Raw genomic sequence first — 72,089 nt, forward strand, 5'->3', positions numbered from 1 at the left:
ACTAACAGAAATTTTACATTTAGATAAAGGTGGAAAATCACTAGATGCACATCATTCTGGTCCGTGTTCACCTACATTTATAAAACTAAACAGGAATGTAAATTGACATGTGCTATCAATGCCGGGACTCTTAAAAACATGATTTGAGAATTCTGTTTCAACCTCTGTTTTACATGTGAATGAAATAAAGAGGTCAGAAAACAAGCAGTGGCTTTTATATATAAATATATATTTTGGACTAATATAGCTTAAATCTAGTTATTAAGCAACAGAGCTCTGTACAAAACAGGGTGGTGAATATAGTGAGAGAACTTGGGAGACAGGAGAACAATTACAGGGTTGATGGGTTGATTTCCTTTGGCTATGTACCCAAACCGGGAGATCTACAGAGATCTGTGGAGAACATGTATGCATATGTTAAAAATAAGGCAGGGGATTTTCAGCTTTTCAATACTGGGTTGAAATGGTGCAATTTGTGAGCACTGTTTTGCTAACAATTGGGCAAAGCCACATACAATGTGCAAATCATTCTCTAACACATGGACAATTCCAGTAGATGCATGTTCAACAACAGTACAAGGCAGCGTGCCTGTGATCTGTTCTCTGAGATACTGCCTCCGTCATAAAGGGCAGACCAGAGGAACATCGCCAACCATTATGAATAGGTTGCCCTCACTACAACCGTACTCTCTTTGCTCAAAATGTTAATATAACGATTCATATATTGTCTGGTTGGGTTGTTATATGATTCATGCACGTTTCAAGTCATTGCCATAATTCTAAATGTTATTTTAGCTCTGTGAATTATACTTATTTTTCAAATAACTTGATCACATGGTTTCTACATGTACATTTTTTCAATCTTGACAATTATTTTGACATAAAAACATTTAAGGTTCGTTTTTTTTATTTTTTATTTCTGTGCACTGGTTATCAGAAAAACCTTTTCAACGAACACAATAAAATTACAATAATACCATTTTTCATTATATAAACATCAAAATCATCTCAATGCAATAATTCATCACATCACACATTGATCAAATATTGCATAGCAATTCTAAAATACCAATCATTCCAATTTATCCTGAGGTTGATTTATATTCTTAAAAAAGTATATGTACATTCTTTAAAATGACATGCAGCATTCATTTATCATAAATTCATCATAGGCAACATGAGGTAGGTCAGTTAATTAATAATATTTTTGATACAAACAATCTGGGTGTATTAATCACATTATAATAAAAAGGCCATTTGTGTCCAAATATGGAAGGTCCCCCCCTTTTATCACCAACGAACTGGCAGAGTATATCGCAGCCCAGAATTGACCTTGGGAGATAGATGCTGAATCTCTTACTGATGTTGAGATTGGTAAGAGATTTTATATGAACATTTTTCAACTTTGGTAGCCCGTCAATATTTGGCTTGTCTCCAGGCTGGTTTTACAAAGTCAAGATTTTCTGTCTTCTACTGGGATACCTTCCCAAAGCTCCAATGTACACATAACAAGGTAATATGTTAAATCGTAGCAATATTATGAAACGCTTTATGTCATAACTACTATATTTCTGAAGTTAATCACATGCACTTCCTATTCTAAACAAGTGACTAGCATACAGTCTATAATGCTTTTTAGTACTTAGCAAATCCACATTCAGCGATGCATCCAAATTTCTGGCTTTGAAGTGCCAAACAGAGAGACTCCAGCAGTTTTTTTGATGATATAATTTTGGTTTTCATTAGTGGCTTACTGTTCTTGATTTTATTAACTGTTTCTATCAAACTCATCATCGTATCCTCTATTGGATTCTACATCTTGAGCTCAATATATAGTTTACACTGCCAGAGAACCCTTAAATATGTGAGGCCTAGTTTGCAACTAATGGCCTCTAAAGGTACCGATCTAGGGAGTCTCAGAATCGGCCGCCAGAGCTTTCCCTCTAGTCAGTTAAACTGGTCTTCACTGAGCACCTGAAGCCCATATAAAATGCTTGGTATTATGCCCGTCCTGTGTATCTGTAGGTAACCCTCTATTGAGTGACCACGCCTACTACCAACATACTGTTCAGCAATATTCAATTTCCTTATTACCTTTTTTGTACGCACTTCTTCATTCTATTTTTTAGTAGTGTATGCAAAGATGGTCATGTCAAGATATACATTATGACGAAACAACCACAAGTACTGTCCCAGAATGGGAAGAGCGTAAGGAAAAAGAAGAAGAGAGAAGGCGCGAAAGACGACTCCCAAGGGAGAAAGGGATAAGGTGGTCAGACACTAGTGAGTCTGCACTGAGGGCATCAGAGTCAGCCACACAGTCAGACCAACATGAAGAAGTATCTCACGGTCAGAGGGGGGTGTCATCACTGCCCTATGTGGATAGGCTAAGGACATTGCCAGGCAGGCAGCGATGCAGGAATATTACCCCTGCAATAGACAGGAGAACAATGAGAGAAGAAAGTGAGAACTATTCATCCCAATTCCCGTTACTCGAGAAGGGGGGGGGGTGAGACCACAATATATTCCATGGCCGCACATGGATCGAGAAAACTTGAAAAACAAGCTTCCAATGCTGACATCGGGAGCAGGAAAGTGGATACACGAGTTAGAAAAAATGACAGGAGGGAACACGTTAGCTATACGGGATATCAAGGGTCTCCTAATCGCCATACTTGGTGAGAGAGCAGATGATGTATGGACATGAGCAGGCTACCAAGGTGTGACCACAATTAACACTGCACATGATGGAGCTACATTTAACAATTGTAGAGTCACAGTATGGAAGGCACTACGAGTGCTTTACCCAGGCACTTCCGATATGGGAGCTATAATGACGAGTAAAATGAAGGAGTCTGAGGATCCTTTGATTTACATACAGAATTTTCAAGACGCGTGGGTACTCTAGACTCATGAATCTTGGACAAAATTCATACATGTGTTCTACCATATATTGTGCCAAGGGCTGCCAGAGCCGGTAAAGAAACAGCTCAAGAAATTGGTAGGAATCGAGGCTAAACCTTGGGCAGAAATACAGCTGACCATCGCACACTATTGCAGGTTATTGTTAGAGAAGAATCGTAAAAAGGAAGCTGCACGAAAGGATGAGGAAGCTACATTGGTGCAGAAGAAATTGTCAAAATATGCTCTTGAAGGAGCAATGATAACTAGCACAGCTGAATCGAGCATGCAGCAGGTCAATAATCCATAGGAGATTAATCAGGGCAGTACTGCGTTTTACCCAAGTGGAAGAGGCTTTAGAGGAAGTGAATGGCAGAATAATCACAGAGGTTTTCAGGACAATCAAGGAAGTTTCCAAAATGTGCAGAATGGCAATCAAGATATGTCAAATGGACAAACGATCCGACCACCGCCAGTATGTTGGTTGTGTGGGATGACTGGACATTTAGCACGCACATGCAGAAACCAAGGCATGATGCAAAACGGCCAAGGTATGGGAGCAGGTACGCTGAATCCCCCTGCCGTTTTACAGCAGGGAGTTGCACAGAATCACACGGTCCAACAGCAAACACTAGTAGCTCAGCAAAACCCACAGCCCCAACATATAGTGAGTTTCCCACAAGGGCAGTCCCAACAGTCACCGCTGCAATTGTCACAAACAGCGACCTCAGGGCAGACCATGAACCTTGGAATGAGGAGTAACTCTGGGAATGGGAGAAATCCGCCAGTACACGGTGGGCCACAATTATATATGGATTAGGACAGCTCACTGGGAACCCTGATGTTTTCTATCCTATTAGTGACACCAGACACACACCGGGAACCTAGGGTGGATGTCATTATAGGGGATAAAGAATATTCCTTCTTAGTTGACACGGGTGCAACACGCTCGTGCCTACGTGAAGGCAAGTTTTCCTTGTCCGGCAAGGCCATAGATACTCATAGTTTCACAGCAGCTACAAGTCGTGTTCCCTTCACAAATGCACTTCCAGTCTCTATAGGAGAATGTGAGATGAATATGCCGTTATTATATTCACGTCAGACCCCAGTAAACATTTTGTGTCGAGATTTAATGACGAACTTAAGCATGACGATCTCGTTCATGGAGGAAGGCATAGTATGTTCAACTCTAGGAAAGCACTATTCAAATGTATGTGAAATGATCAGAGAATACGCAGAACACACAGCCATGAGGGCTGTACCATTAGACCCCGAAATATTCGCGTATGGTATGCAATGTTCCCTCTAATTATTTTTCTCCATGTGTGGAACCGGTTGGCTGTTGTGCACGCAATGGATTAATGAGGTAAGCCACTTTGTGAGCTACCGTTGCAGAAGAGAGTATGGAAAGGTATTTTCACTTCCCAGACACTGCGTTTCTTTAAAAATCGTACAACACTTTTTCCAAACACATAGGCTAAAATAAAATGTCATATGTGATTATACAGAAAACTCATCAACCAGTCCAAGACTTCAATATCTGCCACAGTACCTTGCAAACGTACTTCTGCTCAGAGAAAAATGTCGGCCTCATTACAAGTTTGGCGGTAAGTGTTAAAGTTGGTGGTAACTCCATTACTGCCAAGTTTACCACTTCGCCAAATTACGATTTCGGACCTGGAGTGGAGGATTTGCCTCAAGGAAAATCCTGGAAGTAAATCCTACAACTCAATTGTCGGATTTCTGCTGCGGTAATTTCGCCAAAAAAGCCACATTGAGTCCAATGGACTCCATATGGACTCAATATGAATGGGGAATTACACCACCACCACCAGTTGCAATTCGGCAGAAATTCTTCCGGACCAAGTGGCGGTAACAGTAATTCATTCGGGCCGTATTCGGGCGGATTTACGCTGGGATACCGCCCCAAGGCGTAATGAGGCCCTGTATGTTTTATGACACTGGAAAATCACTCATTTGTATTACAAAACACAAATATCTCTTGTCATAACTGATGATGCTGTCAAGAAACTCAAATACATTTGCCGATGGATTAATGGAAATTAAAAGCAATGTGTCAAAAACATCCTGAAAGGAGTTCAAGTGCCACTTTAAGTAATTCAAGGGCCAGGAGACCAAGCTAATAGGTTGTGCAAGGATGATAATTGCATTGGAATAACTGCACCTTAGAATATGATTCCTGTGCTTCTGCTTACTTCCCACATTACGTTCTCCTGTGGGTAGTGATAACACCAGCCTTAGAGCTAAGAGACCTATGGAACATGTATTTTTACTCCCTTAAAAAAGAAAATGTGCCTAACAAAAACGAACATATCATTGCTTCAACCCACAAAGCTCCACTGATATGTTTTCGAATTAGTGACCAGTAGGAATTTTATGGGGCAATAACATCTTTTTAATAAGCAGAAAGTATCCCTATTGGCAAAGATAATGACTTTTTTACTACCTGAAAAATCATTTGACTCCAAGTAGGGAGCAAAATCTGATTAGAGCCCTGCTTGTACCGCTGACATAGGCAGTGAAATGACAGGGCACATAATAAAGAGTATCGATTTGCCCAATCCTCCGCACCACAGCCTAGATCAAATTAAGCAAGAGCCTTAATAAGGTTTATTATGAAGACATGTTGAAGAAAATCACACATACATACATGCCTTTTAAGTTAATTGCATCAATTCACCAGAGATACAACTGATTGAGTGCCTTATTCTGTAACTATGGATCCATCTTTTGTAATTCTTTGTGATCACTTAAATAAGATGCAGGGGGATGCTAGAGACTGCACACACAGAACACATGGCTATATTGAAAATCCCTCAGCAGTTGAGCATAGAAAGAACAAGAAGGTGCTGTTGTCTAGATGGGTACTAGAATGTCCTATCATCTAGCAAACAGGCAACACATGTCTGACTCGCAAGATCTGACGTCATTCACATTCGGACAGATGAGTCTGAAAAGCACAAGGCTACCCCAGGGGTACTGTGAGACTCCTTTTATTTTCAATAGAGTCCCGCAGATGGACCTGAGCAATATTGCCTTGGAAAGTGTTGTCCTGCAATAAGTGGATGACATCTTAATTTGTAGCTCAACAGAAGAGCACTGCAGGCATGATTCTGTTCAGCTGTTATATGCATGGGGTTGGTGCCAACCCAATCACAATGGACCAAATGGACCTTCTTATCTCAATCCTTCAGAGGCAGGATATTCTGGTCTTAGTTTCAATTAAACGTAGCTACTGTTCATAGCTTCTATTGGTATGACCTTGGCTTCCCTGGCACGAGCTGCCTCTGCCGAGTTTCGATTCAGCCGTCTCTTCTCGTTTTGATAAATAGGAATCTCTGCTCATTTGGCCTTTAGTAACCTGGGTTGGTTTTGCTTCGTTTGCAAAGTGGAAACATACTTATAATAATAAGGCACTTCGTTTGAGGTATATTATGGATAATAGCACTTGCCGCACTACTTTTCAAGCTGCACTGTTTCCGTAGCTTTCTTGCGGTTCCAGGTATATTTACAGGTGTAAACTGGTTGAATATCTTCATATCGATTGAATATCTTCATCTTGCTTACAGCTTGAACTTCTTTGTATTTCAACATCATTCTCCCCCTTTAGGTTCACGATATCTTTATTCATGTCATTTTGTCTCTGCGTCATTTTTTGGTTGTCATTTCTTCTATCTTCACGTTAGTCCAGGCCCTCGTGACATCACCATTCGTCTTCCATTAAGGCCTTTTTGGTTTCTTCCGGGACAGTATTTAGGCAATCTTCATTTAGTTTAATTTGCTGGTAGGTTTGCTGGTAGGGTTTCCTCAATGGATACCTTACTGTCCATGGTTTTCTGGGTATCAGTACTTCAATAGGTGTTGCTCTTCTAATAGGCACTGGGCAGAGCCCCATTGCGGCTCTCTGCTGGTTTATTTGCTCATCATACGTCACATATTTTGGTGTGAACGTTCTTGGAACTTCAAAAATGGGCGACTGGAATGCAGGCTTTATTTGGGACCTCCTCTTCAGACCCAACCCACTTAGTGGACCCTCAAAGAGTGCATGCATCCAGATTACCCACTACACCCCTCAGTCAGTCTCAACCACCCAGACTGATCCTACCACACCTCCCATCTCACTGGAGAACCATGTCCACTGTTCACTCCCAGTGCTAAGCATCATGAAAACCATGTCCCATCATGAAGTCACATGCCTCCTTTTCAATGCCCGCTCAATGGTGAGAAACAGACACAGCATCTTTGACCTCCTATTCTCTGACAATCTTGACCTCATTTGTATCACTGAAACGTGGTTCTCCCCTCTGGCTAATCGCTTATCGCCCACAACAGACCTTCCAGAGGTGGCGGAGTGGCAATCCTTTACAAACCTAATTTCTCCATCACACTGGTCGAAACCCAGACATGCAACGCTACCTGTGAATCCCTTCTAGTAAAACCCTGGATATGACAGACATTTTGTCAACACCATCTGTGACTCAATAGGTACCATTCAGGTAAATCACCCAACTCTCACACTATTGGGAGATTTCAACATCTGGTTCAACGTGCCCAACAATCCCATGACCCAACCTCTGGTCGACAGTCTTGAGGCACTCAACCTCTCCCGACATACCACTAGTCCAAATCACTCAGGTGGTCACACCCTTCATGCGATTTTCAGTTCCTATGACCTCGTCTCTATATCCAGTGCCAAATAACCTATCTGGACAGACCACTCTGCCATCCCTTTCTATATCAACACACCTCTCCTCCTCCCACAGCTCCACTTGCCCTCATATTTGATCAGAAATGCTGGAACAAAGCCAATGTACTCCCGATCCAGCCGAAGCCCTGCAGCGACGCTGACCTGTGGTAGACCCTTAACCATTGAATCCTTTGACTCCTGGCTTAAAGAAACATTCATTCCTCTCACCCCCTCAAGCCCTGCAGCCTCACGCAAAGGACCGTCCCCCAAATGGTTCACGCCCCACCAGAAGACTTTCAAAAGTCAAAATAACTCTCTTGAGCACAAATAGCGAGCATCTAAAACAGCTCTCAGCAGATCTATCTTCACCCACCACCACCGTAATTACAAATCCGAGATCCGAAAAGCCAAAAAGGCCTATTATAATAAACAAATCCTGAACTGTGACAGCAGCAGCAAAGAACTCCACAAGATCATCTCCGAATGTGTGAAACTTACTTGCACCTCTGCCCAAACCACCCCCTCGCAAACGTTCTGCAACTCCCTCTCACTACATTTCTACAACACTGCACTTGACAGGATGGCAACCATTAACACCAAACTCTCCACCCTCACCCCTCGCCCCACACCTATCCCGCCTGTCTGCGTTGTCCGTCAACCACAATGCCAGCCTTCGACTCTTTTCATCCCATTTAGAGAGACGAGTTCCTAGATCTACTATCCAGCAGCAGACCATCCGGATCCCCCCTTGACCCATGTCTTGCCTCTCTTCTGAAAAGATATTCACTACTTGTGCAGGAGAACATGCAAGGTCTGTACTAAATGACTCCCTCACCTCTGGCACCTTTCCAGAAGCCTTTAAAATAGCGCATGTCAAACCGCTTCTAAAAAAGGCATCCCTCAACCCCCTTGACCCTAAGAACTGCAGGTTGTTCTCCAACACTCGATTTCTTGCAAAACTCATTGACCGGGCTGCATACTCCCAGCTGAACCGCTTCGTAGAATCCAACATACTACTCGACCCTGCTTAATCAGTCTTCAGGCCATGCCATGGAACTGAAACCACTCTGATCTCGATCTGGGATGATCTCAGTGTCGCGGAAGACTCTGAGGATTGCACAGTGCTGATTCTCCTTGATCTGTCAGCAGCCTTTGACACAGTTAACCATTGCATCCACCTTGACCGCCTCCATTCCCTAAGAATCCGTGGCTCGGCACTCAAATGGATTGCCTCCTTCCTCATCAAAAGGAAACAAATCGCTTTCCTCTTTTGTTTTCTCAACTGCTCCCGCAGTGAACACTGGAGTACCCAAAGGCGCATGCCTCTCTGCTCTCATTTTCAACCTCGTTCTGGCCACTCTACCAGGAATAATCCACATGCAAAACCTCTCCTGTTAAAGCTTTGCCAACAATACCAAAATTATCATAAGATTCCCAAAACAAGCACCAACCCAAGTCCCGACCTTGAAGCTTGCCTCAGTGATATTGACCGATGGATGACAAGAAACCACCTCCTTCTAAACCCAGATAAAACTGAAATCATGGTGTCTGGAAATACTCTACTGCAACAACTCCCATGCCCCCCTCCCTTTGCACCCCCTCCCCAGTCCCTCCATAATAGTCAAAAACCTTGGCTGCACAATGGATTCAGGCCTAACCCTCTCCCGTCCCGTCAGATCAATAATGTATCAAAATCCTGTCACTACCACCTCAAATTCCTTAGGTGCATTTTCCCTTACCTCACCTATCCCAAAAGACTTGCCGCTATATGTCCATTGTTATGTTGAGACTGGACTATGCCCACTCCTAATACCTGGGAACACTGGCATACCAACTCAACAAACTCCAAACAACCCAAAACTCTGCCGCCAAACTCCTTCATGCCCTGTGACACAGAGACCACATCTCCCCCACTCTCCGCACAGTTAACTGGCTCCCTGTCGGACGAAGGGCCACCTTCAAATACCTATGGATTACCCACCGAGCAGCACAAGACCAGCCCAATGTACCTACAAGGAAAGATTAAACCCTACCTCCCATCATGCAACCCTAAGATCAAGCACTGCCCTCTTACTAGTGATTCCAACCTCCAATTCAGCCAGGATTGGAGGATCTGCTTTCTCAACCTTGGCTGAAACTCTTTGGAACTCACTCCCCCCTCACATTCGACACACCCAAGACTACATGTCCTTCCCCAAAGCTCTAAAACCTGGTTCTTCCGTTAACCTAAGACCATCTGGGGTAGCTGAAACCCTGCGACACCATGGACCACAACTTCAATGACATTACATTGGAAAGTAATTACAGCCTGCGGACAAATGTGCAAGGAGTTGCCGAGAGTATAGCTCAGTGGCAACGTGCTCGCCTTGGAAGAAAGATGACATGAAGCAACAAAGGTTCGATCCCCGGATCCACGCTTAGAAACCTCTGGGAATTTAAGCGTGCTATAAATATGCAACTAAGACAACAACAAACAAAAATAATTCTGTAACAGCGCCTCGATGCCCCCGGGCTGTGCGAGCACTTTAAAAATGTAAATAAATAAAATAATCAATAAATAAATGGCACCACTGAAAGCGTCTAATAAGTCACCAAGACAGAATCAGGAAACAGTTACCATAGATGACAACCTTAGCGTCCTGCAGGCGCTAGATATATGACTGCTGACTAAACGCTTCTGAGTCTGCGACACATGTCTAGCTGCCCCTGTGCCATCTCCCTCTGATGCAGCTACTGCAAAACGCGTGAATGCAATCCAGAACATTGGGCTCATAACAATAAAACATCCTCTCCAGACACTCACCTCTCCTATCACTATGCTCACTCTCTACTCTACACCAACACACAAAAGAACGTGCCACCCCTCGATCAATTTCGGCTTAGCTGCTCACATACGAACAATACTCCATGAACACCTCAACATCCTGCTAGAACGCAGCTATACCCCACGAAACAAAACCGGCCGAGCTGCACACATAAGCGTCCTACAAAGGCCTAATTCTGCCAGAATGCAGTCCCAGAGACCAAACCCCAGACTGCACACATTCAACTGATCCCTCAATACCACCACACCTAATGTTAGGATGCAGCTACCATCAGGAAATCGCATCAGCTGCTCGCTTATTGAGTGCTCCCAAGCACCCTATGATACCCTACTCTCTCAACTGACTGGACTAGGGTCCCCGAGGGCATTCAAACCGCAAGCGTTTTGAGGTCATACCAATGATATATAAGCGCTATATAAATGCCAAATAACATAACATAAAATAACATTCAACATACTTCACTATTCATAGAGTATTCAATCCACTGGGTGGATCAAAAACATTAATGACTAATAACCTTCCCATTGGCTCCAAACCATTGATACATGCAATTGTAGCAGTGACCAGATTCATCATATTCAAGAATCTTATACCTAGACCTCAACCCTATACTCAGCCCTCCAGAAGGTTCACCTATGACTTTGTTACACGTAAACCAATGAATAATAGATTTCCCATCTATGAAAAAGTTACTGCATAGATTTGTCTCTTGTAGTGCCAATAAATCACAGTTTGCTCTGATGGACCTTCCGTCAATACTTGTAAATGACAGTGCCATCTAGCATTCCTTGATAACAAGGTCATTCAACTATTTATGTCGTCATTTCATTCAACATAATGCTGCAAGCTCTCTGATGTCCACATTTACGTGTTCTTGTTTTTAGCACTAGGCTCCCAAATACTAGTGAAAGAATTTAACACACTAACAGGCCGATTCATGGAATTAATGTGCGCCAGAAATCTCAGCGCAAGCGTGCGAAAGCGTGCGAATCGCAGTGCAAGTGCGAAAATCACAGCGAAAGCCGTGCACATCGATTCATGGAAGTCCGTGCGCGTGTAAATCCATGGATGTACGCTAAAATCCTGCGTGGCGCACGCGGGCGCACACGGCATCAAACAGCGTGCGCTACGCGCACAGCGAAAGCGCACATAGCGCGGCACGCACAACAAAAGTAGGCGGAACACGGGGCGTAACACGCGGAATGGGGAACAACGCGTGAAAATGTGGGCGTTACGGGGGAAGTACAGGAGGCAAATGCACAGAACGCCCACACGCACGCCTACAACACGTATTCATGGAATCGAACAGGGCTAACGTGTGCGCCAAAAAAGACGCGATAATCCGGGAACACGTACGCCAGCAGGAAGCGGCGTACGCGGACCCGCGCAGCATAAAAGTGCACTCAAGCAACAAACAAGCTCAGACGCTACGATGAACATACCGTTCCTCGCAGCAGTGGTCATGGGATACCGCAGGAGGAGGAGGATAGTCAGGGCCAGAATTTTTACACCCAGGACCAGCCTTTTTGGGATGCCTGATGACCAGGTGTATGGTAGGTACAGGTTTCTACCTCACATAATACTCGACCTGGTGAGTGAGTGGGAGGATGACCTCACATCACCCAGCCTGTGCTCCCAAGCACTGAGCACCTTGGAAAAGGTGCTCAATGTACTGCACTTCTTGGCCACTGGTTCATTTCAGCAGACAAGTGCCATAGTGGGGGGGGTGTCACAGGCCATGCAGTCACGCTGCCTACACCAGGTGTTGGCCATCATGACTGCACACCCATCAGTCCGCAGGCACATATACCTGCCCAGAACACCTGCAGAAAGGCAGGCTGCCGTCCAGGATTTTTACGGGGTGGCACACTTCCCCAAAGTGCTAGGTGCCATTGATTGCATCCATGTGGCTCTACGTCCTACCAGGGCAACTGAGCACATCTATAAAAACCGCAAGCACTGGTATTCCATCAACGTGCAGGTAGTATGTGATGCTATGGAAATCATCACCTCAGTATATGCCAACTATCCAGGGTCCACCCATGACAGTTTCATTTACAGAATGTCAACCCTAAACCAGGACCTAGAAGCTGGGCGGCATGGAGATACATGGCTGCTTGGTGAGTATAAATGCCACTGCACATGCATGCATGCCAGATACCGAGTAATATCACAACCCCACTAATGATACCCATCATCACCTCCCCAGGGGACAGTGCCTACCCTCTGAGCAACCACATCATGACGCCAATTCGGAGCCCCACCACACCACCCGAGGTAAGATACAACACAGCCCATATTGTAACCCGGGGCATAGTGGAGCGCACATTCAGAGTGCTCAAGTCACGCTTTCGCTCCCTTGACCGCTCTAGTGGGCAGCTGCTATACGCTCCCCCAGTAGTGTGCAGGATCATAGTAGCAGCATGTGTCCTGCACAATGTTGCAATACGCCGGGGCCTGCCGGTGGACATGATGGTGCCCCCACATCCCCAACCACATGCACGACTGCTGCGCATGGGAGGGGAAAGGGCACGTGGTCCGGCAGCCCGTACGCAGCTGGTGGCTAATTACTTCACCTAAAATCACACCCCTGTGGAGTGCACACAGCCCTGGCACATACCAGCTGACAATCAATGATGATGACATAAGGGACAGTCAACTGTCACAACCATACCAGCCTGAGATTGGTCACCTGGAAGTGTCACATTGTGTGCATCCCTACCTACCGAAAGACAATCAATGCTGTGTCACAAAAAGAGACACATTTATGCAGCATGAATGACAACCCCCTTGCAAAATACAACATGAAAATAGTGCCATGTCACCCAACCCCTCCCCATCTCCGCCACCCAACACACCATGGCATGTCATGCAATGTGAAAGCAATCAAAGGTATGCACAACACCTGACACAAGTGTCACAAAGTGCACTGTCCCAAATGGAAACAGGCCACAGACAATATGCTCCCAGTAATCAATAACAAACAGCACACATGACCAAATACTTACCAGCAACACAATACAGCAACACAGCATAAAACATTGCCAAAATATGACAGTACAAACTCAAAGTAGTGCAAGTCTTACAACCTGAATAAGCCAGCACAACGACCCCTTCCAACTGCAGAGTGTTGCTGTCAGGCAAATGTGTCAGTGTACTGCATACAACATGAACTGCATCTGCAAAGGAGACGGCCTTGTGAAGACATGAAGAAGGTACCTGCGAATAAGGAGGAAGACATGGATGCACAAGCACATATCAATACACCATGCAGTGTTCAATACAACAACAATACCCACTAGGGATGTTCACACAGTATTGACTACAGACTGCCCACACAGCTCATGGGAGCCCAATGTCACTGTGTAAGTCATTGTCACTTGGTCACACCCTTTGCAAGGCCATGGAAACGGGAAGCAGCAGGGGTGTGTGTGTCAGGAACCCAAGCATCTAATCCAAACACAGGACAAGCCTGCATGTGCCCAGTCGGAATACACAGTGGATGCCCACGGGAGCCACACAAGGCAGGGTGCACACCAACACCCACCTGCGTGGATTTTGGGCTCATGGACTGCACGGCTATGCCATTTTGGGAGAACTGCTGTCGCTCTTATCACCCTCTGCTGCTGCATCAGGAGGTCGTGGTGCTATGGGAAGCAGCCCACGCAAAGCCCTGGTATGGTCCTCCATGGCAGCAAGCATGCGGGTGTGGAAGGTCTGATTCTGGAGGATGATAGTGCGAAGATCCCCATGCAGCACCTCACAGGTTGCCTGCATTTCTGCACGCATGGCCTCACGTGATGCCTGGATCTCCTCACGGGTAGCCTGCAGCTCAGCTGAGAGCGAACGTGTGAGCTGCTCCAGCTGCTGTTCTGCTCTAAAATTTCGGGAAGGCTCATGTTCAACCAGAGTCTCCCTGAGGTTATGGAGTTCTACCCTCAGGGCTTCCCTGTGGCCCTGTGACTCTATTCATATGGCTTCGCGCAGAGTCTCCAGTGCCGCCCGTCGGTCCCTGTTGCATGCCAACATGTCTTCCCTGTGTGATTGGCAAATGGAGTCTGTTGCCTGCTGTTGTTGCTACAACTGCCTTTCAGGGGGGAGAATGGAAGTGGCCACCCTCTCCATTGCCTGAGCCATCATTTCAACCAATGCTCCCTGTTGTGCTGCTATACTGTAAATGGAGTTTTCCCATACATTATTGCCTGGTGGCGTACGGCCACCGCGTCGGCAGGCACCACACCTGTTTGGGGCAAGGAGATCTGCACCTTGCTGTGCCGGCACTGCCTGAGGCTGCAGGACTGCATTCCCCCTCTGATCTGCTGGCCCAGGAACAGGATCAGATGTTGTGGAGTGTGACCCTGCATCCGTAACGGCCAAAGGTGAACCTACCAACACTGACATCCCCATAGAGGGTTCTACCCCTGGTGCAGGTGGGTTGGACAGAACAGAATCCCTGCCAGAAACACTCACCTGCGACAGCACATATAAGTCTCATCATCCGATTCAGCACCTGAATAGAGGTCTGGGGAGGTGCACCCAGAGACACCCCTGGGCAGTATGGTCTGCAGTAAGAAAGGGTTTTCACCCACCACCACACCACGTCCTCCACTGGTGCCCGGTTGTGGCTGAGATTCCTCCTGGGACTGCACCATCTCCTCAATCTCAACAGCATCAAGTGCGTCATCAACTGCAAAAACATGAAAGACAAAAAATGGAAACAGGCATGAGCACCATAGCACACACATAGGCCTGACAAGCCAGAGATCCAGTACATGATTTACACATGTCCCACATGACAATAACCCTGGCATGAATGCACTGTCAATGAGTTGGAAGGGGAGACAAAAAGCAGACACTGAGGACACCAAGAAGGAAAAGCAACACATTTGCTGCATGCTGGGTAGCACTGGCATCACACATTAGCCTGTGAGTGGCATGCCCAATACACATACATGACACATGCCAGCACACAGATGGCATGTAGCATACCCATGGTACATTTGACAAGTACAGCCATATGTCAGTGAATGAGTACTGTCACCCATCCATGTGAGATGGACATGATGAGATGAAAAATGCAAAATAGTGTGACAAAATATGCATGTGCCACACACTGCAACACATCCAGTGTACAATGATACAGTTATTGCAGGCAGATGTACACATCAATGGTTGGTCACTTCAACATGACATGAAACAACTATCATGTTCCACATTCCAACAGGCCCCAAAAATTAATGTGAGCAGGCCAATACTCAATCAGCCTGAATGGTCTAATCATTCACATAACAAGGTAACAAATGTGGGCCAATGTGGGGTGTAATCAATGACAGAAGCATGTCACATATGTGGCATTAGGGTTGAAAAATGTGTTGCAAAAATGGGAGAATTGAAACAATCAGCCTGAATGAACACTGAAAAATCAGAACAATGTTGTTGCAAGATGACAGTTCAAGAGCAACTGCAGTAATGTGGCGCTAATTGCCTACTGTGGTCAGAAGGGATACTGTCATTCCCAAATCCAGGGCCGGTTAATGTTTTGGAGGAAGCACATGGGTGACCCATACCACTCAGGAGTACACACCCTCACCTGGCACTCATTCAGAACCCGTCAGAACCCGTCACCCAAGCAACATACACATGGATTACACACACATGCATGGGCACTCACCGGACAATGCGTCGTAATCTGGTAGGTCTCCCACACCTTGGATCTGTTCCTCTGTGACGAAGGTTCCAGTAACAGACTCATGTCCACCGCAAGTCACCAGAGTAGAGGCATGATTTGAGGCCAGCTTGTTCTTTGCTCTGCGTTTCAGGTCATTCCACCACTCGTAGCAATCATCAGCTGTGCGCCTCACAGATCCAAGGGCACTAATGATGTCCGGGATGGTCTGCCAGTGTGCCCTACGTTGACCAGGTGTGGTCTTGCACCCTGCAGTCACCACCATTTCGCGGCTATATGCCGACACATAGGCCACAAGTGCATCAAGTTTGGCATCATTAAAGCTAGGCTTCCTTGACGTGCCGGAGTGTGCAGCCGTGTCTGGGGTCTCAGCCTGTAGTGCCAGAGCACCCTTCTTCTTCTTTTTCAAAGGTGGTGCGGATCCTGAGTGGCTTACGCCACTCTGGTCAGTAGGGGCTGAAGCGCAGGTGGACTGGGTACTAGAAGTGTGCGAAGGCACAATGACCATAGGTCTTGGAGCAGGCATTGGCTGCAGGGTGATGTTGGCAGGGCCAACGTCGGTTTGATGGACCTGGACCGACACTGTCCCAGCTGGGAGACTCAGAGCTGGTGTGGATAGAGCTTCAGCTGCCCCTGCAGCCTCCCCACCCTGCTTACTTGGGGCAGCAGATGACATTGCTGCCCCAGATCCACGTGGCCTGGTGACAGCAACCTTCCCCGCCACACGTGGCTTAGACTTGCTGACCTGGAAGTCAGCCTGGTAGTCATCCTGTGCCGGTTCAGGTGCCAAAATGGGCTGGTCCAACAAGGGCTGAGCTGGGATGGTGTCAGCTACGTTTCCCACAACCATTGGGGGGGGCATGGGTGTCCCTGATTGGTCCTCCACACACAGGGGTCTAGGGGCACCGTGCAAATTCTGGCCACGTCCCCTACCGCGCCCACCACGCCCACCTTTTGGAGGTCAGCCACCTTTGCCTCCCTTACTGCTTGGTCGCCTCCCAACCATGGCACTGATGTTGTTGTGCGTATGGGAGTAGCAGTAAACAATTGTCCTGGGCAATTGGGGTGAAAGGGGTAGGGTACTAGATGGAATTCGTACCCTAGTACTCTAGCAAGGCTGTATGTGACCCCTGGGGGAAGATGACGGGTCATGCAACGCACAGGCACCCCAAAAACAAAAGCACACGTGCACGCAACCCCTGGTGGACCACGTGTGTGGAAAAATAAACCTGCACTATGCTGTGGCACCCAGAAACACAACAATAAGCGTACGCGTGTTACACGCAGCCTAAAATGACCTCTGAAGGGGACGCGACACACGGGGGCAACCCCAGTTGGAAAATAGGTGCGCGACTCGCCGTCTGCCTTGAAAAAGAACGTGAACAAGACATGCGTGTGCGCGTAGGCAACACCCCGGCAAAAGAAGAAAATAACGCAATCTGAGGAAACAGGAAGTACGAACTGGAAACGTTGTGAAGTAATGGCGTGTGAACCGACAAGAAGTACAAGATACACCCCCTCGCTCTCCACAAAAAGAACGTACAAGGAAATAGCGTGATATTCGTACCTTTTAAGCCAGCCCACATGTGAAACGTCACTTACGCGCTTACGCGCTAAGGCCCTTTCCTCCATTAGCACGGTGACAAGCAGTTTTCTCACATCATGGTTCACGATGCACCCGTGTTGTGGGCAACGCCCGCGCGCATAACGTCACTGACGCGCTTACGCGCTAAGGGCCTTTCATCGGATTACACGCTGACCTGCAATTTTTTCATGTGCAAATCACTCCGTATCAAGCTGGCCACGCGAAAACACACAGAAGACCACGCTCCTGCCCAAAAGGCCATTTTCCTGCCCCCAAAAGCCCCGAGCATGCTCCCACCTGCCATCTGCTGCTGCCTGCTGCCCACGTGCCCTGCTATTTGCTGCCTGCACGTCAGCCAGGGGTGCAGTTGCTGTGACCACCCCTGCTGGAACCGAAGACTCCCGACTGGGATACCATCGCTCCACAGCCCAGCCCCAGGACCTAGTTGCCCACCCACACCTGCCTCTGGGGTTGCCGTGTCGGGCACAACACCATCTGGCACCACTGGCAACCCCCAGCCAGAGAGGCAGAGGGCCACCAGCTTCAGTGCCAGGGAAGTTGGTGTCCTGGTGGAGCCGTTAATGAAGGATGGACCAGGATCTGGATGGACATCGTGACTGCCATCAACGAGGAGGGGGTGGCAGTCCACGACATCAAACATGTCTGGAAGCGCTGGGAGGACTTCAGGTCCAGGACCCTTGACAAGGCCCAGTGCCTCTTGAAGGCAGCAGATGCCAAGGGGCGCCGGGGCCAGCTGTCAGACCACCAAATGAGGGTCCTGGAACGTACACGCCCAGCGTTCCACGTCCAGGTCCTTGAGAGGCAGACCCGTCTGGAGTCGAGCGGTAAGTGTACATGCATACTGATTGGACGCTGTGCGTGTTGTGGTGTGCCAGTAGTGTGCAAGTTACACATGTGTTTTTGTAGGGCCATGTATGGATGTGTATGTACAGGGGCGTGAGGCTGACACATGTGAGTCCTCTCATGTGTGAGACACATAGATGGTGTATGTGTTGGTAAGCATGCAGGCCAAATGCAGGTGTGGGAGCACACAAGTTTGCACTACTGTGTATGGACATTGGCATGGTTGTGGTGTCACACATGGATGGTGGTTCCAGCTGCATGTATCTGCACTGTGTACATGTGCATGTGTGTGTATTTGACAAGTGTGCAACCATGATGCAACATGGATGCATGTGGCACTGACATGTAGAAGGCTGAATGCCAGATGTGACATGGATGGCGATCTCATCACTGTGACAGTTGGTGGACATGTACACATGCAAATAAGTGTGGTGGCGTGTGTGCATGTGTTGTGCACTCCCCGTGTTTCATGTGACGTCAAGCTCACCTTCGGATGCTCATGCTGTTGTATGTGTATGGATGGTGCTGCCTGGTGCAATATTGCTGTGGAATTGCTCATGTGTGTGAGTAGAAATGACATGTGTGTTGGGGAGTCTGATGCCATGTCTGAAGTTTGACACTGCCACTCATGTACAACTGTCATGTGTGTATCAGTCCATTGTTCAGTGCCCTGGTGCCTGTGTTTTATCTCTCCATGTCTGCAGCGTCAACTGATGAAGAGGGCGGAGAGGGTGCTGTGGAGCAAAGCGGAAGGGATCGCACCACCAGCCAGAGACGCAAGGCCCGGCTCCCCTCCCAGATTGCCATCTCATCGGGGAGTGAGGAGTCTGGTGCCGCGTCCCAGGCCGCAGCTGCCGAGGGTAGGTCCAAGAGGCAGAGGTCGGAGGTGGACTCCTCGGCAGCAGAAGGGGCAGCTGAGACCCCACAGGGTCCGACGGAGGAAGATGGCACGGAGTCATCCAGGTTGGTGGGGGGTTTGGTGGAGGAGGAGGCCGCAGAAGGGACACACACGGGGTCTGGAGGTGGGGATTCCACTGGTGCTACTGGTGCAGTGCAGGGGCAGGGACAGGAGGCAGCACAGGCCGCCGCGGAGGTGCCTGTGTGTAATCATGTCCCTGATCCTGTGACTGCATCATCTGGCACCAGCAGGGATGCCTACGTCCAGACCCGTTTTCAGGGAGGGGATGAGCGCACAACAACTGGCCTTCCTCTCCCTGCGGACGTGGCTATCCGGGACCGTGTTGAGCCTGTCCTGGCTGGGATAGCATTGCGAGGGGACCTGCAGTCTTTTTCGTGAGCATGCCTCTTTGACCGCATTGACCTAATGGGACCGGTCACCAGTGCTGGATTCCTCCGTGTGATGGACCTTCTTGCGCCCCCCTCCTCACCTGAGCCCCCTACACGCCAGTCATCCTCCATGTCATCTTGACACCCATGTATCACCTGGGTACCCTGTGGAGCTGCCTCTGACCCAGCGGCCAGGCTGGTGGAGGACACATCCCTGCCACAGTCGGGAGTCGGACGTCCAGCAGGGGTGGCCACCACGACAACTGCACCCCAGCCAGAGGAGGACATGCAGGCAGCAAGAGCCAGGGCACAGGCACAGGTACAGGAGCAGCAACAAGGTGGGAGCAATAATGGCTCAGGGCCTTCCACATCGGAGGGGCAGGCATCGGCCAGAGGGCAGGAGGACCCAGGATTGGAAGTGTCTTCCATGTGGCAGCGGTTGGGCCAGGCAATAGGTGCAGAGCGGCGGCTGGCGGAAGAGGCACGGCTCACAATGGTCAGGGCGGAGAACTCCATGCGGAGGGCACTGAGGCGGGCCGAGTGCCTCGAGGCAATTCGTAGGGAGTTGGAGTCCAACATGTCATCGTCCCTGCGAACCCTCGGGCCATGGAAGAGGACCGCCTCCAGGACATTGAGCGGGAGTTCGATGATGCCCTGGCCCGGGACATCAAAAAGTGAGCCGTTTGACTAGCCCGCAGCCATTGTAAATAGTTTTTAGTGTTAGGTTTCAATTTCGTTTTCCTTTGATTTGGGGTGATTTGACTATGCCCCACACATTAGTATATAGTTTTTTTCTTAGGTAATTTCTTACGTAGGTTTCATTTCTTTCGTTGGGCTCATGGACCCTTGACTATGGATTGTACATAGTTGGACATTGGATTTATTGGAATTTTTGTTTGGATTTGACCATGGATTTATGGATTTTTCTTATTGACGATGGATTGTACATAGTTGGACAATGGATTATTTTGAACTTTTTCTTTGGATTTCACCATGAATTAATGGATTTTTCTTTTTACGTTCCCTTTGGATTTGCTTTGGTGGAGGGAGAGTTTGGACTATTTTTCTTTTGGATTTCTTTGGATTGGTTATACTTTTCATTTACTCATCTTTTGCACATGCTTTTCATTTCATATTTGCTATTTTGTTATGCTTTCATTTCATTTCTTTTTTTTGTCCATAATACATTTTGATATTTTACTTTCATGTGTGTAATTCACTCATTGGGTTCATGCATGTGAAAATGTGGGTTTACACAATCAATGCCAACCAGTGTGTGTGTGTGTGACGGACATGTGTCGGTGTACATAGTTGAGTTTTGGTTTGTGTCTTGAGATAGGCATGGCAGTGTGGGATGGATTGGGAAATCATTGCGTCTCAAGAATTGGGTGGCGTGCTGTGGTATTTTGGTGTAGAAGTGGGCCATGATTGTGCATCTTTATGTCATGTAGGGGGGACATGAGTGGGGGCCTGCTAGCAAGTGCCCTTCACTGCTGGGGAGGGTACTGGGGGACATGAGTGGGGGCCTGCTGGCAGGTGCCCCTCACTGCTAAGGGGTTGGGGTGCTGGGGGACATGAGTGGGACATGAGTGGGGGCCTGCTGGCAGGTGCCCCTCACTGCTGGGGGGTGGGGGTGCAGGGGGACATGAGTGGGGGCCTGCTGGAAGGTGCCCTCACTGCTGGTGGGTGGGGGTGCTGGGGGACATGAGTGGGGGCCTGCTGGCAAGTGCCCTCACTGCTGGGGGGTGGGGGTGCTGGGGGACATGAGTGGGGGTCTGCTGGCAGGTGCCCTCACTGCTGGGGGGTGGGGGTGCTGGGGGACATGAGCGGGGGCCTGCTGGCAGGTGCCCTCACTGCTGGGGGATGGGGGTGCTGGGGGACATGAGTGTGGGCCTGCTGGCAGGTGCTCCTCACTGCTGGGGGGGTGGGGGTGCAGGGGGACATGAGTGGGACATGAGTGGGGGCCTGCTGGCAGGTGCCCCTCACTGCTGGGGGGGTGCAGGGGGTTCTGGGGGACATGAGTGGGGGCCTGCTGGCAGGTGCCCCTCACTGCTGGGGGGTGGGGGTGCTGGGGGACATGAGTGGGGGCCTGCTGGCAGGTGCCCCTCACTGCTGGGGGGTGGGGGTGTTGGGGGATATGAGTGGGGGCCTGCTGGCAGGTGCCCCTCACTGTTGGGGGGTGGGGGTGCTGGGGGACATGAGTGGGACATGAGTGGGGGCCTGCTGGCAGGTGCCCCTCACTGCTGGGGGGGAGGGTGCACGGGGTTCTGGGGGACATGAGTGGGGGCCTGCTGGCAGGTGCCCCTCACTGCTGGGGGGTGGGCGTGCTGGGGGACATGAGTGGGGCCTGCTGGCAGGTGCCCCTCACTGCTGGGGGTGGGGGTGCTGGGGGACATGAGTGGGGGCCTGCTGGCAGGCACCCCTCACTGCTGGGGGGTGAGGGGGCAGGGTGTGCTGGGGGACATGAGTGGGGGCCTGCTGGCAGGTGCCATTCACTGCTGGGGTGTGGGGGTGCTGGGGGACATGAGTGGGGGCCTGCTGGCAGGTGCCCCTCACTGCTGGAGGGTGAGGGTGCAGGGGGTGCTGGGGGACATGAGTGGGGGCCTGCTGGCAGGTGTCCCTCACTGCTGGGGGGTGGGGCTGCTGGGGGACATGAGTGGGGGCCTGCTGACAGGTACCCCTCACTGCTGGGGGGTGAGGGGGCAGGGTGTGCTGGGGGACATGAGTGGGGGCCTGCTGGCAGGTGCCCCTCACTGCTGGGGGGTGGGGGTGCTGGGGGACATGAGTGGGGGCCTGCTGGCAGGTGCCCCTGACTGCTGGGGGGTGAGGGTGCAGGGGGTGTTGGGGGACATGAGTGGGGGCCTGCTGGCAGGTGTCCCTCACTGCTGGGGGGTGGGGGTGTGGAGGACATGAGTGGGGGCCTGCTGGCAGGTGCCCCTCACTGCTGGGGGGTGGGGGTGCTGGGGGACATGAGTGGGGGCCTGCTGGCAGGTGCCCCTCACTGCTGGGGGGTGGGGGTGCTGGGGGGCATGAGTGGGAAATGAGTGGGGGCCTGCTGGCAGGTGCCCCTCACTGCTGGGGGGGGTACAGGGGGTTCTGGGGGACATGAGTGGGGGCCTGCTGGCAGGTGCCCCTCACTGCTGGGGGGGGTGCAGGGGGTTCTGGGGGACATGAGTGGGGGCCTGCTGGCAGGTGCCCCTCACTGCTGGGGGGTGGGGGTGCAGGGTGTGCTGGGGGACATGAGTGGGGGCCTGCTGGCAGGTGCCCCTCACTGCTGGGGGTGGGGGTGCTGGGGGACATGAGTGGGGGCCTGCTGGCAGGTGCCCCTGACTGCTGGGGGGTGAGGGTGCAGGGGGTGCTGGGGGACATGAGTGGGGGCCTGCTGGCAGGTGTCCCTCACTGCTGGGGGGTGGGGGTGCTTGGGGACATGAGTGGGGGCCTGCTGGCAGGTGCCCCTCACTGCTGGGGGGTGGGGGTGCTGGGGGACATGAGTGGGAAATGAGTGGGGGCCTGCTGGCAGGTGCCCCTCACTGCTGGGGGGTACAGGGGGTTCTGGGGGACATGAGTGGGGGCCTGCTGGCAGGTGCCCCTCACTGCTGGGGGAGTGCAGGGGGTTCTGGGGGACATGAGTGGGGGCTTGCTGGCAGGTGCCCCTCACTGCTGGGGGGTGGGGGTGCTGGGGGACATGAGTGGGGGCCTGCTGGCAGGTGCCCCTCACTGCTGGGGGTGGGGGTGCTGGGGGACATGAGTGGGGGCCTGCTGGCAGGTGCCCCTGACTGCTGGGGGGTGAGGGTGCAGGGGGTGCTGGGGGACATGAGTGGGGGCCTGCTGGCAGGTGTCCCTCACTGCTGGGGGTGGGGGTGCTGGGGGACATGATTGGGGGCCTGCTGGCAGGTGCCCCTCACTGCTGGGGGGTGGGGGTGCTGGGGGACATGAGTGGGGGCCTGCTGGCAGGTGCCCCTCACTGCTGGGGGGTGGGGGTGCTGGGGGACATGAGTGGGAAATGAGTGGGGGCCTGCTGGCAGGTGCCCCTCACTGCTGGGGGGGGTGCAGGGGGTTCTGGGGGACATGAGTGGGGGCCTGCTGGCAGGTGCCCCTCACTGCTGGGGGGGGTGCAGGGGGTTCTGGGGGACATGAGTGGGGGCCTGCTGGCAGGTGCCCCTCACTGCTGGGGGGTGGGGGTGCTGGGGGACATGAGTGGGGGCCTGCTGGCAGGTGCCCCTCACTGCTGGGGGTGGGGGTGCTGGGGGACATGAGTGGGGGCCTGCTGGCAGGTACCCCTCACTGCTGGGGGTGAGGGGGCAGGGTGTGCTGGGGGACATGAGTGGGGGCCTGCTGGCAGGTGCACCTCACGGCTGGGGGGTGGGGGTGCTGGGGGACATGAGTGGGGGCCTGCTGGCAGGTGCCCCTGACTGCTGGGGGGTGAGGGTGCAGGGGGTGCTGGGGGACATGAGTGGGGGCCTGCTGGCAGGTGCCCCTCACTGCTGGGGGGTGGGGGTGCTGGGGGACATGAGTGGGGGCCTGCTGGAAGGTGCCCCTCACTACTGGGGCGTGGGGGTGCAGGGGGTGCTGGGGGACATGAGTGGGGGCCTGCTGGCAGGTGCCCTCACTGCTGGGGGGTGGGGGTGCAGGGGGTGCTGGGGGACATGAATGGGGGCCTGCTGGCTGGTGCCCCTCACTGCTGGGGGGTGGGGGTGTGGGGGTGCTGGGGGACATGAGTGGGACATCAGTTGGGGCCTGCTGGCAGGTGCCCCTCACTGCTGGGGGTGGGGGTGCTGGGGGACATGAGTGGAGCCTCCTGGCAGGTGCCCTCACTGCTGGGGGGTGGGGGTGCTGGGGGACATGAGTGGGGGCCTGCTGGCAGGTGCCCCTCACTGTTGGGCGGGTGGGAGTGCAGGGGGACATGAGTGGGACATGAGTGGGGGACTGCTGGCAGGTGCCCCTCACTGCTGGGGGTGGGGGTGCAGGGGGACATGAGTGGGGGCCTGCTGGCAGGTGCCCCTCACTGCTGGGAGGTGAGGGTGCAGGGGGTGCTTGGGGACATGAGTGGGGGCCTCCTAGCAGGTGCCCCTCACTGCTGGGGGGTGGGGGTGCTGGGGTACATGATTGGGGGCCTGCTGGCAGGTGCCCCTCACTGCTGGGGGGTGGGGGTGCAGGGGGTGCTGGGGGACATGAGTGGGGGCCTGCTGGCAGGTGCCCCTCTCTGCTGGGGGGTGGGGGTGCTGGGGGACATGAGTGCGACATGAATGGGGGCCTGCTGGCCGGTGCCCCTCACTGCTGGGGGGTGGGGGTACAGAGGGTGCTGGGGGACATGAGTGGGGGCCTGCTGGCAGGTGCCCCTCACTGCTGGGGGGTGGGGGTGCTGGGGGACATGAGTGGGGGCCTGCTGGCAGGTGCCCCTCACTACTGGGGGGTGGGGGTGCTGGGGGACATGAGTGGGACATGAGTCGGGGCCTGCTGGCAGGTGCCCCTCACTGCTGGGGGGGGAGGGTGCAGGGGGTTCTGGGGGACATGAGTGGGGGCCTACTGGCAGGTGCCCCTCACTGCTGGGGGGTGGGGGTGCTGGGGGACATGAGTGGGGCCTGCTGGCAGGTGCCCCTCACTGCTGGGGGTGGGGGTGCTGGGGGACATGAGTGGGGGCCTGCTGGCAGGAACCCCTCACTGCTGGGGGGTGAGGGGGCAGGGTGTGCTGGGGGACTTGAGTGGGGGCCTGCTGGCAGGTGCCCCTCACTGCTGGGGGGTGGGGGTGCTGGGGGACATGAGTGGGGGCCTGCTGGCAGGTGCCCCTCACTGCTGGGGGGTGGGGGTGCTGGGGGACATGAGTGGCAAATGAGTCGGGACCTGCTAGCAGGTGCCCCTCACTGCTGGGGGGGCTTGCAGGGGGTTCTGGGGTCATGAGTGGGGGCCTGCTGGCAGGTGCCCCTCACTGCTGGGGGGGTGCTGGGGGTTCTGGGGGACATGAGTGGGGGCCTGCTTGCAGGTGCCCCTCACTGCTGGGGGGTGGGGGTGCTGGGGGACATGAGTGGGACATGAATGGGGGCCTGCTGGCCGGTGCCCCTCACTGCTGGGGGGTGGGGGTGCAGGGGGTGCTGGGGGACATGGGTGGGGGCCTGCTGGCAGGTGCCCCTCACTGCTGGGGGGTGGGGGTGCTGGGGGACATGAGTGGCAAATGAGTCGGGGCCTGCTGGCAGGTGCCCCTCACTGCTGGGGGGTGGGGGTGCTGGGGGACATGAGTGGGACATGAATGGGGGCCTGCTGGCCGGTGCCCCTCACTGCTGGGGGGTGGGGGTGCAGGGGGTGCTGGGGGACATGGGTGGGGGCCTGCTGGCAGGTGCCCCTCACTGCTGGGGGGTGGGGGTGCTGGGGGACATGAGTGGGACATGAATGGGGGCCTGCTGGCCAGTGCCCCTCACTGCTGGGGGGTGGGGGTGCAGGGGGTGCTGGGGGACATGGGTGGGGGCCTGCTGGCAGGTGCCCCTCACTGCTGGGGTGTGGGGGGGCTGGGGGACATGAGTGGAGCCTGCTGGCAGGTGCCCTCACTGCTGGGGGGTGGGGGTGCTGGGGGACATGAGTGGGACAAGAGTGGGGGCCTGCTGGCAGGTGCCCCTCACTGCTGGGCGGGTGGGAGTGCAGGGGGACATGAGTGGGACATGAGTGGGGGCCTGCTGGCAGGTGCCCCTCACTGCTGGGGGTGGGGGTGCAGGGGGACATGAGTGGGGGCCTGCTGGCCGGTGCCCCTCACTGCTGGGGGGTGAGGGTGCAGGGGGGGCTTGGGGACATGAGTGGGGGCCTCCTAGCAGGTGCCCCTCACTTCTGGGGGGTGGGGGTGCTGGGGTACATGATTGGGGGCCTGCTGGCCGGTGCCCCTCACTGCTGGGGGGTGGGGGTACAGAGGGTGCTGGGGGACATGAGTGGGGGCCTGCTGGCAGGTGCCCCTCACTGCTGGGGGGTAGGGATGCTGGGGGACATGAGTGGGGGCCTGCTGGCAAGTACCCCTCACTGCTGGGGGGTGGGGGTGCAGGGGGACATGAGTTGGTGATCACTAGTGCAAGGTGACATGTGGCCATGGGGTGGATGGGCTGTCTGCAGGACATGACCAGGGGTGAAGGGTAGTCCCCTGTGGTGTGGGCTGCCTGCAGGGGCGTGGAGGGGGTAGAGGGCACACCTGGGAGGAGCCACACGGCCAATTCACGTGTGGGACTCCCCACGCACCCCACTGGATACACGTACCCTGCTCGCACAGGGCCAATCGCGTGTGAAACTCCCCGCGCACCCCACTGGATACACGTACCCCGCTCGCACAGGGACATTCACGTATGAAACTCCCCGCAAACCCCAGTGATACATGTACCCCGCTCGCACCGGGCCAATCGTGTGTGAAACTTCCAGCACACCCCAGTAATACACGTACCCCGCTCGGACTGGGCCCATCGCGTGTGAAACTTCCCGTGGACCCCACTGGATACACGTACCCCGCTCGCACAGGGTCAATCGCGTGTGAAACTCCCCGCGAACCCCAGTGATACACGTACCCCACTCGCACAGGGCCAATCGCGTGTCAAACTCCCCGCGCAGGGGTGTACATGTATTCGGAGGGGTGCGTGGGGAGTTTTACAGGCATTTTTGTGTTTGGGGGGCTGTATGCTGGTCCAATGGCCTGTGCGCCATGTACGGGATTTGTGTGCTGTGCATGGTGCACGGGGAGGGGTTGGGGGCGTAACTGGCGCCGCTGCAGGGTCGCTCGCCACGGCTGGTTTTGGATATTTAAATCCATGAATACGCTGTGCACAGAAATGGATTTTAGCGCACGCGGCTGGCGCAGACTGTCGCACGCGCACACTGTACGCCAGCCGCGTTCGCCACTTGTACGCTGGATTCTATGAATTACCCCCTAAGCCTTTCACTTTTGAAAGCCATTACTTGCACTCTTATTTAAAAAAAAATCCTCTGCTTTATAGATGTATTTTCTTCCCCAGCACATTTCTTTCTCACAATAATGTCATATCCTATATTCCATAAAGGAGCAGCCGAGACAGCTGTTATCGGAGATTATTGGGCACACGCATTCGACTATGGCCGAGTTACCAGGACAGATCTGGTATTTCTACTGATACAATGTCAGAGGAAGTGGTCTCAGTCAATCGGGGAACATAGTGCAGTAGGTTCAGTACACTTTGTCTGTTTAAGAAGAGACTATCACTCGGTATAATTTTATGATTCTTATGGTTTTCCCCAGATGAACTCTTTCGATCGTTTTCCAGACTTCATCTTGGTAATAATTCTCTTGATTTTGATCGTTCTTTATTAACCGTACATTTTTGGTTCTCTTTCGTGATTTGATTCCACAGTTTCACCACCCCTCTTTTGAGTATTACTTGTTATCTGTGCGTTTAGGTGATGCTTGCTTTCTTCTTCAGCTATTAGACCTCTGGTGACGTTATTAATATTCGATTGGCCATTTATAATTGCTCAATCATTTCTCCACGGCACTCCACTGTTATCCCGACTACTGCCTTTCCCTCGTTAGCCACATCTACCTCCCCATATCCTGTAGATTCTTTGGTGCTTTTTCAGCTTGGTTGTTTTGAGCCATCGATCCATAGGCCCTCTGTTTTGGAAACAATATTTGAACCTTCAATCACTTCCAGTGCAAATTTCGATCTGTCACTGTTGCAAGTAATATCTCTGGTGTGTAATATTGCCAGTGAGCTCCCATTTCTTTTTGATGCTTACTTAGATGCCCCTTTCTGCTGATTGTTCTTTTTGACCCATTTCCTGTTATTTCGTCTTTGGGTTCTTTTACGTGTTCCATAATGCTGTGTGTCTTCACTTTCACTCACAGCTGTTGAAGTGATGGACACTATACTTTGGTTTACACTTTTACTCACAGGGATACGGATTTCATTTACCACCTGATCAAGCTTTAATTTATCTGTTAGATCCTGTTCTTTTATTTCAGTTCTCATGGGAGGCCCAGGTCCAGGCTCATCATTCAGAAGTATTATGTCTATTATGTTTGCCACTGTCATGTTATTATCCCTGTATACTTTCATAAGGGATAAACACAAACCAAATACTGCTTCCAGAGTGACAGAGAATTCATCCAACCTTGCATCCACGTTTGGTGAATCATGTGACCAAAAGGATGAACTTGCCACCGTGTCATTTTCTTCAGTGGAAAAAGCAGTGTCAGCTATTTCTGCTGCTATCCGATCAAGATCTGGTGATGCCGATCGATTAATTCTAAGCAGGTTCTGAATGTGCTCCAGTGTTGTGCTCTTCAGTTTAGGCAATGATGATGGTATGCCCACGGAATCCCGCCTGTAATCATAACACAGATTTAGTAGTGTTAGTCCATTACCTTTAGTGTGATTCACGCTTTCATTGTTGCCTTCTTGTCTTGCTGCAAAGAACACTGTAATTTCTGTCTGCTCAATCCCGTCATTATGTCCACCTTTTTTGGGTTCCTTAACCCTGGTCTCTAATTTTTATCCTGTGCTATTGCCACAAGTAAAGTGGAGGGGGAGACAAGTGTTAGGTTGTTTAGTTTTTTACTTTTTGTTTTTACATAGGTGTACTGGGGAGACCCCCGGCCGGCCCATGGAGTCAGGGTTTGCTCCAGAGTACTTTAAGACGAGATAGCTGCACCTTTGAGATGGACGGGGGTGCAGGTTTACTACTCCAACACCAATCAATAAGGACAACTCAATGGTTTGGCAAAGGGGAGTCAGTTTAATGACAAGTACAAAAAACGGGGAAACATGGAAATCAACAGTGATGCGATAGCCTGTCTCGCTTTAACTCCCCGAATTCCATACAAACAGTAACATTTATACCCAAAACTCGTCATCATTGACGTGTAACACTCAAAAGTTAACATGCAATTCTATTGGTTAGGAGTGAGAGGATTGGATAAACACTATCAGGTGGGCATCTAAGCCCATCCTTCTAACATTACTCTTGTAAGTGTCACTAAGAGTACGACATCCCATTGCTTCTACTATCTATAGGACCCTAGATTATTTGGTTCATTGTGATTGGGTTGGCTTCACCCCCATGCATACATTTCCACTTTACTTAGCAGCACGCAGAATGGTCAGTCAGGTGCAGGGTGCCCTAAGATTCACCCTGCCTTCCCTCAATCCATCATTACTTTATTGGCTATGTGTCAATTAGTTGGCTGTGGTTGGCCTCGAAACTGTATCTTCTTGTCAGGAAAAGTTATGATCTCTCTGTCTGGGTAACAGCCACTCGTAGGTGTGGGCCCGTGCCTCTTCTTGCTCGGATGGTCAAGTGCTGCTCTCACCCTGAACCTGCCTAGTTTCCCTCAATTTGTGCATTTAGTTCTTATTCGGCTTGCCACCTGCCTACGCCTCCTTATCTCGGCCTTCCTGAGATAGGCTATTCTGTTCATAAGTTTCGATTCCGCAAAGCTACTGTTCGCTCCTTCTATTGGTCTGACCTTGGCTCTTCCTGGCTCACGTTGCCTCTGATGAGTTTCAATTCAGCTATCTCTTCTCGTTTTAGCTGGAATACGAATCCTGTCCTGTTTGATCTCTAGTAACCTGAGTTAATTCCGCTTTTGTGTAAAGTGGACTCGCACTTATATAGTGTGCTTCGTTGAGGTAGATATGTATAGGTGGCGCTTGCCGCTGTCTATCTTCTACTAAGCATAGCAAGCGGCACTGTTTTCTTAGCTTTCTTGCAGTTTCAAGCATATGTACAGGCGTTAGCTGGTTGAATGACTTCATCCTGCTTTACATCTTAAGCTTCTTTATAATTCAGCATAGTCTCTCCTTCTAGGTTCACGAAATCCTTATTCATGGCATTTTCGTCTCTTGTGTCATCCGTAGATCGTCATATCTTCTACTTGCGAGTCCGTTCGGGCCTTCGTGACGTCACCATTCGTCTTCCATTAAGGCCTTTTGGGTTTCTTCCAGAACAGTATTTAGGCAATCTTCATTTCTTCTTATTTGTTGGTAGGGTTTTCTCAATGGATACTTTACTGTCCATGGTTTTCTAGGTATCGGTACTTCAACAGTTGTTGTTCTTCTGATAGGCACTGGGCAGAGCCCTACTGCGGCTCTCTGCAGGTTTATTTGCTCATCATACGTCACATATTTTGGTGTGAATGTTCCTGATACTACGAAATGGGCGATGGGAGTGCAGGTTTTATCTGGGACCTCCTCTTCATAGGAATGCAATTTAAGCTGCATGTTTATGGTATTACCTCAAAGTGAGGCCTTGCTCCCACTATATCAGAAAGTGTTATCACAGATTATATTATGCAAATACCTTTCAGCTACCAGGCTGGGTAATCGCCTCCTGTGCTCTGCACCCCTCTTTACAGCAGAGTCAAGTTCCCCGGCATACAAGGCACACTCTACCACACTCTAGCAATTGCAGCGTTGCTCCCAAGCAGAGTATGGGGCGACAAGGCTCACTGCCACACTCCGACACACGGGTAGTCAACAAAGTAGGCTTTGGCTTACTTTTCCTTGGCTGAATTCTGTAACCAGGCATGTGGCCAATTTGCCTGAATTGGGGATATGCTAAACTGGCAGTAGATTTTAGGTTTAAAGCAGAACATGGTATATGATGAATTTTTTAAAACCACATAACACATTAATTGAAATACTCATCAGATTGTTTTTGCACATGCAGCCCCAAAAGAAACAAATAAACTACTGTTGTTGAAACCCTGGATGCAGATGCAGACGTACCACCCAACAAGAGGCAATTTGCCCTTTCCATGCAGAAGAGAGAAACAATTTTTTTCTTTCAGCATAAAAAGAAAATGTGCATCGTTGATCTACAGTTACAGTTGAACAAAAGGGTAATGCTGAGAGGCATTTTGCAATAACACACACAAATTATGAAAAAGTAGGTAAACTAATCTGTGCAATGCAAATGCTACTATGTCCTTAAGTTAAGTTGCAAATTATTTAATGAAAAACAAATTTACTTTTCCAGATGGTGCAGTTGTGAACGGCACAGTGACTCCTGTGTCTGTTGTAAGAGTTTTAACTGTCCTGAATGTATGTCTGCAATGTCAGGTGTTCAGTTAGGTGCAAACTCTATGGCAAGGACGGTATCAGCCAATGTGATTGCCTATCTCTGCAAATTTGCCTTTTTCATACATGAGCTTCCTGAAATCAAAACTTTGATCCCATCTGACAGGATCTGAGTGCTCTTGCTGTTTCAAGCTGTACATCACATTACTGAGCACTGGTGGATAGCATGCAGTGTCAACCTTCACACTGAACGTCTCGATTGCTTTCCTACATTTGGATATACTTGAGAATTATTAGGTGACAGCTAATGATAGAACATAATGAAATAAAGATGGTTTTGAACGTATTAATATCATGGTAAATGGATATGTTATTCCTTTTTTATATAAAGACCAAATAAACTGGCCAAAATAGCCTTGGTACAAATTCTCATACTCACGGACATCACCACACCAGTAACTCCCTCCTATTAGCCATTAACTACAAGTAGCTCTTGCTAATGTAAAGGTTGGAGAGTCTAGATGCATGTTACGCTCACCTGGCTCCCACAGGGGCGTCGATCCAAACTGGACAGCTGCGGTCTCCACCAATGTGACGTGTAGTATCGAGATGACAGACTGGACTGGCCCTCCCAGCTTGGTTTGCTTGGCCCGTAGGAGTATTCTTCTGTAAATGGAGAAAGCGAATTAACCACCCGTGGAGTTGAGAGTTAACCCCCACCTTCCCCTGCTGTTCTCCCCACTGATCGCCTCTAATGTCCCTTCTTAAAGTCTCACATGATGGTTTGGAAGGATGAGCTCTCCATCCTGCATCGAGGGCAGGGGCGCGTAGATAACCAGTTGCTTCACTGGTTAGAAGGAATTGGTGAGTTTCAGAACATTGTAGTTCGTAAGATTTCAAATGTCTGACTTTCACTCTTGTCCGATTCCTTGCAGTTTGCAGCTTGACCCCAGCGAAGAGTTCCTCGTGGTAGCTGACGAAGTTCGGGTAAGGATTTGTCTTATCCAACACAGTTCAATAAAATAAGGCCAGAATGTTACCTGTTGCTTGCTCCCTTATTCAGGTGCGGAGAGAAAATATGAAGTTCGGGGAATAATGCCTCCGGAGGTAAAATTAGGTAAGTCTATTGTGGTGAGAATAATTCCCCTTGTTTGTCCCTTTGTCTCACCTTGTTGTCCTTTTGTTCCCCTTAGGGGCCGGGGTACGGCGAGGATGCAATGAAGACTGCGCCGACCCGTGAAGATGAATAGTACCCCCGGCGGTAAATCATGTAAGTCTATGGGGGTAGTTACTATTGCCTCTGTTTATTCCCTTGGCTCACCTTTGCTGTTCTTGTGTTCCCCTTAGGTGCCGGAGTGCGGTGGGAACGTGCAGAAGGATGCGGTGGATTGTGAGGATGCTGCGAAGGCCGGTGAGTTCAGCGCGGCGCAGCAGCAGGCGAGGCAGCGCGCGTAAAATACTTCTTTCTTCCAGCTCGAAGGTGCGGTGGATCCGGTATTCAGGTAAGGATCGAAGGTATTGCTCTTGTTCTAACCTTTTCTCCTTCTGTTCCTCCCTTTTTCTAGGAGCTGCAGACTCGAGGCGGGCGTGGCAGAAGACTGGATGAAGGCTTGCAGACACGGTGAGCGTTACGCTGCTGGATGCAGAATAACGCAAAGCGTGTGCTGCTCTTCGGGCATGGTTTAAATAGCCTCCAAAGTAGTCCCAGGTAAGTATTCCTCCCCAGCCCCACCCGAGTAAAAAATAGTCCTTAGGTAAAATAGTCCCTTCCAAGCCTCATTTGGCTTGGAGCTCTTGCAGCATGGTCTGCATCAGGTAAGCTTGCAGCATGGTCTGCATCAGGTAAATTCTACTTTATGAGCCTGGCGCCAATGGCGCCAGGACTGACTCTCCATATGAGCCTGGCGCCATAGGTGCCAGGACCGCACCCAAACAGCCCCTAGCAGGGGTTTTTGGGCTTGCTCAAAATAACTTGATGCCTGCTTCCGGGGTTGCTGGACCCCGGGGGTAGGCATCATGACAATGCGATCCTCAGTCCTCCCGTACCGATCTCTACTCTGCCCCCTACCACTATTATTATTATTATTTATTATTTATTACTAATCTGGATGGACCATGATGCCATCGTCTTCATGCTCTCGACAGCAGACCAAACTTCCCTCGGGACTGACCACCCACTTCCCACTATGGAACAAGGTTAAAGTAACACCAGACTTGGCTGACTCCCTGCTTGCCTCCCTCCCACCCCAGGAAAGTCAGTTTTCCACCAGCCATTTTGACCAGAGGCTCACCAATGCTCTTAGATCTCTCACCCCTTCCAGATCCTCCTCCAACAGACCATGCCCATCCGCCAGATGGCTTTCCACAACCCTCACAAACGAGAATCACAAATGCAGATGGTGGACTGACCCTTCACCTCAGAATAGAACTGCGCACAGCCTACCGATCAAAGCCTACGATGCTGAAATTCGAAAAACCAAACAATCTTCTTCTGGAACAGAATCTTCAATGCCCCTAACACCAGCAGGGAACTCCACAGGATCATCTCAGAATTCAAAGTTCCGCTTTGCACATACCCCACCCTACCCCACTCTTAAGCACTCTCTGGTGCTCTCTCGGACCATTTCCACAACATAGCCATGGAAAGAAACCATACCATTGGCTCCAAATTAGCAGCCTTCCAGCTCCACACCCTGGAACCTATGACCGGGCTCACAGACCCACCCTCTACCTGCCCGCTTTTCTCCACCTTCTCTCCCATCTCCCAGCCTGAATTCCTCATGCTACTAACCAGCTGACGCCACTCAGGGTCACCTGGAGACCCCTGTCCTCCTCCTCTCCTAAAGAACATCTGTTAGAATTGCCCAGGAATGTCCCAGGTTACCCAGTATATATGGAGTCAGTCAAAACCAGATTAAATAACGGAAGTAGAGAGAGTGCAAGGGAGAACCCAGCTTTTTCTTTTTTTTTTACATCCAAAATAAGGCAGGGACAGCATGCAAGCATCAAAATCGTGGAGCTCTCAGTTAATTCAGTACAAACAATGTATTAAATAATCAAAACCTGTCATTGCTGACATCACAACACAATCTCTCTGTGCAAAACCTACGGGGACTAGGGATTGGTTAAGGGGATTAGCTACATATAGACTCTATAAGTGTGAAACGTTGAATTGAGTCATGGCAATGTGATGGTTCATCAGGAACCACCTCTAAATTGATTAAAAAATAAAATACATTGCTGCTACTCCCTATTATTGGTTGGCTTATAATTTACTGGGTGGCCCAACATAGATTCTAGTTGGTTGGTGTACTGCTTACCATTCTCCTTGAACGTATGACAGGTTGTCAAAGCATGAGCCAGACAGGAGTAAGGGGAGAGAGGTCAACAGACTGCATTTCATTCAATTAAAAAAGATACGATCCCTTATTCTTTGTCCATGAGCTAGGGTGATTTCTTTGTACTTGGCCTTGTGCGATGTCTTGTGTCTGGGTGTATGTGTAGGGAGTACAGTAGGTGTCCTATCTGGGTTGGTTTCTAATGAAAAGACAGTGTTCGCCAGTTATGGGTCTCGTGTGATGGGGCCATGGTTGGAATTATTTTACCCTGCATTCATTAGGATTTTAGCTAACATTAATGTGAGCGCTATGGTTTCTTTTACCACTGGGGACACTGTTGAGTTATTCTGCATGGACCTTTCTTGGCTTAAGGTTTGTGTGCACCTGGTTTACAATGGTTGGTTGTGCTTGTCTCAACTTTAATTGATCTGGCAGTATACTTCTGTGTCCTGGGAATTGCTATCTCATTCCTTCTCTCCAATGTTATAACTCTTCCTTCATACGCAGTGACCTTGGATCTTTTGCCATCTACTGCCTGATCTCTGCACAGATCTGTACTTTTGGTTCATTAGAAGCCCATTACAAATCTACCTTGAAATTCCAAAAAACTCACAGAGAATAACCTGCGCCCATACCTCAATACCCCTGAGTTAGCTCCCCCATTCGCTATTGACCCCAAGATCTTAGCAGAAATCTACAAAGATGTCATCACCAAAGCTATCAATGAAATAGCACCACTCAAATGGAAAAAAGAGAAGAAATCCCTACATACCAACTCATGGTTCACTGAAGAACTACACTTAATGCGATCCCACAAAAGACTAGCACATACAAAACTGCCAATCTAACCCTTGCACCATCACCAAAAACAAATTCAACTCAATTTCCCACCAATACAAGATAGCCATCACTGATGCCAAAGCCAACGCTTTTAACAGACGAATCTCCAATGCCAAATCACACTCTAAAGAGATCTTCGCCATTTTTAACGAGCTCATCTCCCCCCAATACACCAGATGAAATAATCAAAGATGAAGCTTGGTGTACCAGCATTCAAGCTGCCATGCTTCATAAAATTGACCTTCTCCAAAAGAAAATCAAAGACCATTGCAAAAAACTTCCTCAACAGACAGAAACCAAGCCTACCAACGCCCCAGCCAACTCGGCCAAGGCCGCCATACCTGACTTCTCCTTCAGGGACGTCACTGAATCAGTGGTGATCAACCTACTAAAAAATCTCAAACCCTCCCCTTGTAAAGGCGACATTTGCCCTCCAAAACTCATCAAAGACTGCGTGGACTGCTTCGCACCGCTCTTTACGGCATTCATCAATGCCTCCTTTAAAACAGGCATCAACCCAGCCAACCTCAAAGAGGCCTGGGTCCGGCCTCTCCTAAAAAAACCTACTCTCGGCCCTTCACAACCCAACAACTACAGACCTATAACTACAGTGCCATTCCTCGTGAAACTACTGGACAAAGCCGCACACTGCCAAATCCAACACTTTCTGGAAACCATTCCATCTTCGGGACCAGGCAATCAGGTTTCCGGAAAGGACATGGCACAGAAACAGCCCTGGTGGATCTGAAGAGCCAGATCACCCAAATCATGGACAAAGGCAAGCCTGCTCTTCTGCTCCTTCTATATCTCTCAGCCGCTTTCGATCTCGTTGACCACAAGACTCTCACAGCACACCTCACACACTCAGCCAATTTCTCGAAAGAATCAGCTCTATGGATCACCTCCTTCTTAGAGGGAAGAGCCATGAAAGTTTTCTCGGACATCGCCAACGCCACTCCCACGACTATCCACTGTGGGGTCCCTCAAGGATCATGCACTGCACCCACACTCTACAACCTGTTCACTAAGCCCCTCTTTGACAAACTAGATGCACACGGTATTACATACACGATCTACACGGACGACACACAAGTACTTCTACCCCTCTCAGGATCATACAACGAAGACGCCAAGGCACTCCACACAATTTACTCTATCATCAAGGCCTGGATGGCAGTTAATGGCCTTTGCCTCAATGGAGACAAGACAGAAATCATGATACTAGGTCAACAGAATACCCTAGACAAACTTGACAAACTATACGCTAACTTCTCCATTGACAACTCCATCATTCCCATCTCCACAGCCGTTAAGACACTGGGAGTATACATAGACGCCTCTCTATCTATGACCAGACAAGTCAGCGCAATCACCTCCTTATCTGCGCATACCACCAAACTCATAAATGCCATCACGCCCTACCTCTCTAAACCCAACTGCCTCTCTATAGCTAGAGCAACCATTGGAGCCAAAATGGACTACTGCAATGCCCTCCTAGCAGGCACATAAGCCAAAAACCTACACAGACTTCAAGTCACGCAGAACAATGTGCTCCGGGCCGCTCTCAGCATCCCTAGAAGAGAGCATATCTCCCTTGCCAGACACTCAGCCCAATGGCTCCCAGTCAAGGAGCGGATCACTCTAAAAATACTCACCCTCCCACACAAATGCCTCTCTCTCTCTGCCCCACCTTATCTACCAGAGACCATCATAAAACCATCCTCAATCCGCCCCACCAGGATGCCATACTCCAACCTCCTCCACATCCCACGCATCAAAAAAGCCAAAGCCGGAGGTCTTAGTTTCCCCTACATTGCAGCCAAGACCTGGAACGCCCTTCCTGCAGACATTAGAGCGGAAAACTCACTCCCGATCTTTCGCAGGAAAGTGAAAACCTCTTTTCCGGCAAAATAATAGGCAACCCTCAGGAATCCATGTAAATATACTGCATTTCTAACTTGTATATATGTCCTTGTCCACTGTAAATATTTGATGTGTATGTAAATATTGTATCCTATGTAACTAAGATACTGTCTGTAACAAGCGCCACGATGCCCCCCGGCCTGACGTGCGCTCTACAAATCTGTATAAATAAATAAATAAACAAGCATGGATGGCCACCCATAGACTCTGCTTGAACAATGACAAGACAGAACTGCTCATAGTAGGATCCCAGGACCCGCCATAAAAAACTGGAGCCTAGGTACCAATCATTTACCATCAATGGCAATATCATAAAAGTCTCAAAAGAAGTCAAAACGTTGGGCGTGTATCTCAACTCCACATTATCGGTCAAAAAACAAATAAACGCCACTATCTCATCCACGGCCTACATTAATAAACTCATTAATGCCTGTAAGCCATTTCTCTCAACCAGCAGCTGCCTCACACACATCTTGAACCAATGGGGACTCCCTCCCACTACTGGACATCATAAGTGTGGGAACTGCAGTGTATGCCCCCTTACTGAGACAAAACACAATTTCCAATAGGGGGCCAAGATTTGGACTATGAAAACCCATACCAACTGCCGCACCAAAAATGCCATTTACGTCATTTCATGCCCATGCCACCTACTATATGTGGGTAAAACCACAAGAGAGGTGAGACTGAGAATTGGTGAACACCGGTCCTGCATAAGGAACCGCACACCAGACAAACCTTTGGTTGATCGTTTCAACAAAAACAACCATAAAGACAGCGATATGAAATGGTTTGTAAACCATAAAAACTCAAACCAGAGGCAGCGACATGGCAAGTGCCCTGAACCGTTTGGAACAACAATGGATTTATTCCCTGGACACAGTACGGCATGGTTTCAACATTTCAATAGAATGGAATACACGTAACACTAAATAATCCAACAATTACTCTTCCCACACGGAACGGCTATATGATACCAGATGTATGCGAGAGCCCCCTATTAACTCGGAACTGTGTAGTGTGATCTGGGTTATTACAATCACGCATTCACACTGGAACATTTTTGTCCATCCAATAAACAGTGCCTCTATGCACGGGCAGCTCTTTAGCACTACCTTTCTTTAAGAACTACTATACCCAGTATCCTGTGCTGCTGCGTGACATGGAACAGCAACCATCCGGTTGCATCACTAGGGAAGTAGCTGCTTCCCACGTCTTCCTGGTAATGACAGTAGCTTTGCCCAAGCAAGCAGACGCAGGCTACAGACGCGGATCACTGCCGCCGGCATACATAAGCAATCTTTAAGTTGTTGGAAGGTAAGACCTAGGAACCGCGCGCTTGTTTACACACCCCGTCCCTTGTCTGGAGCGTGATGCCGGTTGTGTTAGGACCACTACTCATGCCGTCCTTCTTGATCTCTTGCAGCTACACAGCCTGACTAAATGCTCACGCGCTCGCTAAGCAGCGACCATTGAACCAGTCAGCAGTCATTATAAGTAAGCCAATTTACTTTTTTTCTATCTACTTCACGCTGCACATAGACAATGGCTGAAATGTTTATACAGCCCCTTTCTATGATTTGTCTGTTGCTCTGCAGGCTTATTGCCTTGTACTCAAACACAGGGTTGGCTCCCATTTCTGACCTGGTGCCCACCACGCTGAGCCGGACAGCAGTCCACATATAAACATACAATACCATAGTGAGTACCAAATGTGTCTTAGGAAAATAAAAATCATGAAATGTTGTAAGCAAATGGATCCTAACTTAGGTTCTTGTCCCTACATTGCAGGAGATACATTGCATGAGAGACAGAATGGTGACATGAAGCCCCATTATTGGCAGCATACACGCCAGGATTTATTCCAAGTACTGAGTCACCGGCCCCTGGTATCCCAGAGGAGGAGAGTCGGTCCACTGCAGCTGATTAATACAGTTGTGACATGTATCATTAAGAGATTATGAGTAAGCAAAGATGACAAGATGGGTGTTTTTTAGACTAATTTAGTCCTTTTATCTTTCGTTCCCTAGAATTGAGGCCCTCTTGTTACACACCTCCTACCTTTTGTGCTAAGAAGAGGCAACGCAAATCTAGTGTCTCCACTCCGTCCTGAGGAAGGTTGAACAAAATAAACTGGACAAGGGGATCCCTACCCTTGTTTGAGAACTCAACCAAAACATATGTCGACGATAGTTTTCTCCACTCCTGAAGATCCTCAGAGGGTCACATCATAGAATAGCAGAGTGTTAAAGTGACATTTGTTTGATTAATATTTGAGAAGGTAATAATACTTTACCTCATTGTCCCAACGTATGCGAGTATGATGAATGCCTGTGTGAGTTATGAATGAAACGATTGTGGATTGTAGTTTTCTCCACCCCTGAAGATCCTCAGAGGGTCACATCATAGAATAGCAGAGTGTTAAAGTTACATTTGTTTGATTAATATTTGAGAAGGTACTAATACGTTACCTCATTGTCCCAACGTATGCGAGTATGATGAATGCCTGTGTGAGTTATGAATGAAACGATTGTGGAGGAAGGTTTTTCGTACAACTGAGCCTAATTTATACATTTTTGTGAAACTGTTCTTTGTATTTGTACAATAAATATGTTGTTATTATGAATGAAGAATGAATTAAGAAATAGTAACCTGTCATCTTTGGTCCAGTTGGTCCAACCCTCTTTTTCTCCACTGTATAATCGCCTGGAGGACCATAGACATAGTACTAGGCATCCCTTATATTCTTGTTAAATGACTGCAGGTGCTTGTCCCTCACTTTAATTGCCTGACCATGGTGAAAACTATTAGCTGGACATGCCTGGCTATTGGAATTGAATTCCTCCAAAGCCATCTTTCTCATCTCAGTACCAAAGTGGTGTGAATGAATGGAAGTGTGTGTATAACATTCCTTCTCATTTCGGTACTGGGCTGATATTTATCTGTATTAACAAGAGGAGGCTGATGTGTGTTTATCCTGCCCAAATGAGGATGTGTCCTCCTATTTGATCTCTTCCTTGTCCAAGTATAACAATGGTATTTTTGTGGGCCACTTTGAAAGGAAGAAAGGGGCAAAGGTTGATAGTAACCTACAAAGCTGTCGGGACAGAAGGTCCATTGTGAAAAGGAAATGGGGATTACCATCTCTCACCCAAGGGCGTCCTCTCCTCACTCCCCATGTTCTCTCCCCTCATGTGATCCACCCTCACATATCCACCCCCATGTTCGGGATCCAAAAGCGATGGCCTTTCCCTGGCCACCTGAGCAGAGGATGCCGGGGGAAAAGAAGTGAGGATGCCCTCAGGTTCCTCACACTACCTGGACACATAATCAGTCTAATTGACTCGCATACTCTCCCGACAGCCTTCAGAGCACCCAACCACAAGCCACTTCTACTTGGGTCGCTAGCAGGGAATTAGCCATCCCTACCAATCTTCATACAGGGTAAATGCACACATGCATTCTAAACTCCGCAGAATTATCTCTCATACATCAGACCTCAGTCCTCCAAGGACATTCACCTACAGGACCTTGAGGCCATACCAATGGCAAGAGGGGCTATACATATGCCATATTACATTACATTACATTACAAGAATTGGTTTAACACTGACCAAGTAATATCAATCCTCAGCAATATATGAAAATCAATTAAAAAGGGAGGTATGCTCAAAACAGAAGAAATTGACACACAGCTGATAACTTTACTGGTACAGTCATGTATATGGTGCTTGTACATCACCTAGTTCAGAGAAAAACTACATATGTGAACCCTTTTCTACAGTCACTTTTCAATTGGTACAGCACCCATCATGGGGTGCACACCATATCTAGTTGCAAAGATATTGAATATTGGGAGGTGTTATATCAGCGGAGTTAGGGGGACTGTGAGGAATTCGACCAACCACGTGGTGAGTGTGAGCTCAACTGGCCTTTTTTTAAATTATTAATTAAATGCAATGATGGTAGAGCAAACTCTGGAAAATGTGTTGGGCTAATCCACACACATTTTCCTATGCTCCCACTACAGAAAACACATAGACCTGCCTGTGTACTCTGGGTGGACACATCCTACAGGCACAGCGCACCCTGTCATATTTAGTTTCGATATGACAGCCCGGAGTACAGTATGTCCTCTCCAGAAAGGGGAAGGGCGAACTTTCCCCCTGCCATGGCCTGGCTGATTAACTAACAAAGGCTCCATGGAACCGCCCTGCTATTTTATTAGGCCCTGCAGCTGGTCGCAGCGATTATCATACTAATATAGTGTACTTCAAACTGGCCCACATGGGGCCTGGCTGCAGAGGTTAACAAAGGAAACCCCAACAACCTTTCATATGCAACTGGGTCAACGTGAATCCAGTTCCCACCCTCAGCCTCGTTGACAGTGAGCTGTGATGCCTGGGGCTGCATGTTTACAGATAGTTGATGAGGTGAAATGACCCAGCGCTGTGTAGCGGTGAAAGACTCAATCCCTGCCCCATGACTGTGTGGTAATGATCTTCCTGGCCCTGAGCTAGACGCAGCGGCTACCAGATCAAGGGCCAAAGAGGCTGTCAGATTGGAAACTCTCGGAGGGTTAGGGTCCGGAGTGCTTCCAGAGGGTTTGTTGGAGGGACTGTTGTGGCCGGTAGGCCCTGGTCCAGCTCCACGGACTGCTGAGGCACCTACTCCTGCGAGAGAGGGGTCGGTAGCCACTGAGGACCCTAAATTGGTAGCAGGGGATTCAGTGACTCCAGAGTTCCCTGTAGACCCCTGAGGTGGAGGACCAGGTTAGTTCAGATCTGAATTGCCTACCAAGCTGGATGATTTTGCATCAGCTGGGGCCCAGATCAGACAGACTTATTTAAAGCCCAGAAAGAGTGTCCCACTCTGGCAGGCCTGCAGAAACAGGCAGAGGAGCAGGCGAAGGATGAGGTCGCTGGACTTTTCAAAGTATACTGAGAGAATGGACTCCTGTACAGTGAGCCAAAATACGCTGAGGGCGAGGACACCAGGCGGTTGGTGATTCCCCAATGCTACAGAAAGTTCCTTTTGGATTTGGCTCACGAAATTCTTTTAGCAGGTCACTTGGGAGTGACTAAGACATCAGACCGGTTGTCTGCACACTTTTACTGGCCGCAGATTGGGATAAAAGTTATGGAATGTGTCAGGCTTCTGGCATGTCAGGTAGCTCCACAAAGGCCCCCTTAATTCCACTACCTGTGGTTTGGCGGCCTTTCGAGATAATAGGAATGGACATTGTGGGTCCTTTGGATGACCAAATCAGCTCAGGGAACAGATACATCTTGGTGGTGGTAGACCATGCCACAAGGTACCCTAAGGCTGTCCCTCTGAGAAGCATCAAATCCCAGGTGGTTGCGAAGATTCTGATTGGAAAATTCTCCCATGTTGATTTCCCCAAGGAAGTCGTTTCTGACGGGGGATCAAACTTCATATGAGCATATATGAAGTCTGTGTGGGAAGAGTGTGTAGTCACTTAGCATTTCTCTACATCCTTCCATCCACAAACAAATGGGCTTGTTGAGCATTTCAACAAGCCCATGTGCAGGGTCTTTCACGTTAGCCGGCTAAAACCCCATTATAGCTGGGATGACTTGGTCATGATGTTAGTGACAGATGGAGAGACTGAGGAGACCGATCCCCTCTCAGACCTCCTGCACACTGAAGACACAGATGGATCAGTTGAAGGTGCCCACCTTGAAATGTGCCTGTCAGAAAAGCAACTGACAGACTGTCGCCGTTTACTGGGACAGTTTTCTGGTCTGTTTACACTGACTCCAGGTCACGCAGATTGGTGCACCCACGATGTGGACACTGGAGACAGTAAGTTGGTGAAGAGCAGAATTCACCAGATGTCCGATAAGGTCAAAGACACCATCAAGGAGGTTTCCAAGATGCTGTCCCTAGGGGTGATAGAGGAATCCTACAGCCCCTGGGCTATCCCAGTGGTATTGCTCACTAAAAGGACCAGTGCTGGGAAGACTGAAGTACACTTTTGTGAGCACTACAAGGGGCTCAATTCTGTCATGAAGACAGATGCTCACCCCATTCCTCAGGCAGACAAGCTTGTTGCTGCCAAGAACATGAGTACCTTTGACCTCACAGCAGGGTACTGGCATGTCAGCTTGGCAGACAGAGCGAGAGAGAGGGCAGCCTTCTCAACCCCAGAAGGACATTATCAGTTCATTGTGATGACCTTTGGATTGAAGAATGGCCCTGCCACTTTTCAGAGGATGGATAACCAGATTTTGTCTGGACTGGAAAACTTCAGTGTCGCCTATTTAGACGACATTGCAGTGTTCAGCCACACCTGTGAAGATCACTTATCCCACCTTAAACAAGTGCTTCAGGTGCTTCAGAATGAAGGTTTGACCATCAAGGCCACCAAATGCCAGATAGTGCAAGGCACAGTGACTTACCTAGGCCACCCAATTGGTGGAGGTAAGAAACAACCTCTCGAAGCGAAGGTACAAGCTGTGAAGGACAGACACTGGGGTGAGCATTTCTAGGTCTTACCGGGCACTACTGGTTTTCCATCAAGGTGTATGGGACCATTGCCATGCCTCTGAATGATGTAACTTTCAAGATAATGCCAAAGAAGGTCACTTGAACCCCGCATGTCAAACCTCCTTTTATGATTTAAAGGACAGATTGTGCAGGGCCGCAGTTCTGAAAGTGCCAGACTATGGTCAGGAGTTCACTATCCAGACAGACGCCTGTGATTATGCAATTTGAGCAGTGTTATTATTATTATAATTGGCTATTTTTAAAGTGCTTAATACCCAGAGGTTTCTAAGCGCGGAGCGCAGATCAACTCTCAAGGGGCAGACTAACCTGTAGCCTAAATTAGCAGGCGATAGACAGAAAGAGAAGGAGCTGGGCCATCGTTGAAAAGGAGTGTTACATGCTTGTGTGGGCAGTAAAGAAGCTGAAACCCTCCATCTTTGGGTAACACTTTACCATCGAAACTGCCCACTGGCCTCTTCGATGGTTAATGGCTATGCGAGGGGCGAACTCTAAGCTTTTGTATTGGGCCATATCCCTACAGGGATTAGATATGGACATCCAGGACAAGCTAGGCTTCCAGCATGGAAATGCAGATCGCCTCAGCCGGTGCTCTCACTTAGATGATGAACCAGACAGTGAGTAGGGTGATCTGATTTGATTTTAGTATTTCTAACATGCATATCCCTGAGGGGAACCTAGAAGAATCTGCATGTGGGCACAGTTGAATACACATAAACAGCATTCTTTACGGTAGCCAAGAGTTTATTCAAGAAGATTCATTTTCAATTGCTTCTGAAAACTAGATAGGGAGCTTATTTGCAGCATGTATTGGGTAAGAGAATTCCAAGCACGTGGCCTACAAAAGAGAACAATCTATCCACCCAAGTAGATGTATGTTAGGGGGGGTTACTAATAAACCTTGTCCCTCAGATGGTAGAGTGCGAGTGGGACAGTGGGGTACAATCTTATATGTCAAGTAGAATGGTGCGAGCACATGGATACATTTGAAAACAATACATAAGATCTTGAACTATAAACGCTGTTGTACGGGCAGCCAATGGAGACCTTTCCTGAACTCGGAGATAGATGTTTTCCGTGGCAGTGAAAGAAATCATACGTACTGCTGAGTTCTGGGCCACCTGTACGTGTTGAAGGTGATATTTTGGTATGCCAGATAAAAGGGTATTGCAGCAATCCAGCTTGGAGTTCATAAGAGTACCTATCACAATAGGACGATCCTTTTCAGAAATAAGTGGCAATAAAGGTTTTAGAAGTTTTAATTGAAAATAAAAAAGTTATAGATTATTTTATTAATTTATAAATTGCATCTTAGACTAGACTGCCAGAAACATCCTATCTGTTTTACTGACGGGGTATATTTAGTTTTCAGTCCCAAACAAGGAAGGACAGGGGACCCAAGATATCACATTAGCCAGTTTCTTTTTAGGGGCCAAAGAATTGATCTTAGTTTTCATGGGGTTTAGTTGAAGTTTATTTTCCAACATCCATAGTTGGGTTTTTCAGCACATTTTACTCGCTCCACTGCACCGTAGGTTGCTTTAAGCAGACATGAATCTGTGTATCATCTGCATATGAGTTATACTGTAAATTGATTTGGTTAGAAATATTAAGCAACTATTAATATTAAGCAATGAGCGGATGTAAACATTGAATAGCAGAGGTGACACTCCGCAAATGACTTGCAGTCAGTACTTTGGAAAATAGGGACCTAACTTAACCTGTTGTGATCTATCGACTAAGAAGGACTCAAACCATTTAATGGCCTCTTCGCATACATATGCCAATGATCACAACCTGGTTTTAAGAATACCAAAGTCAACTGTGTCGAACACTGCTGACAGGTCAAGCATGACAAGCATGCTGATGTCGCCCTTGTCGGCAGCTTCGAGAAGGTTATCCCAGACTGCCACTAAGGCTGTCTACGTGCCATGACCTGGCCTAAATCCTGATTGGTGACCGTCTAGAATGTTGTCATCTTCCAGAAACTCCTGCAACTGCGTAATCACAATTTTCTCCTGGATTTTGGCTGACCAAAGGAGACCTGGAATGGCACTATAATTGAATAGAATTTTAGAATCCAAGGTGGGCTTTTTTAACAGTGGAGCGAGGTAGGATTTCTTTAGTTCCGCCGGTACACTGCCTTGGGTTAGCGAGGCATTCACAAATGTCTGTATGGGCTTGCCAAGAGCCTGTGCATGTTGTTTGGCAAGATAAGCCGGAATAGAATCATAGCTATGGTTCGTTGGTTTGAGATTGGCAATCAATTTCTCAATGCTTTCTTCTGACACCAACGGGAAGGTTGCTCCATCATCTACTACATGATCAATGTGAGCCTCAATGAGAGAGGTTATAGTATGGGAATCAATATTTAGTCTGATCTGGTCCATTTTTTCTAGGAAAAAAGTATTGAAATCATTTGCCATATATTGAGATGTCGGTAGGCTGGCATTTATACAAATTTGATTATAAAGGACTTTCTAATGGCCATGAACAGGGCTTTTCGTCTATTGTCTGCAAGGGTGGTGGTTTAAATGTTGAAGCTGGCGGGTATGTGAGGAATTTGACCATCCCCAGAGTGTGCGCTTGCCTGGGCTTTTTCAATAAAATTGTTAATTAAATGGAATGAAGGTAGATCAACCTCAGACAAATGTGTTGGGCTAATCCAAACACATTTTACTATGCTCCCACCACAACAGGCGCATAGACCTGTGTACTCTGGGTGGACACAGCCTACAGGCACTGTCCACCCTGTCATATTTAGTTGGGATATGACAGCCCAGTACACTATGTCCTCTCCTGAAAGGGGGAGGGACAACCTTCCCCCTGACATGGCCGCCTAATTAACTAACAAAGGCTCCATAGATCCGCCCCCTGCTCTTTTTTTGGGCACTGAAGATGGTGGCAGCAATTATCATACTAATAAGAGTGTACTTCAAACAGGCCCGCATGGGGCCTGGCTGCAGAGGTTAACAAAGGGGACAGGAAACCCCAACAACCTTTCATATGCAACTGTGTCAATCTGAATCCAACTCCTGCCTTCAACATCATTGACAGTGAGCTGTCATGTCTGGGACTGCGTGATTAGAGTAGGCCTCCCAGCTATGCAGACGCCAGTAATATGGTAGGCAAATGTGGTTTGTACTCCCTGGTCCATATGTTCTCCTTAGAAGTTGCCAATGGGTTTTGTAATTGTCATGTTATTAGATATCTTATCACTCCCCCATTGTCACCTTCCTCAGTACCAGTCAAACGTGGATGGGCTTGGCCCAATCTTCTGGCCAGTTTATCTGGATTCTTTCTCAAGCTCGTCTCAGGGGCATATTAGTCTCTTCTGACTTCCACCGTCTTGGCCATAGGTGCCCCATGCCTGCTACTCTCTCGCTTCTCACCACCCCATCATGGAACGTGTTCCATGTATCCCACCTAGCTTTGAGATACTAGTCTGCAGATACAATGCCTCTTCCTTCGCTTTGACACCAAATATCAGTGGCTCGGCTCTACTAACTATTCTGGTCTCCTCTGAATAGGTTCCTACTCTTTGTGATATTCTCGAATTTCCAAAGATACATTTCTCACGGCTCCCTCATTACATGCCTGAATATACGCATGGTGACCTTCAGCATTTTGCCCTGCAATTCAGACAAAGCCACAATTCCCTTTTTCCAGCATCGATATAGACATACCATTGCAAAGTATAACAACCATTGGTTCTTTTACTATTAATTCTGTGCTTGCTTTGCCTCTACCCATATGAATTCTCCGGCCTCTTCTTGAATGTGCCCTCCAGTACGTTCCAAAACAGCCCCCTCAAGTGTTGCCAGATTCCACCCCCTGCCGCAGAATCCCAGCGGCATGTAACTTTGCCTAGGTGTAATTAGGTTTTGGGTGTGTATGTTAAACTCACTTCATTTATTCATTATGTTTGGTCATGTTTTGTCATGTGTAACATGCTTAATTCTCAAAGTTTTCTAAGCTCTAACCGGGGAGCGAACCTGTGTTGCTCCGTGTCATCTTGCTTTCAAGGCGAGCGTGTTGCCCCTGAGCTATCTGTTGTGTTCTGTTCTATCTGTTGCCATGACTTCTAGATGTAATGCCTAGCATCCGCATGCGTGGATGCTTGTGGAATGTTTGGGTTTGAAGTGAGAGTTTTCGTGGAGCTGGAGGAGCGTTGGAAGCAGAGAGAGAGTGGATGGCTGAATGCGGATGCAAGCGGGGTGCTAGGTTCCTAATAAAGTTATTAGTGCTCATATTACAAGTCTCATCACTTTTCCTTCTATCACATTTGGCGACGAGGATACCCAGTGCAGCACCCATGCAGAGTCATCGAGAGAAAGAGCTCCGGAGGGACAATGGTGTTGTTCCTCCGTGCAGACCGAATTTAAATATCTTGAAGTCATTCATTGGGCCTCATTACGAGTTGGCCGGTAAGAACGGGTCCATTTCCGGCATGCCGGAATGAGCGTGTCCGTGCACATATGAACCCGCTAACAGCGGGTGATTACGAGTGCGCAAGCACGCGCGTTCCCCCATGCCGGTAGTGGCAATCCCACCATGACGGTAAAGTGCCACCAACACCCTTATACCGGTATCGCGCGGCACGCCCCTAGTGTTACCGCTTCATACCAACACCTGAATACCAGCACGGTGATACCAGCACGGTATCACCGTGTACGTAAAAACCGGATCCGGAAATTACGGCATCGCGCAGGAACGGGAAATGGGCCGCCGGCCATCTTTAAAAACACAATCCATTGCCATCCTCCATAACCACCACTACACCCGTGTTGGTGAGTGCCACAACTCAATCAGGATGTCGAAGGCCACCAGAAAAAGCACCCAAAGGAAGAGGAAGCAGCGTTTTTGTGATGCTGAACTGACAATGCTGGCAAACACCCTCGAACAGCATGCTGATATCATCAGAAGCACAGACCTTAAGCATGCGGCCCAAACCCAAAAAAAAGAGGTGTGGCAGGAGGTTGCTACGAGGGTGTCGGCAGTGGGGAGCACCCCAAGGAGCGTACGGGATTGCCGAAAGCGCTGGGACGACCTCCGCCTCCGGGTCTGGAAGATCCTGTCGGAGAACCGAGGGCCGCAATGGCGACAGGCGGTGGCACACACTCCCCTGTAAAGCTCACTGCATGGGAGGAGATCGCAAGTGGATTCATTGACCCGGAATCCATAGAGGGGATAGGAGACCAGGAGTTTGGCGCAGCAACTACAACAGAGGAAGGTGAGTGAACCATCACATCCACGCAAAACAAAACATGATGTGACACAAGTGATGTTGAAGTCAGATTAGGCACGCCAATGCATGTCCCAAGGCGACATCAACAAATCAATAGAATAATGAGTGCCACCCCCTGCACCACAAGCATGATGAGTGAAAATTCCAATCCCAACAGAGGTGCAACATGACCCAACCATGCCCATGCCCCCCCCAGACACTAAAAGAATCCAATGCCACCAGCCATGCAATGATTGCCAACATGTCCCCTCAGTACACCAAATGCCACACAACAGAAATTAAATTGTACCTATATGTATGAAAATATCACACCGCAAAACATCACAGCTGCCATTTGGCAACATCACTGATGACCTGCATCTCTTCTATCTCCCAGGCACCGATGAGGAAGGTGGAACAGAGGACAGGGGTGCGAGCACATCAGTGCACGCAAGGGGACCAGGGCCACCGCCACCCCCTTGTCCAAGAAATTGCCTGCAGCCACACCCAGTGTGCCACGCAAGGCATCAACCCTGCAGGGGGCACCTGCTGCGACAGTGGTAGCTGTTCCGCCAGCCACCACGGACGTCGTGTCCACAGAGGTGGCTGAAGAGGCAGAGGTAATGTCCGGAACGCCCAGCCCAACGCCCATTGCCAGCACCCCCCCCCCACCTGAGAGCCAGGATGACCCATGTCTGCATGACTCCGACCTTGGAGAATCGCACATTGGCATCTTCGAGGAGGACACTGCCCAGGACGAGGACCCCACGCAGGTGCCTTCCACCACCCAGCCAGCCACCACCCTGCCTTCCGCCACCCTGCCAGCCACCAGCCTGCCTTCCACCACCCCGCCAGCCACCACCCTGCCTTCCACCACCCTGCCTTCCACCACCCCACCAGCCACCAGTACACCTGCGGCTGAAACCCCCTTCGAGGTCCGTCTGGCAAGGGTAGAGGCCCGCCAAGAAGAAATGCTACAGATAATGCGACAACAGGTCGTCGCTGGTGATGAGGCCATGAAGGCCATAGCCACAGCCATTGCTGCCAATACAGCTGCCGTGGAGGCATCCACGTGTGCATTCCGGGAGTGCATTGGGTCACTGACCCAGGCCCTTCTTGCGAACATCACGCAAGTGCAGCAGCCACACCATGGCCCAGCCAGGGGACTGATAATAGACACCTCAGCCATGTCATCCCCTTCTACCTCGGTGCAATCAAGCCCTGTGCGCTTAACGCGCAGGAGCCCACGGCGCTCGGCCATGGCACCCCTAGACCCAAAAGTCGCAAAGAAATGACATTATGGGAAATTACAATATGTGAGGAACTACAATGTTGAAGGCAACACTGTTTGTTGCACACATGGGGACATTTGGGATCTGTGGGGTGGGTGTGGGAGTTTGTTGGCCTATTCACTGGGGTATGTGGGGTGGGTGAGGGAGTTTGTTGGGGGTTCTGGGAGGGGGGAGTGGGCACAGTTTTGCTGTTACAAATAATACACAAGTTGTGATGAGAAAAATCCATGGCTGGACATTGTTATTTTTCGTGTTCATCCATTTAATGTGTTACGGTGTTCAGTGCCCAACCACCAACATTCCCTTTGTGCATGTTCACATTGGCCCAGTGTCTGACTGACACAAGTCATTCATTGTCCCTGTGTTTCAAAAGTATTCGTCAATTAGTGCTTGGCGTGCAGCATGGCCGTCCCGTGCATCACGTACTGGCAGGGGGGCTCCTTCGCCTCCGTCTCCATCCCCTTCATCCTCACCCGGCCCATGTATGTCAATGTCAGGTGGCAGTGGTACATTCCTTCGGACGCACATGTTGTGCAGCATGACACAGGTCATGGTGATCTTTGCAGCCTTCTCAGGCCTATATAGGAGTGCCCCACCAGACCTGGTTAGGCAGCGGAACGGCGCCTTCAACCGGCCAAAGGTCTGCTCAATCACAACACGGGTACGAGTGTGCACACGTTTGTACTCCTCTTCATGACTCTTCTGCGGGTTCTGCACAGGGGTAAGTAGCCACGGCCTCAAGGGATATCCTCCATCACCTGCAAGCAGATACAAATAGGTGTGTGTCACTCTGAACTGCCACCTTCAGGGAGCACGGTCATGGCAGCAGCTATTTGGTGTGGGCATGCACATGTCCCTGTACGTGTACCAAATAGTCACCTATCTGGAATGTATACTGTGAAGAGGTGTGGAACACTGGATGCGGTTGAATAGATGATGCAGGGTGTAATCATGCATGCTGAGGCAGATGTGCTGTGGCAGTGCAACAATGTTTAGCCTCCAATTCATGCTGTATACTCTTCACTATGCATGGTCACACTAGCCGCATTGCTACAGTTGCCATCCTATTCAGTCATGCATTGCTTGCCATCACCATGGTGCCCCGGTTGTGCCTCTAACTTGTTGTCATCCATATGCATTATTTGTGATATGTGGCCCAGTGATGTGTCATTTTCCGTTTGGCTGGGTCAGGTGAGGAGTGTTTAGCTCTGCTTTCATTCTCCACTCACTGGCTATTGCCACCCAGGTGTACTATTAACCCCCCCTTTCCCACCCTGGTGAAGTATCCCCCCCTTTCCCACCCGGGTGCAGTAGCCCCCCTTCTGCATCCGCACACATGCGTACCCCACAGCATGGCCATGGGCCTGTTGTGCAACTCACCGAGCAGCCAGGCACGTGGTCCAGCATGTCGCTCCATATGACGGGGTAACGTGGAGTTGCGCAGTACCATGGCATCATGTGAGGATGCAGGAAATCGGGCGCAGTAATGGGTGATGACCTTGCTGGAGTCACATACCATTTGCACATTGATGGAGTGGTATTGTTTGCGATTGCGGTACACCGCCTCTATGGCATGGGGGACTACCAATTCCACATGGGTGCAGTCGATGGCACCAACACAATTGGGCATGCCTGCCAGTGCATGGAAGCCTACTTTGGTTTCGGCTATCTCCTGGGCAGTCCGTGGTAGGGATATGTGGGTGCTTGCGTGCTTCAGGAGGGCATCCATCACTTGGTTCAGCATGCGTGAGAATAGTGGTTGTGAAATGCCATGCAGCTGGTCCACTGTGTGTTGGTAGGTGCCTGTAGCCAGGAAGTGTAGCACAGACACCACCTTTAGTAGTGGGGGGATGGCAGTGCGTATTTGTATGTGGCTGGCAATGTTGTTCTGTATCATGTCCACTATGGTGGTGATGGTGTCACGGTCCAACCGGTACAGGGTGTGGATCTGCTCAGGGGTTAGGTTGAATGGGCTTGGTCTGGTGCGAGGGATTGGTGGCTGCCTACGAGGCGCTGGTGGCTGCACTGGTGGTAATTGCTGGCCCTGTCTCTTCCTCCTTCTCCTCCTGCATCTCCTCTGTGCTGCCTGTTCTTGCTGCTGTAGTTGTTGTTGTTGTTGCTGTAGTTGTAGCAGTATAGGCATGTCCTCCTGTGCCATGATTGCAAATGCTAGTGGTAGCATTTTGGTGTAGGAAGGGGTGTTGTGTGTAGGTGTGCTCCTTTTGTACTGGGCCACTCTACATTGCCTACACCTGTGGGGGGCGGGGGTTGTGGTGTGTGAGTGTGCTCAGTTCATACTGGCACAGCCTCCATTGACTCCACCTGTGGGGATTGTGTGCACCTGTGGCAGCTGCTGTGTATCTTGGTTGCTGTTTGCGGATGGTCCGCAATGCCTGTTTTGCCGGCATCATGCAGCCCGTTATTACCGGGTTCGCAATGCCGGTATTTGCATGTTTGCGTGGGTTGTAATTGGCACCTATTACCGGCATGCCTGTATTTCCTGCCTGAAGAGGCGCGTGTACGCGCCTATGCTGCTATTTGCGGCACAGTAAATAACGGTGCCGTTAATACCGGGTTTGTGGGTCAGAATGCTACGGAACGTTAAATGATGCCAGTATTTACATACTGGCATCATTTTTCCCTTACCGGCATACCTCGTAATGAGGCCCATAGACTTCATGGAGCAGCAGCCAGTAGCAGAGGGGAACGGTGAGAGGGGAGGGGGCCAATAACCTGCATCGTCCAAATAAAAAAAAAATAGAGGAAAGGACATAAACTCATATACAGAGTCACGTGATCCACGTCTGGATACACCTTAAAGTCAGGAAGTGAGCAAGAAATCTTCATGATCCCCTCTTACTCGTCACAGTGAAAAAAAAAATAGACAATTCTTAATCCACATTGTAGAACATTCTATGTGAGTTTTTCAACATTACAAGGATTTTGAAGTTGTGGAAAGTGGAAAGTAGTTTAAAGGAGAAATTATAAGGTGAGGCTATAAGAAATATAGCCATATTTAACTTAGCACAATGCAAGGAATAAGCATACAACACCTGCAAACTTTCTTCCTGGACCAGGCCAACCAGTAGTTTCATGGGCAGAATGGAAGAATTCTGGGTGAATTATACAAAAACTGTTCAACAGGAAGGATTAACACCCCAAAAGAAAAAACTACTGTTACTACATGCCTTAGGACTAGAGGGCCAAAGGAAGTATAGAGAACTTCCTGAATTGACTATTGATGAAGCAGGAGATAGTGATGAGCACGAGAAGGCATTAAACAACTAGATAAATATTACACGCCTGAGATAAATGTAGCTATTAACAGATACCATTTTTACACCAGAGCACAAAAAGAAAATTAAAGCATTGAAGAATACGTGGCAGCATTAAAGACGTTATCTAGAACATGTTGATTTGGGAATGGTATTATTTTGGAAGAGTTAATAAGAGATCAGATTATAATTCATGCCAGAGATCCATTAATTCAAGATAGGTTATGGATGGTAGGGAATCCATCATTACACGAGACTCTAGCGATAGCAAAAAGAGTAGAACATAGTCAATTGTGTTCGAAGGAGATAAAGGCTAAAAAGCTAGAAGTATCTCAAAATACTACACAAAGCAATATAAAACAAACTATAGAATATGAAGATCAAGGAGCAGTAAGTGTAGTACGTGCAAAGGAGAAAACAGATGAGAGAAAATTCAATAGGACCAAGAACTGGAGTTCGGGACACAAATACAAAGACACTAAAGGAAGTTTCAGGAAGCTGTGGATAAAAGGAGACTCAAGAACGTATTCAGCACAAACCAAGGATGGAGATAGATGCTTCAACTGTTGAAGGCTGGGGCACTACACAAACTCCAGAAATTGTCCAGAAATTGGACAGAAATGCAGAAATTGTGAATTTAAGGGACATTTTGCAGTGGTGTGCAGACGTAAGAAAAGAATATCAGTCGTACAGGAAGAGGAAGAATCAGACGAACAAAGAGTAATAGTAATCCGTGAAGCTCCAGGTGGAGAGCTAAAATGCCCATGTTGTGAAATCATTCTAGATAATTGGAAGATAAAAGTTATGGTAGGTAGTTGTTCGCCGTGCACAATTATTACTAAAGGAAATTGGAAAAAGTGAAGGACTAAAAAGTACTTTCAGAAACCCAGATATCAAGAATGCAGGAGGATATGAAGGATCTAAAATTCTGATAAAAGGATGGTTCACCAGTATTGTGAAATTCAAGGATCGCCAGGCCCAGATAAAAGTATATGTGGAGAAAAGGGAGGGAACATTATTGGATGGAGAGATCAAGCAGCACTACGAATTAGGTTGATCCGTGTGAGGAGGAAGCTGTACTACTGGTGAAAAGCAGTGATGAACAGACAATCAAAAAAGGAAAAGTCAAGGGAAGTGTATTCCAAACAAAATTGGGATTACTTTGGAATTTTGCGCACAAAATAAAACTTAAAAGAGATGCGATACCAGTTGCTCACAAGAGAGCCAGAACCATACCATTTGCTTTGATTGATAAATTAGAAGAAAAAATTCCAAAGGCTTGAAAATGAAGACATAATAGAGAAGATTGAATCATCACAGTGGATAGGTCCCATAGTAGTATCCTTGAAGAGAAATGGTAAATTGAGAATATGTGTGGATCTAAGGGATGTTAATAAGACTGTTATTGTAGACACATATCCAATGCCCATTATTTCTGAAATGCTAAATTGCATTGAAGGTGCCGATACTTTTTCCACATTAGATTTATCGAATGCCTGTCATCAGATAGCACTGACAGAGGACTGCAGAGACATCACAGCTTTTATCACACCTTTTGGATTATATCGTTACAAGCGGATGCCATTTGGATTAGCGTCTGCGGCAGCTGTTTTTAAAATAATTCTGGCACATATATTGAAGGGTCTGAAAGGGACACTAGTATAGCAAGATGATATCATTGTTTATGGTAAAGGGGCTGAAGAGCATGATCGTAGATTAAGTGATGTATTGGACAAATTGTGTGCTAAGGGTCTGACTGTCAGGATTAGCCACAAATACTCATTACTCTTTTTCTCACCCGGCAATAGCCCCAGCAGAATCCCTTCCAAACACACATCACGTTCAGATTCCTGCTACATCCACAACCGCTTCAGAACGCATACAGCATCATTGCCATGGCGATTGTGGCGTCCCCTCCACAAGCGCAACGCTATCGCGTGCCGCAGTGGAGGAGTGATGCGAAAGCGAGACCGCACTCACCCGTTATAATGTCTTCTGGGTTGCTGCACTCGTTGCTTCTGATTCTGTATCAAGGTTATTGTTGTTTGTACCTTTGCTCTTGCTCTTGACCCCCTCTTGCCCTCCTTGTCTAATTACTCTCCCCTGGCACTCGACTCCGGACTGTTCCTCGGACCTGTATTGCATTGCGGATTTGTCTTACCTTCTTTTGCTCGCGCATTGCTGACTCCGGACCGCCCATCAAACTGCTTCTTCTCTACGGATACTACCTGTTTGCTCGCACGCGGCTTGAGCCCGGACCGTCCAATGACCTGCTTCCTCTTTCCGGATATTACCTACATTGCTCGCACGCTGCTGACCCCAGACCATCCAATGACCTGCCTTCTCTTCTCGGACATCATCTGAACCCGTCACACGCCATTGACTGGGGAACGGCTTCCAATCTGCCACGGCTGGATGGGTGGCCATGCTTCCTTTGCCTCTACTACTGCCTAGAGCGTACCTACACCATCCCACTTCTAACTGGACTAGAGACTGTGATCATTGGCGCATAAGCCGTTAGGCGTCCTCGTTTCGCTGGGATAGTACCCTGGACTAGAGACTACTTCCGCTTACGCGTCCTCTTGCCGGCGAGGTGTTAGGTTTAGGTTGGATGGTGTACGAGTTCCTCGGTAGTGTTTTCACCATAGACCACAGTGGTAAGTGTGCTACACTTAATCTCCACGTTTCTTCTTGCACCCTGGCTATTTCATGTTCTCGCTTGGTTCTGGTATTCATGTTCATGTCATTGTTCTTGGGAGACTACATTGTTTTGAACTCAGGTCTTTCCATTTAGGCAGTCATCGGTATTGGAGTCTCCAACCCGAGGGTGACAACGGTGTCTAAACTTGCCAACTACGGATGCAGTGATCTCCATCTTTCGGCTAATTGATCCCTTTGTAGTTTGATTAGAAATACAAAGGGGTACATTGGTAGGAAGAACTCTACAGCGATGCTTCCAGTTCTTCTACCGGTTATCCTCAGGACCAGTAGCCTAACACTGACTGTTGAAAAAGAAAAGTGTAAAATAGAGGCTATGAAAGCTATCAGAGAGTCTCCTGACCTAGGTAATAAAGAGGAGTTAAGGTCATTCTTGGGTTTGTGTGAATATTACAATAGATTTGTTCAAAATGTTGCTAGTGAGATTTACATGGGATGAGCAATGCAAAGATGCAGCGAATTTCGTAAAGAAAAGTATCAGTGAAACTGCAGAATTAAGAGGTTTTGTGTTTGGTGGGCGAACCAAGCTTACTGTGGATGCTAGTGGAAATGAATTAGGTGCTGTATTATCTCAAATCTCTGAATTAGGACAGGAAAAGGTAATTAGTTATGCATCTCGTGCTGTTACAGCTACGGAAAGTAGATATTCAGTCATTGAAAGAGAATTGCTGGCATGTGTTTGGGCAATAGGATACTTTAGAAAGTACTTGTGGGGAAGCACATTTTTAGTACAAACTGATCACAAACCACTAATAGAGGTTTTATCAGTGAAGGGCATGTGCAAGGCATCTCCAGAACTGGCTAGACTGAGTTTGAAGTTACAGGATTACAATTACTTAGTGAGATACGTCCCTGGGAATAGGAATGTAGTAGCAGATTTTGTGTCAAGGTTGCCTTTGGCAGACTCCAGAAAAGAGATGAGTGAAGAAACAAAAATAGTAGCTACTGTATTTGAAGTATCCTCTAAAGAAGTATTGTTGGATAATCTGGGGCAAGATCAAGTTTTGTCTAAAGTTATTGAATATACCAGATCGGGTTGGCCGGAAAGGAAAAGATTAGATGAAGATTGTTTGAAATTTTGGGAAATGAGAGATGAGTATTCAGTAGATGAGGAGCTATTGTTAAGAAATGACAAATTAATTCCCCCACAAGTATTGCGGATGGAGTTGATAGAAAAGGCACATAAGAGGCATCCTGGCATTTCGGGTACAAGAGTCAATGTTAGAACCAAATATTGGTGGCCAGGAGTGGATTTAGCAGTAGAGAGATTTGTAAGAGATTGTTGGCCAGGCCAGAATAGTGATAAAAGTTGTAGAGGTTTTAAGAGTGTGCCCATCAAAATACCTGAAGTGGAGAATCCGTGGGAGAAATTGGGTATTGATATAGTAGGACCATATGGGAATTTCATACAAGGAAAGGAATTTGTAATAGTGATGGTGGACTACTATTCTAAGTGGATGGAGGTGAAGCTGGTGGATAAAGTTGACACGGCAGAGATAATAAAATTCTTATTGCAAGTTTTTAGAAGGGTAGTCTTTGCCAAATGCATGATAAGTGATAATGGAGTACAATTTAAAAGCAAAGAGATGTTGGATTTTGCAAAACATTTGGGAATTGATTGGACATTTTCATCGTTGTGCCATCCCAAGACTAATGGAATGGTTGAGAGATATAATAGAGTTGTGGTAGAAACTATAGAATTGGCTTTGCGCAACATGTCTGTAGAAGATGCCTTGAGGGATAGGATTTGGAGCAGCAGGGTTACTATTAGGGGAGAATCAGGCAAATCCCCTTTTGAGTTGATGAGAGGCAGAATTCCTAATACTGGTTTAATTACAGAGGGAGGAAGAAATACTATAAGAGGAATGATGGATATTTGCAAGGAAACAAGTTGAAAGTTATTCCAGGTGATTTGGTGAGAATAAAGAAAGGGAGTTTAGTAAGGAAGGGAGAATCTAAATATTCTGACCCGGTAAAAGTTAAGGAGGTGTTCAGACACGCAGTCAGAATTAAGGATGGTACTGTTTGGAACATGGATCGAGTGAGTAAGTGGAGATGGTCGGGGAGTTACAGCTCTGAGGGAGAAATTGAAAAGAGGAGAAGAAGTGCCATTGAGTTGTTTGATGATGATGCTCAAGGTAATTCAAGAGGGGAATGTAAGTGATGTTATCAACGAGGTAGAAGGTGTGGTAAATGTACAAAGGGATGTACCGATGTATAGAAGTCATACACAGGACGGAAGCGAAAGAAACAATGAAGATTCACAATGTGTTCGGATGATTCTTTCTTACAAAGGGGAAGGATTAAAAGACCTCCTGTGTGGTCTAAGGACTATATAATGAACTAAGACCACTCATGCTACTTTCTGGATGTTATTCAATGTTTTTGGTTATGAAATGTTTTTAAGGTTTGTTGTAACATATTGTGATTTTGTTATTCTTTATATTCAGGGGCGGGGTTGGTGTTCTGTTCTGTTCTATCTGTTGCCATGACTTCTAGATGTAATGCCTAGCATCCGCATGCGTGAATGGTTGTGGAATGTTTGGGTTTGAAGTGAGAGTGTGTGTGGAGCTGGAGGAGCATTGGAAGCAGAGAGAGAGTGGTTGGCTGAAAGCGGATGTAGGCGGGGCTGTTGGGTGTCTTGACCCACGTTCAAGTTATCATGCTGCAACATTTGGTGCTGTGGGTTTCGAAAATCCAAGATGGCGGAAAAGCCCACATTTGCGCCAGAATCCTGGAGAACCGCGCAGTTTTGCGCACACCGAAATGGTCGCACTACCTGCCACCCACCAGTGCAAAGAAAGATGGTTCTGTTCAAAATCTGTTTTTATTAATGTCAAAAATTGCTAAGATCATGGGCCCGAAACCACCAAACAAAAATCCAACTATGGTTGAGTGTTTTACTTTACTCTACTGCAGATCCACATCAATGCCATGTCAAGCAAGGATCATATACTATCAAGTAAAATCATTTCTTTTTGTAATGTATTAATTCAAGACAGCTGTCAAAAATAGGTGCAGTACCGGCATTGGACACTAACCGGTGCCAGCGATCTAAACTCTGATAGGAGAAATGTTTTTCAGGAGTTGCAAAAGGATCCTAGGCTAGCTGGGACTTCAAAGGCTTGCTGATTAATGAAAATTCTTAACACCTGCTTTCCCAGAAGGCAGTCTGATTCAATTAACAGTTCAGAGACCCACACAACAGCCCAGGATATCACATGGCCCTGTTGATTGAGAGGGGGGAGTTTCCCCTGCAGACTGCAGGACACAACACAATAGACCCTTTCAATTGAATAGAAATGCAGATTAGGGTGTAACTTTCCACAGCTGCCCTGCCAGGAAGGAGAGGCCTGTGATCTCTGACTCACCAAGTTCTGGTGGCGGGCCAGACTGGTATGTGAATTCAATTAAGGGCAAATGTATGCTTGATTAAATTGCTTATAAAATCTTGTATTAAGCTCACAGAAATGTACAATTTGGGGGCCCTTAATATGGAAAATGCCCTCATGAATTGAGACCAAACTCCACTTTGTGCGGTATTCTGGGACCGAACCCCTCTATTTATTAATATTGCAGACACTGTGTTTAGGATAGAGACATAGTAATTTCCAGTAATATGATCAGGGAAGGGGTGCAGGTCTGTGTAAATTATGAAGAAAAACCAATATGGCGAAAGTCACTAAAAAGCACAAAATGTTGCCATTTTTGATCCCAGGCTCTTAGGGCAAGAGTGTATCTGTCACGCTCGGCCGCCGTTGGCGGCTGTGGAGACGCTGGCTATGGGGCGGCCATTGAATTGGCCGTCACGCTGACGGCGTCCACATCCAGCGGTCTAGTTTTCTCCGCGCTTCCCCGGCGGAGCCTATTTAACGTCACCCAACCCGGAAGCCCGCGCGTTGCAACCTTCGCGTCAGGCTCCGGGTTGGTACGCTGCAGTTTTCCTTTCCGTGGCTGTCGCCACCGCATTCCCCTTGTTGCTTCTCTCCTCCCTCTCTTGTTCCTCCTTCCGTTCCTCGTCCTCTCCCTTTGTTTCTCTCCCTCATTGACTACTGGGATCCCCTTCTTATGCTCTCTCATTGTGTCGCGTTCCCTACTGGCTCCTTTCTCTGCTTGCCGTTCTGCCTTCCTAGGTATACACTCCTGCCTCTGCCCTATTTAAGCGGACCCCTCAAGCTTCGCTATCGACATACTCCTGATATGCCCTGCAGTCCAGACCAGAACCACTACTGACCTGCAAAGAAGGGGTTTTTTGTGCCTTTTAGGCTTTTTCCCCTACACCGGTCTACCCCGGTTCGGGGGCCCCCTTTTTGCCCCGAGTTTGAGGGGCAGGGTGGCTTCCTCTCGGGGTAGGTCATATCATCATACCAGAGAACAGGAAGTCTGGAAAAGGAGATTCGGAGCTGAACCGGAAAAGATACCCCAAGGTGAGCAGGAAGGTATTGAAGATAGAGGGGGATCAGGGGTGAAGTTAGAAGAAAGTAGGAGTACAGCTGACAGATTGCAACGCCCGGAAGTAACAATGGCCACCCCTGAACAGGTACAGGAGTTGGTGGCCGCAGTTCAGGCCTTGAATGTTGAACTACAGAACGTTAAGGCTGATAATCTAACCTTGAGACAAATGATCACTTCACGAGAACCCAGGGATCATGATTTGCCTCCCATGGCTTTATCTACTGGCAAGTTTGACGGAACCCCAAGACGTCTCAAAGAATTCCTGGAAGCATGTTCTATGTATTTCACGTTCAGACCTAGTCTGTTTTCAACTGATCACACCAAGGTGGGATTTATGGTTTCCAACATGACAGGGAACGCCTTAGCTTGGGTCACTCCCCTGGTGTCAAACAATGATCCTGTGATAAGTAATTTTGGTGGATTTGTGACCTTTTTGCGCCAGACCTTTGAACAGGACGAGATAGTCCATGTAGCAGCAGAAGAGCTATTGGATGTTCACCAGGGTTCCAGTGACCTGTTGACGTATATCTCCACGTTTAAGCGCTTGGCTTCCACCGCAGGATGGCCAGAACAGGCCCAGTATACTGTGTTCCGTCGTGGACTGAAGGAGGAGATCAAGGACGAATTGGCAAGAATAGCTCGTCCAACAACCCTGTCGGATTTGTTTTCCATAGTCACCCAGATTGAGTATCGTTTGAGTGAACGTAAGGCAGAGAGAAAGAAGTATAAGTCCCCTATCTCCCTTCCTCAAGGCACCCATTCAGTACCTTCTCTAGCTCACCCCAGCAACAAGGAAGAACCTATGCAGGTTGGGTCTACCAGAACTCCTTTGTCATCTGAAGAGAGAAGACGCCGTAGAGAATTGGGACTTTGTATGTATTGTGGCTCGGATTCCCACCTGCTTCGAAATTGCTCAGAAGTACCGCCAAGGCGGTCGGGAAACGAACGACCTCGGAACTAAAGGGGACGAGTGAACGAGGTCGGACTTTTAGTCCCTATCTTACAGTGACAGTGACGTCACATCCAACTACGCTGGACTCACGTCTTATGGCAGTTCCCATCCAATTGACTACCCCGACGGAAGTCCTTACCACCATGGCCTTGTTGGATTGTGGCGCTGCAGGAGTGTTTATGGATACTACGTGGGCACACAAACACGGGCTAACACTTGTACAAAGGGAGGAAGTCCAGAAGGTGGAAGGAGTCGATGGGTCTCCGCTTTCATCAGGTCCTATCACCCACTCCACCGAAACCATGATGGTTCGCATCTTTCACCATTCGGAACAGTTACAGTTCGATTTAATTCGAGCAGCACATTTCCCAGTAATACTTGGAATCTCTTGGCTGAGGATGCATAATCCGCTAATAGATTGGACACAGAACACTTTGGCCTTCACTTCCTCATACTGTAAACACAATTGCGGTATCCATCCCGCAGAAGAGCCGGTACAGGTCCTTACTCCTCTACAACAAGGGGTAAACGAGATTTGTAAAGTTCCTCAAGAATTGACCGAATTTTCTGACCTCTTCAAGGACAACTCAGTTTTGGAACTACCCCCACATCGGCCGGAAGACTGTGTCATCGAGTTGCTACCTGATGCCCTGGTGCCATTCAGTCGCATGTTCTCCTTGTCTCTTACGGAAAAGAGGGCCCTTCGTAAATATTTGGATTCCCATTTAGTTAATGGCCTTATTCGACCTTCCAAATCACCGGCAGGTGCATCTCTCTTCTTCATACCTAAGAAAGATACTTCTGAACTAAGGCCCTGTATTGATTACCGGGGCCTGAACAAGGTCACAATTCGAGACAGATACCCTATGCCCCTGATAGCTGACATATTGGAAGCAGTCCAGGGTTCCACAATATTTTCTAAATTGGACCTTCGCAGTGCCTATCATCTCCTGCGAATTAGAAATGGGGATGAATGGAAGACTGCTTTTCGGACCCCGTTTGGCCTTTTTGAGTATCGGGTGATGCCATTCGGCCTGGTAAACGCACCCGCCATATTCCAACGCTTTATGGATCGCCTGTTTTCCGATCTGCTATATTGTAGTGTCATAGTTTATTTGGATGACATCTTGGTGTTTTCAAAGACCAATTCCGAACACGTGTGTCATCTTCGGACAGTATTCCAGCGACTACGCTTGCAACAGCTATTGGTCAAGCTTGAGAAATGTCTCTTCTACCAACCTTCTATTCCATACTTAGGATACATCCTCTCTCAAGAAGGAATCAGTATGGATCCCAGGAAGGTATCTGCCATCCTGGATTGGCCAGTTCCAGCATCCCAAAAAGACGTCCAACGGTTTTTGGGGTTAGCTAATTTTTATAGAAAATTTATCAATCACTTCTCACAGATAGTTCTTTCAATCACCGCCCTCCTGAAAAAGGATACCAAACCTTTCTTTTGGTCGGAATCGGCCAACCAAGCCTTTTTAGATCTGAAAGGAAGATTCTGCTCCGCTCCGATTCTGTCTCAACCGGATCAGGACCAGCCCTTCATAGTCGAGGCAGACGCTTCGGCCCACGCATTGGGAGCTGTTCTCCTTCAACTTAAGGATGGCACAGAGCATCCCGTAGCCTATCTCTCTAAAACCCTTTCAGCTAGCCAAAGGAATTACTCTGTGATAGAAAAAGAACTTTTGGCCCTCAAAGTCGCCTGTGAAGAATGGAGACACCTACTCCAAGGCGGTGCCCATCCTTTCGTGTTACGCACGGACCATAAGAACCTAAAGGTACTCGGAAGTATGGAGTGTGTCAACTCCAGGCAGGCCCGGTGGGCGCATTTCTTTAGCCAGTATGATTTTGATATAACCTACATACCAGGCACTCAGAATTGCTTGGCCGATGCCCTATCCAGAAGACAGTCTTTCGAGCATCTCACCCCCCCAATCGGAAACCCTCTGTTTCCTCGAAACAGGATTGTGGGATTAGTTTCTTCCTTTCTGCAAGAAATCAAGATGGTAACCAGACCGGACTTAGTCACCTCAATACCTGGGAGTCTGCGCTCACAAATAGGTTGGTCGGAAGGACTTTTGCTAGTGGGACAGCGTTTGTATGTTCCCTCCGAAATCCTACAGCGGAAGGTACTGGATTGGGGCCATAACCATATGACAGCTGGCCATAGAGGAGTTAAAGGAACCACAGAGTTGATCTCTCGCTCATTCTTTTGGCCATCACTATCTCAGGATGTGAGAAGGCACTGTAGAACGTGTATGGTGTGCGCACAGAATAAGAATACCACCTGCAAACCCTATGGGTTATTGACTCAACCAGAATTACCCAACAGACCCTGGACTCAAATTTCTACAGACTTCATTGTAGACTTGCCAGTGTCCCAGGGTTCGACTTGTCTCATGGTTACCATAGACACGTTTACTAAGATGGCACATTTTTCTGCATTACCAGGAATACCATCTGCCCCCCAGATGGCGGAAGTTTTTCTTAGGGACATATTCAGACTCCATGGTCTTCCTGATAAGATAATCTCTGATAGAGGCACTCAATACACATCTCGATTTTGGGGAGCCCTATGCCACCGACTAGGGATAGAAAGGGCCTTATCATCTGGCTTTCACCCCCAGACCAATGGCCAGACGGAGCGAATTAACGCCTCCCTCGAGCAGTACCTTAGGTGTTACATCAACAAGAATCAGGACAATTGGGTTAGCCTTCTGCCCACGGCAGAATTCGCCTACAACAACACAGTACATTCGGCTACGGGACTTAGCCCCTTTTTCTGCTCCTATGGGGTTCACCCTCGTAGTATACTTCCTGTGTTTCCCTCACCTTCTAATATACCTACTATTGAATCTACCTTGGATCGCATAACTACCGCACATTCTACCGCTCGACGGAGTTTGGCTTCCACTAGGCATAGGTATAAGGTTTTTGCTGATCGGTCTCGCTTGCCTTGCCCTGATTGGAAGGAGGGTGATCGAGTTTGGTTATCAACCCGATTCCTGCCTAGATGGGTGCATTCGACCAAATTGACCCCCCGATTTGTAGGGCCCTATAAGATCATCAAGAAGATCAATCCTGTGGCCTATAAATTACAGCTTCCCAAATCCATGCACCGGGTACACCCGGTCTTTCACTCATCCCTCCTTCGGCCTGTTGATCCCCATATCTCAGTTAAGAAGGCTGTTGGATTGTCCAATAATGCCAAGAACCTGCCCAAAGAATATGAGGTATCAGCCATTCGTGATTCCAGATATCGCAAAGGCAGGTTGGAATACCTGGTTTCCTGGAGGAATTACCCTAGTTCAGAGGACTCCTGGGAGCCTAAATCCTACATTCATGCTCCCAGAATGGTCAGGAGTTTTCACCGAGCTCATCCGGGTAAGCCCGGGGGAACCAGCCTTGGAGGGGGGCATACTGTCACGCTCGGCCGCCGTTGGCGGCTGTGGAGACGCTGGCTATGGGGCGGCCATTGAATTGGCCGTCACGCTGACGGCGTCCACATCCAGCGGTCTAGTTTTCTCCGCGCTTCCCCGGCGGAGCCTATTTAACGTCACCCAACCCGGAAGCCCGCGCGTTGCAACCTTCGCGTCAGGCTCCGGGTTGGTACGCTGCAGTTTTCCTTTCCGTGGCTGTCGCCACCGCATTCCCCTTGTTGCTTCTCTCCTCCCTCTCTTGTTCCTCCTTCCGTTCCTCGTCCTCTCCCTTTGTTTCTCTCCCTCATTGACTACTGGGATCCCCTTCTTATGCTCTCTCATTGTGTCGCGTTCCCTACTGGCTCCTTTCTCTGCTTGCCGTTCTGCCTTCCTAGGTATACACTCCTGCCTCTGCCCTATTTAAGCGGACCCCTCAAGCTTCGCTATCGACATACTCCTGATATGCCCTGCAGTCCAGACCAGAACCACTACTGACCTGCAAAGAAGGGGTTTTTTGTGCCTTTTAGGCTTTTTCCCCTACACCGGTCTACCCCGGTTCGGGGGCCCCCTTTTTGCCCCGAGTTTGAGGGGCAGGGTGGCTTCCTCTCGGGGTAGGTCATATCATCATACCAGAGAACAGGAAGTCTGGAAAAGGAGATTCGGAGCTGAACCGGTAGAGATACCCCAAGGTGAGCAGGAAGGTATTGAAGATAGAGGGGGATCAGGGGTGAAGTTAGAAGAAAGTAGGAGTACAGCTGACAGTATCTTAAATTAATCTGTGATGTGTGTATGTAATTTCAATGACGTGTGTATCTGGGAAACCTGTTAGTTATAAAAAAATTCATTTTCTAAGTAAAAGCAAAGGGGTGTTTCTTCAATAGATTGTAAAATGGCAGCACTGGATGACTCACTCTGACTCACTCTGACACACTATCCCTTCTCAAATCAGGTCACAGAGAATCCTTGAGTTATCAAATCATGAGAGGGTTGGGCATGCAGAATGAGCCGACCCACCCACTTTCAAAACACATAAAAAGAGACCGCTTTGGACAGACAAGACACTCACTTTCCATTTTCTTGAGAAGCACTCTGCCAGACCAGACAATATCCAGAAGGACCATCTCCAGAACTTAGAATCCAGACTTCAGAACATTTTCAGCAGGCCTCAAAATCTTTTGCAAATTATTCAAACAGCCGGGCGAGCTGTTTGATTCTGGCTAGAACCTTGGGCCAGAACCATATCCAGACCCAGAAAGCAGAGCTGTATCCAGAACCGGTAGCAGACCCAGAAAGCAGTGCTGTATCCAGAGAGACCAGAACCAGAGAGACCCGACCGCTGTGAAGTGCCGCTAGCAGACCCAGACCAGATCGGTGTGAGCAGAACCAGTACCAGAAACCGCCTGGAGTCCAGTCCAAACCTGACCAGACCTTGACGGCCTATTTCAAATTTATAGTGTGAGTACTCAGTTAGAACTGTGCAGAACTAATCTCTTAGTTTAAAATAATCTGATTCAAAACATTTGAACCTGTCCAGAACTGCATCATAGGAATCGTGTGTTCATTCTGTCATTTCAAAGCTGTAAAAGTGTCATTTTGTCATTCTGAAGTTTACTTTCATTTTGATAAACTATCTCCACAAAATCGTCTGTATCTCTCGGACCGCGTGTGCTAGGAACGGGATTTAACTTTCATTTTAAGGGTAAGATTCTAAGCTTTCCAACAAGCATAAAACCGACTTTCTGCTATTCCGTAATCGTGCTCGACGCATTCAGAAAACTTGCCGCGAATTGAAAAATGAGCTTCTGTCAAAATAGCTGCTTTTGCTTGAACTGCTAAAATTCGTTTTCAACCTGCTAATACCTCATTGAGCATCGCAAATGTGACTTGAACTAATCTTAAATAGCTATCACCTACCCTGAACCTCCTACAGGGAATTAAAAGCATTTTTAGCATATTTCACTTCATTGCCACCACATTTAAAAGGATTTGCCTGCTTTAAAATCATACCTGTTTTCCTCTAAGCTCGCTGGGGGGAATTGGAACTTTGTATTGCATTTTGTTTGCATTCCTGAAAATTGTGTGCTCCCCTTCCATCTCCTTATATCGCATGGGGGGGGGTGAATTGCAACCAGGGGAAAAGTGAACATATTATCTCTTGTGAAACCCTATCAGTTTATTTCTGTACGGCATTCTTTCCATCATTGATTTTCCTTGAAACCATAAAAGCATTCTCAGTTACCTTTTCCTTCCTATACCAACTCCTAAGGAATTAAATAAGCGTACAATTGTAATATTATCCATTGTTGATCACTGTCATATTCTTAAGTGTGCTATCAAATATTAATTTATTATAAAAGTGATATATATATATATATATATATATATATATTGTTTAATTTTTCCAATAAATTTTTTAAATTGCAAAACAAACCTACTTCTTGGCTCAGTGAGGTCAGGGGAATTCAAAGAGAGGGGCGTTATATAAGGGTTTATCATCTAGACTATAACTTGTCATAAAAATATATAAATAAGGGCTTCCCTTGGGCATCCCAGATGAGGCACTGACCTAGTGGGATTGCTGAATTTAAGTCACTTAACAGATTGGGGGCTCGAGCAGGGGATTCTGGATTAGAACTATCACTTGTGCAGATTAATACGGTGTGCTAACTGACAGGATACATAATCCTGTTGGATCACCACGCCGTGTTACACTGTAAAAACACCTCTCAAAGGAACGCTCTAAGGAAACGTCCTGTTTTGCAAAATAAAATACAAACTTCTGTAAGTCAGGAAGGAAATCAATTTCCAGAATGACTACCTTGGTAGATATCAAAATAGCCAGAGAACACCTCTTACATAAGCTATTTGTGAGAGGTGAGTGGGCTCATCAGGACCAGGCAGTCTGGTTGCAGGCAATCGCACCCCAGGTCACTGAAACAGGGTCAGACATATGGAGAGATCAGGGTCCATTACATGTGGCCCTGAGTGAACTATATATGGCCCCTAAAGCCAAAGATGAGCACAACAAGATTGTCAGGATAGCGGCATATTTATATTTATATATGGGAGCCATACAGGACAAATGTGCTGAAGGCTAAGATCTGGCAAATAGGCAACTGATGGCATTAGAGAAGGCCCAATCTGACATGGCCTCTTCTGAGCAGAGGGTGCAGAGGAGCCAGGAGTCAGAAAATGATAGTATGCAGTATATCATTAAAATAAAAGAGGATATAGGTATCCTGCACCAGGATACGTCTGACCAGGATACCAGATTTCTGGCCTTGCAGAAGGAGTACTAAGAAGGTTTGGATGCCCTACTTGAGAGCCAGAAAAAGCTGGAGCAACAACTGGACTTCAATAGGGCATGCGCAGAGCAGGTAATCGCCCTGCAAAGCCACCTATATAGGGAGAAGACAGAGTGCAATAAACTGATTCTGAAAGACCTGGATACCCAGACAGAATTTGAGGGAGAGCGACAGAAAGCTGGTGCCTTCCAAAGGCAAAGGGACGACCTGGCGGCACAGATGCAGGCTCTTAGTCAGGAAAGGGACACCTTAGGCCAGGAAGTCTGCCAACTAAAAGAAAAATTGAAGAAAATCACTTGGCCCTCCAGCGACTGGGTGACCTCCAAAAAGAGCATCAGAACTTGTTAAAGCACACCAGGAGGGTGGAAGATGCTCTGGTAAGAAAGAAGCAGGCCAGTAGGGATGGGACTCAGGAGGTAACCCTTCTGCAGCAAAGACTGGCCCAGTACTCCAGGACCAATCAGGAGGCACAGAGAGAAAATGAGGCTCTCTGTCAGCACAATGATAGGCTCCAGCAACAGGTAGCCATGCAGGAGATACTGATAGAGTCTAGTAAGGCCTTACTTGAGGAACTGAAAACGCAGGCTCTTGCATTGCAACAGGGAGCAGGGGTTGACAGAGATGATGTTCGCTGGGAAAGGGAAACACCTGAGCATAACCTCAGGAGCCCTAGTACCAGAGGCCTTCATCTCTCTCAGTCCTTGGACTCTGCCACCCGCATGTCCCCTGGCGCACATGAGCACAGGGCCATAGGGATGGCAGATTACTATCCAGCCAAAAGTATGGGGCTCATAGGCCAGTACCACCCAGGAATGGATGGGCGGGCATCCGGGTATGAGCACCTAAGTACAGTGCAATTTAGTGGGGAACCCCAGGAGAGTAGGCCCACTAAGGGCATCCTGAAAACCTCTGCCCAGTTAGGTCAGTAGGGGGGTACCCATCAAATCCTGGCAACAAGGAGGAATCTGAAGACTCCTCTGAACGTCACAGGACACAGGAGACCAGGTACCCACATTCTGCCAGCCATTCCCAGGCTTGCAGAATCCCGGAAAACCTGGAAGATAAGACGGGCACCTCAGGGAGCAGTGCTTCTGAGTCAGAGAATGAATGGACCAGGGTTACCCGAACCAAAAAGGCCAATAAGGCAAAAAGGGCCTTGCTTAAGGACCCCTTAAAACAGATTAAGGCTATAAGGAGTGTCATCACGCCTTATCACAAGAACGCCAAGTATTCGGTATGGGAACACTTGGAGTTTTATGAGCAAATGATGGAGACTTTCCATTTGAAGGACAGCAGTAGCTGCATTCAGTACGTAAAATGGACATTCTCCCCACAATACTCCAGTTTCTTTGCAGGGCTGGAGGACCAAAATCATTCAAGATGGTCCACCTACAGGGCGGCCATCTTGAAACATTTTTCTGTTTACAGAAATCCCCAAGAGGCTCGCAAGGCAGCCTACAATTTGCAATGTGGGGAGGATCAGGCCCCACAAGAATTTGTGCAGGAGTTAAAGCGTGCTTTTGCACAGACTACAAAAAGGGTACGCACGGACAGTAAAGAATTTGTTAATACGTTTTCCCATGCCTTACCCAAATACATCATGACCCAGCCAGTGAGAGATTTTCATGAGAAAAGGTCACTAGACTGGGTCATTGAACAGGCTACCCGGATCTATGAGGTGCAGAAGCCCATAGAAAATAAAAATAACGCCCAGAAAAGCCCCAAATCAACCGGCACACCTGCTGCTACCAAGGTGGCAGAGGTAAAGGTTGCCCCCATTTTAGATTTGGAGATGGGGGCGCCTAAACCTGCCTGCACCGAATAATTCTCAGCCCAGAAGGCCCTCGGGCCAGTCACAGACAGGGAGTCAAGGAGGTAGTCCCACAAATGGGGTCCCTAGCTCCCCTGACTATGTAAATCCCTGCTACAAGGGAAACCAACCCATCCTGGGGTATGTGTGGACTCCTCCAGCCCAAGGGGGGTGATCCAGCCAAGCACCTGACCCCGAGAACTTCCCTCCTAATTTCCCACTGGAGGGCAGAAATTCCCCAAATCCTGGGCAGAACTTTTTTCCCAGGTATCCACCCAATTTCCAGCCCCAAAATCATCCATCCTTCTTTCCCCAATTCCCTGAGCCCAGACCACCTAATCCAGGAGAGGGGAGGCCAAGGGTGGAGGGGTACCCAAATCTTCCCAACCCGGGGTACAACCAGAGAAGGGATAGCTACCCTTCCCGGGATCAGCCCAGGGGAGAAAATAGAACCCCGTATCAGCCTGAGCGGGTTTCCCAACTTGAGCGCCAGGTCCAGAATATGGCACAGGAGCTGGGTCGTGTGCTAAGGGCTCAGCAAAACCCTCAGATGAGCATGCCGGCACAGAATGCACCAAAATCTGGGCCTGGTGCTCCAGAACAATGACGGGGACAGCACCCCGAAAACCCACCCGTTCCCAGGGAGGAGGCACAAGGGTAAGGGGGGTGTAAAGCCTTGGAGGAAGCTTCCTTCCCCACTTGTAGACAGCCCCTGGAAACCCAGGAACTGGAAAGAAAATCTCTTACCCCTGAAAGTCTGCCACCCAAGGAGCAGAGAGGAGGTAGGAGAAACAAAGGACCCAAACAGACCCATTTTGTGGAGGAGGTACAGGTCTTCCAATTTGAGGGAGAGGGATCTTCAGAGGATCCTGGGAAAATGATCTTCTCCTTCAGAGATGGGGGAACTACTCACAAGGAAAAATGGGTCCCAAGGGATTGCAACCTAGACTGGGTAGATGTGGGGATTGAGCTGTCGCCGCCCATCATTCTATCCCAGAACCAACAATACCAAAAAGCCCTGGTTCAAACCCATCCTGGTGACTGCCTCCAAAAAGAGGGGGTGGCCCAGAACCGGAACCAGGGGAACCTAAAACCAAATCAATAGACTGGGTAGATGTGGGGATCGAGCTG

This window comes from Ambystoma mexicanum, chromosome 3q, assembly GCF_040938575.1.
Source record: "Ambystoma mexicanum isolate Mex_15411 chromosome 3q, UKY_AmexF1_1, whole genome shotgun sequence".
Taxonomy (NCBI): Eukaryota; Metazoa; Chordata; class Amphibia; order Caudata; family Ambystomatidae; genus Ambystoma; species Ambystoma mexicanum.